Here is a 71,918-nt window from a genome sequence, read left to right as displayed (position 1 = left end):
TCCCAACCCATTCCACCCACCACCCTACCCGGGCTGGCTCACCTCGCGGCTGCGCCTGGTCTACGAAGCCCGTGACGGTGTCCGCTCGTCCGCCTCCTTCGACGGCGGGCACAGGAGGCTCCTTGCTCCGGGCCAGGCTGTGGTATAGCGCTACCATGTAGTCGTGAGGCACCACCGTGCCGTTGCGGAACGCGCCTTCGCGCTTCGCCTTCCAGGCTGCCGAGGCGGCGGCGTCTCTGACGTCGAGGTTCTCCTCGTTGGCGGCTGCCTCTTGCGCTGCCGAGGCGGGCAGCAGGGGCCTGACTGCGGCGGCGTCCAGCTGCCACGGGCGCAGACGGCAAGCGCTCCAGATGCAGTAGAGGCAAAGCGCCGCGGCCGCCCTCAGCTCCATCCTCTCGCCGTCGCCGTCCTCGCCGTCTGAAGCAGCAGCAGCAGACAGAGCTCGGCGGGCTCCGGGCGGCTCGCGCAGGGGCTTTGAGGGCTCCTCGGACTCCCCGGCCGCTTTTTAACATTGTGTTCACAATCCACGCCGACTCCGCCGACAGCGGCAGGAGGCTTTTTCGGACCCCGCGCAGCGCCCCCTGCCGAGCGGCCGCTGCTTGGCAACGACGGCGCTCAAGCCCTCGGACGCCGCTCCGCCGCGCGCGCAACGAAAAACCCAGAACCAAAACACAAACATTGTTGAGTCATATATTTGCTTTTTTTGCAAGAGCTCTTTCCTGCCTGCCCTCTTCGGTTTTTTTGAAAAAATGTTTCTCTCTCTCTCTCCTAAAAAAAAAGAAAAAAAGAAAACCCCTTTTTAAACTGAATCCGTCGGAAATAACACCCGAAACAAACTGGCGGAGGTGTTTTCGACGTGCGCCCGTTGCCAACTGGGCAGAGCGCAGCCGGGTGCCAAGAGGAGCGCCTCGGAGGACACGTTAAAGGGAACCTGATCGTGTAGAGAAAGAGCCAGAGATGTCCAGAGAGGGGTTTTCACCCGGAGCCCGAGGGGGCGGGGGTCCCTCTTTCTCCCAAGGTGGCAGGAATTGGACGCACCCGAGAGGAAGTTACACAGACTTTATAAACTTCCCTGAACTTGCAGAGGAAACGCGCTGCGTTGGCTGATTTCCCCCCTCCTTCTGCTCTGTGTCCTTTTCGATAGAAATCAGAGATCATTTCGCCAGCACCAACAAAAGAGATGTTAAAAGGGGGAGGGAAAAAAGAGCGCACGCACGGGGGGGGGGGAGAGACACCCCCTGGCAGTTTAATCCAGGAGAAGCGTGTGTGTGTGTATTAGTAGGAGTGGCATCGTTTTGCTCTGGGAGTGAGGCCCCGGTGAGGAGTTACTTCCAAGAACCTTGCTTCGAATTGGCTGTTGCAGAGAGGACCACTCCTAGCATTCCTTGCACCAAGGGCGCTGCTCGATTTAAACCGCTGCTGTTTCTAGTTTTTCCATCGTAGAATTGCAGAGTTGGAAGAGACACCCAGGGTCATCTAGTCCAACCCTCTGCAATGCAGAAATCCTGCCCACAGCCAATGGGGGGGGTTGTCTCCAACCACCAACCTTCCAATTAACAGCCAGACACACTGTGCAATTGTGGCCTGTGTGTGTCTTTGGGGAGGGGCAACAACTGATAGTTTTCATTATCCTTTGTAAGCCGCCTTTGCAATGAAAGAAGGCGTAAGCAAGTGATAGAAAGGTTGTTACTCTTACTACCAGTACTGCAGTACAGTGGTACCTTGGGTTAAGTACTTAATTCGTTCGGGAGGTCTGTTCTTAACCTGAAACTGTTCTTGACCTGAAGCACCACTTTAGCTCATGGGGCCTCCTGCTGCCGCTGCGCAGCCGCTGCACGATTTCTGTTCTCATCCTGAAGCAAAGTTCTTAACCCGAGGTACTATTTCTGGGTTAGCGGAGTGTGTAACCTGAAGCGTATGTAACCTGAAGCGCATGTAACCCGAGGTACCACTGTAGTGCTATTGCTGGGCTTTTCCTCCTCCACAGATCTTTGCTGCGTTTTCAGTGCTACTGCTGTCTATCCACGTACTCATTAAGCCACAGAACAGCCACCACCCTGACCACAAGGAGCGCGCATTCGTTCCACTGCGACCTTGATTTCGAACCAACCTAAACCTGGTAGTTTCGCGCGCGGGTGCAAGTTGGAAACGTTTTAGTTACGCAGGACTTTATTAGCAGAGATCGTATGGGGGACGGAGACGGGGACGGACCTGTGTGTCTCCAGATGTGACTGGAGTATAAGCTATGCTGGAGGCCAATTTCTGGGGGACCCCAACCCTGAATGATGCAGGAAAAAGCGGCACCCAAATTGGACACGCCTTAAATAACAACAAAAAAAATCGTTCCAGGGTGTAGGGCCAGGATGCCTGTTCCCTCCTCCTCCCCTTCAATCGAGTGGGACCCATTTTCCCCCGTGTCTGTATGTTCAGGGGCAGACTGAGAAAAGGGATCTTTTTTAAAAGTCGAAGCTGGTTTCCACCACCAGCCAAAAGAAAGTATTTCAGAATTTCAGAAGCCAGTTCCTCGCTTCCGTGGCCTGTTTGGCACCGCCGTCCTTAAACCAAGAGTTTGTTGGTGATGCTGGCAGAAAATGGTCGTTAATCTTTAGGACAGAAGGAGATCCTCGCTTGAAAGGGGGGAAATGAAGTCGATCAAATCTCTCTCTCCCCGCCCCCGCAAAGCCGCCCTCCCGCCTGCCTGAGCGTTAATGTTTTGTTTTCTCTCCTCTCGAGGGCTTCCTTGGTAAAATTCAGATGTTTCCTTGGATCCCAGTTAAAATAACAAACCGCGGTATTGACTCGGATGTTATTTCAAGTTTTCTCAGCCCTTTGCGGGGTGTGTGTGTGTGTGTGGAGGGCGGAGTGGGGAAGGGAGGGGGAAAGGAGAGAGATGGGGAATGTCTGTTTTCTCCACAAATAATAAAACAACACCCAAAGCATCAAAATCCGCGGCGGTTAATGCCATCAATCGGTTTGGGAGCGCGCTGCTAGGGAACAGATTTGAAAGATCAGGGTTCTTTTCGTTCATTCTGCAAGGGCTTGGCCACGCTAGGGGCTCGTGGCTCTCTGTTGGGTGTTTGTGGGGGTCTTCTTCTTGCCCCTGGCACAAGCTGCCGTGATTGGATTCCTTACCACCAGAGCAGTCTCCTGTCCAATTGATGCTCCTCTATAATAAAAATATAATGCAGTCAGCAAGAGGAACGGCGAGTTCTGAGGAGTGAGGAGAATGGCCTTTCGCCCAGTCCATCCAAACCACACAGTCTGAAAAAACCCAAACACCATTTCATGTGGAAGCCACCAATGGATTTCTATGGCGCTTCCTCCCTTCCAGCCATGTGGCTGGCCTTGTTGCATCCCCAGGAAACTTCCGACTGCCCTGCATTGTTTTGTTTTTAATCTGCTTGGTGCTTCGTGAGCAATTGACCGTCGGGTAAAGCAGAACAGGGAGAAAGAGACGAAATATAGGCGTTTCTTCTCCCAGGCCCTTCTTAACATGGAGGCTGAAGCTGTCTCAGGGTTAAATGAATATCTGTCTGTCTGTCTCGCCTGTCTTCCAGACTGGAACCCAGGATATCTCCCATCTAAGTGCAGGACCAGACCCAGTTCTCCTGCTTCATCTGAGCAAAGCATTGGCTTCACGTATCTTTAGACGTGAAGAAAGGCAAGGCATGAAAGACATGGGAAAGGAACACAAGCGAACCCTTCGCATTTCAGTCCTAGGCTGAACCCCAACGACAGAAGCGATAGCCAACTACACTCCCCACCCGCGCGAAGCTTCCTCTGAGACCTCACTCGTGTTCCCCGAAGGGTAGCAATCGTCGCGTCTGAACGCCCTTCACGTTTGTTTGATAAGTAAACACATAATAAATTATTTCAGCGGGCTCCCGATCTTAACCCGACGCACAACCCAGTCCATGCTTTAAAAATCCCACGGGATTCATTTAGCCCCAAAGGAGGATTGCAATCCTACTGTAAATCCCGTATGCAGTAAAAATAAAATAAGAATAAATAAAAAACCCCACCCACCCCCCGACTGCATTCAAGACTTCGTGGTTGGGGCTGCAAGCGAGTTTAGCAATCCAGGTAGGCTTTCTCCAGCCTCCCAACCCAGTTCGCAACCCAAAACTGGGTTTGATTTTCCAAACGCTTTACAGACCACCTTAAATCTTTCTCTATCTTGGTCTCTATCTACTGTACTTGGGAGTATGCCAGCCAGCTAGACGGGTAGATCTGAGCCTGCAAAGGCAGCCTATAAATCTATTCGTTCATTAAGCTCCGCCGATGCCAACAGAAGTTACTTATGCGCCTCTGAACCCGATCCTCGGCCCCACAATTCAAGACATCAGCAGTGAGACGTCCATGAATGCCCGGTTGCTTGTTTGGGTGTCAGCCTAACAAGGGCAGCCAACACACGCTTGTAGTCATACATATTTCCTCGGAGTCATACAGAGCTTCTCAGTGCTTTCGATGGCATCGCCTCTGCGTTCAAGACAATTCTCTGCGCGCTTATCCTGGAGACCTCGGGACGCCCCTTCGAGCAAATCTGAGCGAACGGAAGCGCCACGGAGAAACATCGCCGCGCAACGGAGTTCACTGCAGACCCCAGCGCGCTTTCCTTAGAAGTTGCTCCTGAGCTGATGCCATGGGCAACCTTTTAGTAAGATAAGTTAAAGGCTAGGGGATATATATACACATACCTCGCATATATGCTCTCAAGCCCCAGTGCTTCTCTTGCAGCGGAAGTCAGTCTCTCCAGGGAGCTTACTTCCAGGTGTGAAAGCAGCAGAGCACAGCCTGACAATGTCATCCTAACCGTGCCCACGCAGAAGGGAGCCCCACTCTGCCCGATAGGCAGTGGCGTAGCGTGGGTTGTCAGCACCCGGGGCAAGGCAAGTAATTTGCACCCCCTAACCCGTGGATTTGCGCCCCCTAACCCGTGGATTTGCGCCCCTTAACCCTAACCCCCAGATGCTGCGCCCGGTGCGGCCGGCCCCCCCTGCACCCCCCACGCTACGCCACTGCCGATAGGGCTTGCTCTCAAACGTTATCAGCCCCATGCTCTAACCACCTGAGCTGCCCAGGCTATCAAAGTCATGGAGTTCATTCGGGCTTGGAGCTGCTAAGTCTTTTAAGGTGCCAGGGAACTCTCTTGTGGTCTGTGCTACAAAGCAGTGCAAAACACCGGTGAGCTGCGGTGTCTGTTTTAAACGGAAAAGCAGGTTTTACATATACAGTGGTACCTCGGGTTACATACGCTTCAGGTTACATACGCTTCAGGTTACAGACTCCGCTAACCCAGAAATAGTGCTTCAGGTTAAGAAATTTGCTTCAGGATGAGAACAGAAATCGTGCTCCAGCGGCGCGGCGGCAGCGGGAGGCCCCATTAGCTAAAGTGGTGCTTCAGGTTAAGAACAGTTGCAGGTTAAGTACGGACCTCCGGAACGAATTAAGTACTTAACCTGAGGTACCACTGTGATGAGAGGGGGAGAGGATGGGAAAGAGAAAGAAGACGAAAACTTGATTCCCCACCACTCCTTTTTAGTCCTGCTCAATATGTTGTTATACCAAGGCGCTTGAAGCAGACCAGAAGCCTTAAATCCTCTTTCTTTACTCCTTTGAACGACGCCTCTTCAACAATTAGAAACTATAAGCAAGAAAACAAACAAATTAAAAAGTTGGGTTAGCTCAGTCATTAGAGCATGAGATTCTTAATCTGAGGGTTGTGGTTTCGAGCCCCACGTTGGGCAAAAGATCCCTGCATTGCAGGGGGTTGGACTAGATGACCCCTGGACCCCAACTCTGGGATTCTAAGTTTCTAACTCGGGGAGGTTCACGGAAAGTGGAGTTGCCCTGTGGAAGGAGACGTGACCTGTGCCATGGCCGTGACAACCGGAGGTCATTGACTAGGCTGTCAGAATATTGAAATTGAAGTTAATTTGTTAAAGTTTCTGAAAGTGTAATGCAAGAGAGAAAGGGGCGCTGTTTGGGTGGAGGAGACGGGAGTTCTCCGCCTCAGATCATCCCTTAATGGCTAAAGTCGCTAAACCAAAAACCATGAATGGCCAATGCGCTAGAAGTTCCCCGAAATCTGGGGTGCACAAAGAGGGGAGAGAGAAACTGGACGCCTCCGTTTGCGCACGGCGGAGAATCTCCAGCGCTTCCTCTTGGGAGTGCGAGTGAGATAGACGCAGACACCTCTCTTGCGCCCCAGAAGGTGTTTCATTATCATCGCGAGGCTCCCCGACGACAGGTCCCGCCGCCTCGCCTCCTGCTCTCTTCTCGCTCGAAGCGACGGGTCTCTCACGTCGGGTCATCTGGCGCTGGGCAGCAGAAGAGGCTCAGGGCGCACGCTGCTGCAAAGAAGATGGCTGAAGGCTGCCTGTAGCCTTCAGAAGAGTCTCAGGCCTGAGGAAGGGTCGGCGAAAGGAGAAAACGTTTCCTTTTCCTCCTCTTCTCTCCCTCATGCATCCCCGCGGCCTCTTCCTCTCCCATGGCGCCGAAATGCTTCCATCACAGATGGAGAGAGGTGCGCTGTGAGCATCAGTCGCCACGCACGCTTCCAAGATCTCTCGGCTATCTGTGTTTAGAAGGATCCCCCACCCTAAAAAACAAAAGGCACGAGGCTAAATAAATCGCAGCATCTGCCAGTCAGATGAGACAGGCAGACACTTCTGCTTGACTGAACCAGCCGGCTCACAAAGCGTGGGGCTATCGCTCCTGAATCTTGCCTGGACGCATCTATGATACAGCCTAGGCTGGCTGTTTCTTCAAAGGGATAGGCGCAACTGCAAAAAGTTCAGAGAGTCCTTGTTTCGTTTTGTTTTAATTTTTATATTTTCTGTTCAATTCTTCAATGATATTTATACAATCCAACATTTTCCAACAAATAAATGTATTTTGACTTTCCCCTGCTGGTTTTTTTTTTTTTTTTGCAGTTTCTTATATTTTTAAATGAATAACACTGCATCTCCTTCATTCCTCCAATTACAGTGGTACCTCGAGTTACATACGCTTCAGGTTACAGACTCCGCTAACCCAGAAATAGTACCTCAGGTTAAGAACTTTGCTTCAGGATGAGAACAGAATTCATGCTCCGGCAGCACAGCAGCAGCAGCGGGAGGCCCCATTAGCTAAAGTGGTGCTTCAAGTTAAGAACAATTTCAGGTTAAGAACGGACCTCCGGAACGAATTAAGTACTTAACCAGAGGTACCACTGTAATAATTACTCCCTAGTTATATTTTAACATTAATTTTAACTGTTTGGTTTAAGTTAATCCTGCTAGTGGTACAATAACATTTCAGATAATCCACAAAACTTTCCTCTTCGTCCCTTAATGCTCCCGTAAGGTTTGCCATTTCGGCATAGTCCATTAATTTAGTCTGCCATTCCTCCTTGGCTGATACAGAAACTGCTTTCCATTTCTGAGCATAAATCACCCTGGCTGCGATCGTAGCATACATAAACACATATTTATTTATTTTTGCTCTTTTTGGTATCTCTGTACCAATTATCCCTTAAAAGATTCCTTGTTTTAGACTGAATAAATGGTAGGGTTGGTGTGTGAAGGGAGAAATACCAGCTGCAGAAGAATCCCTGGGCTAGCCTATGCAAAATGACCTGGCCAAGCTAGGGCCATTGAGAGCCGTTGGCAGTGCAAGAGAACTCCTTCCCCTTTGCACTGAGGTGTGACAAGAGACAGGGGATTTGGAAGGTTGCCTGCACAACTGGGTATGAGGTGACAGCGTTTTTAACAAGGTGTTCTGGGAGGAAGGAGGAGGAAGAAGAAAGACTGGGCTCCATCTTGGGCAGGTTGGCTGGGAGAGATGCCTTGGACTGCTCTGCTGTGGGGAACAAGCTTTCTTGAAATGACCATGGTGTAAGATCTGGACTACCTTCATGAAGAGTGAATGTGTAAATGGGTGAATGAACCACATTTCTTAAAGCTATGACAGTCTCCATCTTGTCTCAATTCTCTATGGAACCCCATAGACTTTCCCCACTGCTCAGCAGAGAGTGGGAGCAGCACCCAACTTGTAGATGTATCTGGAGTCTCCTTAACAAACTACAGTTCCCAGGATTCTTTGGGAGAAGTAGCGATTTAAACGCATAGTATGGTTAGGCCTATGTCAAGCTACTGGTCTCGTTTGCCTCTCGTCGTGTCTGCTATCACTAGCTCTCCAAGTTCTCATGCCAAGATTTAACCCAGGTTTGTTGTCCGAGACCCACCCACCCCTCTCCTTTCTGGAGAACAATGAATTTTAGACCAGACACAGAATGCCTGTGCTATGCCCGACCCACCAGCTGGATTATCCGGGAAGTCCCTTCGTACATGTCTGGATATGTGGCTTGATTAATAATTTCACTGGTTGCTCTGCAGTCCGCATCCCATGGACTTCAGCGGGATTTCTTCTGATTTATGCTGACAGTCAACCATCGCCACCCTTCCATCTTCCGCCGATGTGTTCTGAGGGATGCACGTGGTAACTGAACATTCTGTCCTCTCCGTCCCAGAGTGTCCATCAAAACGAGGAAACGCAGTGCATTCCCCCCATCTGTTCTGCATTGAAGCTCCATCGAAACCCTTTTGGGTTTTCTTAAATTTCCATCTACCCTGCCCAGCCTAGGCCAGCTGCAGGACCTTCCAGTGCTGTTGTGGCTCAGAAGTTCCTCAAGCGAATCTTCCCCTTTCCCTCCCCACCCCCGTTCCGCCGCCCCTCCTTGGGACAGTTTGGGACTGCTTTGGGTAATAACGCAAACATTTGTTTTTCTTTGTGTATACATAGACTGTTGTGTTGGCAAACCACTTCCTTGGACCTGCCACTTTTCTTTTTTTATAAAAATAAAAGCCTAATTAACAGATTGCCATAACAGAAATTGGAGAGGAAAAGCTGCAATTTATTTTATAACTCAATTAGTGAGTTAACGGATGGACGGGGGGGGGGGACACATACACATGTAGCCAAGCCTTATTACTTTTCTCTTTTGACTCATCTGAACTTTCCAACAATCAGAAACTTGTTCCAGCTCAGGATAACATCCCTTTCCACTCTGGGGGACTTGCCAGTCTCAGCCTTAATCCCCGACACCTGCCCTTAATCAGATGTAGGCAAACCTTCCTCTCCCTGGCTTCATTGACTGCCAAAAGTCTATGCCCATCTCCTTCCCTTCGTACTAACACATTCTCTGGAGCACTCTCCGACAGATGATAAATCATTTAACTGTCCTCCTGGTCACTCTTGAAATGGAACTGAAACTAGCAGGGATTCCTCCCCACAACTTAAGAGTTCCCATTCTTTCCTCTTGACAAAAACCCTGCACACTTTCAGAAGTCCCGTAATTTTTGCTCTATAAGACGCACCAGACCACAAGACGCACCTAGTTTTTGGAGGAGGAAAACAAGAAAAAAAATATTCTGAATCTCAGAAGCCAGAACAGCAAGAGGGATCGCTGCGCAGTGAAAGCAGCAATCCCTCTTGCTGTTCTGGCTTCTGGGATAGATGCGCAGCCTGCATTCGCTCCATAAGACGCACACACATTTCCCCTTACTTTTTAGGAGGGAAAAAGTGAGTCTTATAGAGCAAAAAATAGGGTAATTCCGACAGTTAGGGCTTTTTTTCAGCTGGAACTCACCGGCACTCTTCGGTGGGCGCCATTGCCATTATAAGACAAGGGAGATTTTCTCGGTGAGTTCCGGCACCTCTTTTTTCTAGAAAAATAGCACTACATGGAGTTAAATAGGACTTCCTCCCAGGTAAGTGGGTCTCACATTGTAACCTCAGCATTTGGCTGTCTGTTACCTTCTCAGGTCAAATCAAGTGATGTTTCAGATTGAGGCTGTGTACACATCTGTGGTTTGAGAAGCTGTTGACATATGGTGTTAGCCTGCACCTATATTTCCTCTTATGACACATTGCATTTTGATGCATTCTCTCCCAAACCAGCTTCAATTCAATCTGAAAAAAGAGTGACCTAGCTGCATTTTAAGCCAGCAAATGTGAAAAGAGTCAAACACAAGCAGAGTCCTGCCAGATCTCATGTGGCGTCCTGTTTCCCCAAGTGGCCAGTCAATCCCCAGAGTGGGAAATAATCCTTCTAGCAAGTGGTCTTCAGAGCTGCTACCTGGTCTTCTGCTTCCTGTGGGAATATTGTGGATAGTAGGAGAGATACATTGATTAAATATTATCCTTCCTCACTCATGCTAGTGAGTTAGTAGCAGAGTACATTCCCCAGTATATAGCAGGAAGCTAGTTGGTAGATTAGTTTGAATCTCTTTACTTAAGCAATCCAGTCTGGCTTTGCCCAGATTGAGTTTCTTCCTGGTAAATTCCCCTTTTCTCCCTCCTAAAAAGAATAAAAAGAAGGGACATGGGTGGCGCTGTGGGTTGCTGATCAGAAGGTCGGTGGTTAGAATCCCTGCGACGGGGTGAGCTCCCAAGGTCCCAGCTCCTGCCTGTTGCTCGGTCCCAGCTCCTGCCAACCTAGCAGTTCGAAAGCATGTCAAAGTGCAAGTAGATAAATAGGTACCACTCCGGCAGGAAGGTAAACGGTGTTTCCACGCACCGCTCTAGTTTGCCAGAAGCGGCTTAGTCATGCTGGCCACATGACCCGGAAGCTGTACGCCGGCTCCCTCATCCAATAAAGCGAGATGAGTGCCGCAACCACAGAGTCAGCCGCGACTGGTCAGGGGTCCATTTACCTTTACCCTTTAAAAAGAATAAAGTTGCAACAGTCTTCTTTAAAAGTAACAAGAAGTTTACTCACATTCAGTTCACAGTAGGTTCCCTGAAAGCAGACTTTAGCTTATAGTTACAGAACAGAGTTTGAGTTCATCCCATATGGGAATTGAGCTCATGTGTTGCTGGCTGAGAGCCAGCAGACAGCAAAATAACATCAAGAGCACAGCATCAAGAGTTGAAGAACAACAAGAGTCAAAGAGGAAGATGGCTGCATGACGAGCCCTTTTATAGGGTCTCACAGGGTCATGTAACTTGGTCACATGCAGGGGGAGGATGCTCCAGATCAGGTATGATAGGAAGTCCTCCTGGCTGAAGTACCCCCCCCCTGTGTGTCCACTCTGGGCAAACAGGAAGTGTTGTACTTGACTGCTTATGTTACATCCCACACTTCCCACAGCAGAAATTAGTCATTGCTTTGTTCACACATACATGCAGTCCCTGGGTTCCTCCATACAGACTTGCAGTATACTTGATGCCTGGCTATTGACTGTGTGGACTGACTTCAGGGAAGAGCCTTGCACAAGACATAGAAGGAACGATTGGTGCTGGTATTACATGGATCTGTGGTGGCCTTTTATTAACACCAGGAAGTCATCTCTGGATATTGCAATCTATAAGCTTTAAAGATGTGAGCAGCCCCACAGATTTAGGCTGTCCCCAAACTACTGCGGTATGACTTACCAACTGGGGGGCCGTGGTGTTTTGCGTTCTTCCTCTACTCTGTTTTCATTTTCCATTCCCCCCCCCAATTCCTAATGAACAACATCCACTTGTCTGTGCCAGTAATCACTCCTTCTTTCCTAAGTCAGAGATGGTGAACTGCCCATATTTTACAACAGCATTAAATAAAACAGAAAGACAGCAACCCTTGAAGGCATCATTTGAACCGAGTGGCGTAAACACAGATGATGGTGTGTGTGTGTGTGTGTGTGTGTGTGTGTGTGTGTGTGTGTGTGACAGAGAGAGAGAGAGATGGTGTGTGTGTGTGTGTGTGTGTGTGTGAGAGAGAGAGAGAGAGAGAGAGAGAGAGAGAGAGAGAGATGGTGTGTGTGTGTGTGTGAGAGAGAGAGAGAGAGAGAGAGATGGTGTGTGTGTGTGTGTGCACATGGTGTGTATAAAGGTAAAGGGACCCCTGACCATTTGGTCCAGTCGTGACCGGCTCTGGGGTTGTGGTGCTCATCTCGCTTTATTGGCTGAGGGAGCTGGCGTACAGCTTCTGGGTCATGTGGCCAGCATGACTAAGCCGCTTCTGGTGAACCAGAGCAGTGCACGGAAATGCCATTTACCTTCCCACCGAAGTGGTACCTGTTTATCTACTTGCACTTTGATGTGCTTTTGAACTGCTAGGTGGGCAGGAGCTGGGACCGAGCAACGGGAGCTCACCCCATCGCAGAGATTCAAACTGCCAACCTTCTGATTGGCAAGTCCTAGGCTCTGTGGTTTAACAAACAGCACCAACCGCGTCCCATATACCATATATATATATATATATACTAATATAACTAATATATATAATATTAGTTTTTTAGCATATCATTTTCAACCATTATTAAACATACTTTTATATCTTATACAATTTTTTTGACTTCCATCAATCACATCTGAAAATTTTCCAATCTTTTTGACTTAATATACATTTCTTACTTTCACTATTAAATTTAAATATCATAACTAATGTCTCTCTTCTTTGCAATATTTCATATATTCCTCCTTACAAAACTTCTTGTAGTCCTACTAGCGTAATTTGTTGATTACAGTTGCTCTTCAAATAATTTGTATATTTCTTCCAATCTTCCAGGGCACATCCTGGCATGAGCACAGAGAAGAATGACCAAGCTGATCAAGGTTCTGGAAACCAAACCTTATGAGGAACAGCTGAGGGAGCTGGGCATCTTTAGACTGGTAAAGAGGAGATATGATAGCCATCTTCAAAAATCTCAAGGCCTATCACCTGGCGGAGGGAGAAAGCTTGTTTTCTCCCTGGAAGGGAGAACTCGAACCAATGGCTTCAGGTGACAAGAAAGGAGATTCTAGCTAACATCAGGAAAAACCTTCAACAGTTGGAACAAACTCCAACTAGAGGTGGTGGACTCACCTTCCTTGGAGGGTTGAAAGCAGAGGTTGGATCGCTATCTATCTTGGATGTTTTAATTGAGATTCCCTCATTGCAGGGGTTTTGACGAGATGACTCTTGGGGTCCTTTATAGTTCTACAATTCTATGATTCTATGACACCATGTTGTGTCCACTACAATAGCCGCATAGCCAGCCAGGGCCGGCCCAAGACATTTTGGCACCTGAGGCAAACACTCAAAATGACACTCCCTTCTTGCCAGAGAAGAAGGGGTGAGTAAAGATCTACATCAGGAACAAGTGTGTGTGGGGGGGAATAAAGATCTTCATCTCACCTCACGGATGAGGGTCTGGTTATAGGAGTAGTATAAAGGTAAAGTGACCCCTGACCATTAGGTCCAGTCATGACTGACTCTGGGGTTGCAGTGCTCATCTCGCTTTAATGGCCGAGGGAGCCGGCATACAGCTTCTGGGTCATGTGGCCAGCATGACTAAGCCGCTTCTGGTGAACCAGAGCAGCGCACGGAAACGCCGTTTACCTTCCCACTGGAGTGGTACCTATTTATCTACTTGCATTTTGATGTGCTTTCAAACTGCTAGGTTGGCAGGAGCAGGGACCAAACAATGGAAGCTCACCCCGTCGCGGGGATTTGAACCGCTGACCTTCTGATTGGCAAGCCTTAGGCTCTGTGGTTTAACCCACAGCGCCACCCGCATCCCTCAAGGAGTAGTATACTTATATACTATTCTTGAGCACAGGCTCTCTCACTAGCCAACAAATTATTAAAATAAAACTAGAATTCTACTGAAAGCACAGTTACAATGATAAGTAAGTAAGTAAGTAAGTAAGTAAGTAAGTAAGTAAGTAAATGCAAGTAACCCATGCACAATTTTCTTCCTCTGGGGAAAAAAATCCTATATCCTAACAGAGAAAACTTTATTGGGTTCTGTGACAGTGCTCACTAATCTTGGTCCCCCACTAAGCTTAGTCTGGATGACGAAAGAAATCCTACTTGCCTATGAATAGTGTCTGCATAACTGAGTCTGTGGTAGAATTAACCAATAAGACTTCCAGCGACTCTATGAGTTACATTATACCAGGGAAAGGGAACCTGCGGTTTTCTAGGTGTTTGGAAACGTCAGCTGGTGCAGAATTTGGCAGCCAGGATGGTCCCTGGGGCAAGGCGGTTTGAGCATATTGCACCGATCCTGGCCCGACGGCACTGGCTGCCAATTAATTTCTGGGTCAGATTCAAAGTGATGGTTTTGACCTATAAAGGCTCAGGACCGCAATACAACTCTGGGTACTAAATAATTAGTAAAATAATTAGAGAATGATATGAGACAACCTTCAAGGAGGGCTGGAAACTGTAGAGTACATTAAAAATGACTGTAGGCATGTTAAAACACTAGCTGGTTTGGAGTAAGCTCAGCAGTAAAAGCTACTCAGAAAACTAGGTGGAGAAAAGGAAGGAATAGATTAATCATAATACGCAGCAGCAATAGACAAGAGAGGAAACCATGGAAAAAAAGAGGGAAGTCAATCAGTAAGGGAAACTGCTTGATTAATTGTATTGTATTTTTGGAAATTTTATTTTAAAAATGTTTAAAAATAGGATGAATATATATATATTATTTATGCACCATCAGAGCTTTTCAGAATGCACATTACAGATGACCTACAGGTTTTCAGTCCTGTACATGTTTACAGCCTCTAATAACTTCAGTTTGGCACTGAACTGGATAAGCTCCTTTATAAAACATGTACAACATGTATAAAACATGTACAACTGTTCCTATTATGGGAAGACAACTTACCAAACCTTTTCAAACATCAACACCCAGAACTGATAGCATCTGAATTTAAGACTCTTCCTATAAGTTTGCTCAAGGAAAAGCCTTTCCCAAGTCATACACAGGAAAAGAGCTCCACCGGGTGGCTGATGGTGTCTATCTCATCCTTCAATACATGCTCCATATTAAAGAATAAACAATAATTGTACAAGAAGGATCTGTGAAGCCAGAGATAGTAGGTCCATCTGGTCCACTGTGGGTACAGAACTGAAGTTCTTATTTCTTAATTTGATTTCACTTTTAAATTGTGTACCGCCTTTCTATATTACTATGCAGAAGGCAGTTTACAACATCAAAATATACAACAAAGAACACACACCTTATAATAATCTGATCCAATACAGAAAGTCATAATAGAACATAACTTCAAAATGGAACGACTTACATAAAATAGAGTAATATTCAATAATCTATTAGAATATAATAGTACACAATAAAATCAACTCTCAAAACATCAGCAAATAAAAATTAAACAGAAATTAATGCTGAACAGTTACAATAACTAGTTACTAAACTATGATCAATAAAAAGAACTGCAAGTCATGATGCAAAAAATACCACAATACATACAAAGCCATCTAAAAGGATCAAATTAAGAAGCAAATATACAGAACTTATAAAACTATTTTTTAAAATATATATTGCTATTTCTTTGACTATGGCTGTTTGGACAAACTAGCGTCCAATGTAACATAAGAAAAATGTTTATTTTCCAATTATTCTGTTCTCAGATTGATGTCCTGACTTGCAGAAGCTATCCAGGATTTTAGGCAGAGAATCTTTCCCAGGTGCTACCTGGGATGTTCTGTATGCAAAGAAGATGCTCAAGTACTGAGTTTTTAAAAATAAAAAATAAAAAAGACTTTATTGGATTTTTAACCTTCAGACAAACTGAACATGACAAAAACAGCTATCATTATACAACGTCTGGAGAAATAAACCTATTATCACAATATCATAATTATAAAGTTTCATGGTTGGCTTCCAGTCGTCTGTTTATGTAATTAACCAAAGTCATTCTTCTATAAGTTTCCATGGGAGTCATATTGGCATAAAGTTATTTTCTTCTCAGGATGCCTTTTCAACAGAGCAGTGTCAAACATCTGCAGATTTGCCTGCTTCCATGCCATTCTTCGTAGCTTTTATTTTATCAGTTAGTGGTTTTTTTTCTTCCATTAATGCAATGTTCCAAATTTCCTGCTGCCCCCATTTCTGAGAAATTTAGATGTGTGGCCTTCCGTTTCTTTGCAAACGTTAGTCATGCGGCCGTTAATAATTAGATCCCGAAACATGGTTTTGCAAGGTGAGTCATTGTAAATATTGAATAAAGCTATTTGGGGAAGCGGCTGCAGAGAACCACTTTGTTATTTTGTCAGACTTTTGCAGCGTTAATTCAAATGAAACTGCGTTTTTCTTTTACAATCCCATCGTGCAAGGCTTCGGAAACGTTCGTGTCCCATCAGCAACCATGCTAGAAATTGTCATTATAATTGTACCTTGGTTTTCAAGCAGCCTAGTTCTCAAACATTTTGGCTCCCGAACACCACAAACCCGGAAGTGACTGTGCCGGTTTGCAAACTATTTTTGGAAGCCGAATGTCTGACAGGGCTTCTGATTGGCTGCAGGAACTTCCTGCAGCCAATCAGAAGCCGTGCTTTGGTTTCCGAATGTTTTGGAAATTCAATGAACATCCGGAATGAATTCCGTTTGACTTCCAAGGTACGACTGTAGTGGGAATGTTTGAAAACGTTCCCGTTGCTGATTTCTTCTTCAACTTTCTGGGCACGGAGATTGCTATCAAGGAAACCTTGCTTTTGCAAAGATCCAGACCTTTGGTCACTGCTTTCAGATTGTACTGGTGTAAGAGCTAGTTACACAAGCAATAAAGTTTTTTCCTGGACTCTATCACATCAGGCTGCAGGTAATAGGCACACCTTCCAACATTTCTCTGATGAAAATAGGGACGTCCTATTCAACAACAACAACAACAACAACAACAACAACAATAGCTTTATTACTTAAACCCTGCCCAACTGAGTTGCCCCAGCCACTCTGGATGCCTTCCAACATTTATAAAAACACAGTAAAACATTAAACATAAAAAACCTTCCCCACACAGGGCTGCCTTCAGATGTCTTGTAAAGGTGTATAGTTACTTATCTCCTTGGCTCAAAGGTTGCATAACTCCATACCCGCCAACATTTCTCTGATGAAAATTGGGATGTCCTAAGGAAACATTCCATGATCAGATCAGAAACCAGGACAGTTTCTGTAAATCTAGGACTGTCCCTGGAAAATAGGGGCACTTGGAGGGTCTACGGTAGGTTGCAAAAAAAAGAGAAAGAGGAAAAAATAAGTGGTGGTGGATGGATGAGAATTATTATTATTATTATTATTATTATTATTATTATTATTATTATTATTTACTTATACCCCACCCATCAGACCGGGCCTCCACAGCCACTCTGGGCAGCTTCCAAGAGGATATTAAAAACACAATAAAACATCAAACATTAAAAACTTCCTTAAACAGGGTTGCCTTCAGATGTGTTCTAAAAGTCACATAGTTGATATCTGCTGGAAGGGCGTTCCACAGGGCTGGCACCACTACCGAGAAGGCCCTCTGCCTGGTTCCCTGTAATCTCACTTCTCGCAGTGAGGGAACCGCCAGAAGGCCCTTGGCGCTGGATCTCAGACTCCAATGCACTGAGAAAAATAATTTGACAGCGAGAAGACTCAGTTAAACAGCTCCCTATTTCACCCTTCTTGAGTGTTTCCCCCCTCTCTCATGGGATGTCCCTGAGCTTCTTTCCAAATTAGTACACTCCATTCTAAACTTTGTCGCCTGATCTTTGTTCAGTCAAGCCCTTAACACCTCCTTGTCAGGCTCCCCCTTTTTTTCTCTCACCCCCAAACACAGTCCTTCCCTTGCAAATACTGTGAGTCAGGGACTTGGTTGCGCAGGAATCTTGTATTAATCTGCGGCAAGCAATGAAACGTGAGCTTTTTCTGCATCGCAGGTGCCTTAAATGTGTTGGGTGATTTAGGCAGACCCCTGAAAGGCTGTGAGAAATGGGGCGTCCCAAACTTGAGACGGGAGTTATGTCTCAAGCCAGGCAAGTGGCAGGTTTATCTTTCAAGGGGGATTGCTTAGGACTTTGCCTTGATTGAAACTGACGTGTCCTGCATGGCATAAAAGTGAAATGTTTAAGGATGGAGATGGGAGGACATCAGAGATAATGGAGAACACAGTGGGGGCGAGTTCTCCCAGCTCTCTGCCATAAATACAGCCTACATTGAGAATGTGTGCATAGACTAAAAAAACACACACAAAACAGACTTGCCAGACCATCAATAGCCTTACCACATTATAAAACAGCAGACTTTAAATCTTGCAATTCAACCAAACAAGGCCTGATGTAATAATAATAAAAAAGGCCCTATACAGGTTCACATCTGGCTTTTGTAACTGTCATCCAGAGAGGTAGTTGATATCAATTCTCTCATGAGAGACACATCGGCCCCAAACACAAAAGCTTGCTTGAAATAAATAGAATTCAAATGAGGTTTAATAGGATTTCAATTTAGTAGTGAGTTGTTGTTTCTAATTTTCTGCATCTGCATAATTCTGCCCTGCCATCCTAGATAATACATGACCAGATGTTAAGGTTTTTCTCAGAGCTATTATCCCCACTGGTATTATTTAGTTAGTTAGTTAGTTAGATTACTAGTCATGCTCACCCAGGTTAAATTTATACCAGATGGCCATCTGTCATAATCATCATAATTTATTTATGCCCCACCCATCTGGCTGGGTTTCCCCACGCACTCTGGGCGGCTCCCAACTGATTATTAAAAACATGATACAGCATTAAACATTAAAAACCTCTCTAAACAGGGTTGCCTTCAGATGTCTCCTAAAAGTAAGATAGTTGTTTATTTCCTTGACATCTGATGGGAGGGCATTCCACAGGGCAGGTGCCACTACCAAGAAGACCCTCTGCCTGGTTCCCTGTAACTTCACTTCTCACAGCGAGGGAACTTCCAGAAGGCCCTTGGCACTGGACCTCAGTGTCCGGGCTGAATGGTGGGGGTGGAGACACTCCTTCAGGTACACTGGGCTGAGGCTGTTTAGGGCTTTAAAGGTCAACACCAACACTTTGAATTGTGCTCGGAAATGTACTGGGAGTCAATATAGGACTTTCAGGACTGGTGTTATATGGTCTCGGTGGCCACTCCCAGTCACCAGTCTAGCTGCCGCATTCTGGATTAATTGCAGTTTCCGAGTCACCTTCAAAGGTAGCCCACACAGAGCACATTGCAGTAGTCCAAAAGGGAGATAGCCAAAGCATGCACCACTCCAACAAGACAGTCTGCAGGCAGGTAATGTCTCAACATGCATACCAGAGCTGATAGACAGCTGCCCTGGGCACAAAATTGACTTGCGCCTCCATGGACAGCTGTGAGTCCAAAATGACTCCCAGGCTGCGCACCTGGTCCTTCAGGGGCACAGTTACCCCATTCAGGACCAGGGAGTCCCCCACCTCTGCCCACCCCCTGTCCCCCAAGAACAGTACTTCTGTCTTGTCAGGATTCAACCTCAATCTGTTAGCTGCCATCCATCCTCCAACTGCCTCCAGACACTCACACAGGACCTTCACTGCCCTCACTGGTTCTGATTTAAAGGAGAGGTAGGGCTGGGTATCATCTGCACATTGATGAACACCCAGCCCAAACCCCCTGATGATCTCTTCCATCGGCTTCATAAAAATGTTAAAAATCATGGGGGAGAGGATGGAACCCTGATGGATGCTTTGGTTGAGATTTCTGCATTGCAGGGGGATTATGCTAGAATCTAGATGATCCTCAGTGTCCCTTCCAACTTTATGGTTTCATGAACACCTAGAGGCCCACACAGTTCCCATCCCTAGTTTAGGGGGCACTGGTGTGCTACACTATGAAATGAAACCTTGCCAAGAATTCTGTTTCAATGTGTATTATTCCAGAAAATATGCTGCTGTTATCCAGAGGGAGCCGGGATATCAATGGATTTATTTTACTACATTATACCTAGATGCTCAAAGCAGCGGCTCTCTCTCTCTCTCTCTCTCTCTCTCTCTCTCTCTCTCTCTCTCTCAGCTGCCTCCACTGGCAATCCTGAAGCCAGATCAGATGATTGCTTAGTCAGTGGAAGGAAGCCCCATTGACTTCGGTGGAACTTAGGCATGCAATCACAGTGTTAATTGCATAATGTTCCCAAACCAGAGGCAAGGCGTTTTGAGGCTGACCTCTCTGAATTCTCTTTCTCCACCATGCCGTCCGCAAACAAGCCACTTCCTCCGGATCCTGGACCAACCCCAAATAATACACTGATCAGGATAAAGTGGCTTGCTTTATCCAAACACAACGCTTCCAGATCGGCAGCAATACTAAGAAATGAAAGAATGAAAAACCACGCGTGGGCGTAGCCAGGGTTTTTGTTGTGGAGGGGGGCGGGGCACGACTTTTGTTAGGGGAGGCAGAACCGACATGATTGGTCAGTTAGTTAAGTATTTCTAATGTTTTACTTGACCGGGGGAGGGGGCGGGCAACTGCCTCCGCCCATGATACCATGGCTTTCAAGGAAGAGGCACAACTACGATATTGCAAAGGGTTTGCTGAACCTTACCCCAGAATCACAACGTAAAGCAAGGTCGTCGTGGCGTAATAGTAAATAGCTCCGTGCAAATTGCTCTCCGTGGAGGCGTTTTGGTTTATTCCAATGCAGATTTAAACGTTTTATTGGGACAAGGGGGTGAACTTTCATTTCCTTCTGCAATACAGTATACGAATCGCGATACTGGGGGATTGGACTAGATTACTCTCCAATTTAGGTTCCCATTCTATACTGTTAACAACTGTATAAAAATCCTTGAGGAGGAGGAGGAGGTGGGGAAAAGGAGAATTTAAAAAGACTTGTTCAGAAATCCTTCACCACTAGGAGTAGTCGTGGCCGAGTGGTTAAGGCGATGGACTAGAAATCCATTGGGGTCTCCCCGCGCAGGTTCGAATCCTGCCGACTACGGCGCGGATTTATTTTTCAAAGGGCCAAACTTTTAATTGAAGCGCCTCGATCCCAGCAGGGCGGGGGTTTCCCGGAAGAACCAGGATGGGGCCGCCAGAGGCAGCGTAAGCCCAGCTCTTGGGAAGGGAAACTCGTGACACTCCGATCTCCTCCTCCTCCTGTTCTCCAGCCTTGCAACAGCAGCGGCACTTTCGCTGCGCGCAACTCCCAGCAAAGTCTGCGCTGCGCCGGTGGAGCTTTGGCGACGCCATGCAGCCCAGCTCGGGGCCTGCCGTGCTGGTCACCACCAGGTAAGGCGGCTTGCAGTGCGGGGGCCTCGCTTTGCTATGCCTGCCTGCCTCTTGCTGCTTCCCAAAGCGAGGAGGACGCGGGGCGTGGAGAGTTCAGGGGAGCCTTCGTGGCCGAGCAATCCCCGGGATCCAGATGCGCGCCTTGGGCCCGGCGCAGCAGCTGGCATGGGCTGCCTTTCCGCCTCCTGCCGAGCAGGACGAGCCTCTCTGCCTGCGCCTCCTGCCTCTCCAGTAGCGCTTCCTTCCTTCTCCCTCGCGGCTCCCCTCTTCCCAAAGGGTAGCTGGTGCGTCAGGGCGCACGGGGATCTTTGCGCACCCGTCCGCCTGCTTCGGTTACAAGCAAGTCCAGAGCGTGTGGAACTGGCAGCCAGCTTCCTCCATCTTAGCCTTGGGTGGGTGGGGGTTAATTTATTGTTCGGTGCATTGGTACCACCCCGCCTTTTTCTCCAAGGAGCTGGAGGGGGCGTGCATTTTATTGTTATTTATTACATTTTTATACCGCCCTTCATTCAGGGATCACAGGGCAGTTTGCAATGGAAACGCACAGAATGCATTACATAGTAACAAAACAAAATCAGTACCCCCCCCACTATGGTTCTCCCCCTCATTTAATTCATTCTTTTCCCCGTTTATTCAAATGTTACAATACAGCTTTGTCCACTGCCATAATATCTCAGACTGACCGTTCCAATCCTCAGTCCCACATCACTGTCATGTTGGCTCCCCAAATACCCTCAATAGGAACCCAACTACCAATCTGATTGATTAGTCTTTGATGTTATGTGAGGTGTTCTGATAGAGCAATGCTCCATATGTTATTAACCCAAGCCTCTATTGGTATATTAGAGGTTTCCTTTCATCATTGACAATAACTAGTCTACTGGTTGAACAGGAAGGAAATTAATTCCTTAGATTTAAAGGTAGAATTTGGGGTCAAATCTAGTGATAATAAGGCAAGTGCCAAATTAAGAGGGATTGATTGCTGGAGGTCAGACATGGACCATGGTACACCCCCACCAAACATGAATGTAGGACCCTTGATCTCTACAGCCCTTCCAACATAATGGTGAGCTTGAAGAATTTATCTTTGCAAGGCATGTGGGGGGTCCAATGCCACCAAAAGATAATTTTAAGGGAAATTTCTGGAAGGTGAGCCAAAATTGTCTTTAAAAATGGATTACGCCATATAGATTCCCATGCTTCCTCACTTACTGAAATTTCTATGTCAGTTTCCCATCTCATTCAAATATATTTTGTGTTGCCCACAAAGTTGTCTAATATCATACCTTATATCACTGAAACTGCCCCTTTCAGAAACAATGGAATACTGAAGTTTATATAAAACATGCAGGGATTTCTGCTATGCAAAATGAACCATGGAAAGGGAAGAAGGGGAGTCACTGATATTTTAAAGTTGACTAAATGGATATTCTGATATTTAAAGAAATGGCCCCTTTCATATGGCTAGGACTGTTACGTAGCAATTCAAATTCTGTTTTTTTCAGTTACATGTTACTGTTTCGACATTTTCAACATATACAATCAAAACACAATCAACTATTTTTTCCTGTTTTTGTCGACTTCCCACCCTGTTTTCAAAGGAGTTCTTATTTCTCCCCTTCTGCTACACCCTGTCCTCTATCTATTAAATCATAACCACATTATTATAATCTAATTACTTCTGTTGCTCATAGCTCAAATCCTGCTCTCGAGTTCATCCATACTATAATATTTCTTTAAGTAGTCCAGAAAAGGCATCCTTTCTCCCATAAAACACTCGTCAATAGATTCTCTTAATTTTGCTGTTCAGTTTGCCAGTTCTGCACCGCCTTCTATCCTACTTATCCAGTCTTCTTTGGTGGGATCCTCCTCATTTAATTCTCATGACAACCCTGTGAGGTAGGTTAGGCAGTGAGGCAGCGGCTCGCCCAAGGTCACCCGGTGAGCTTCATGGCTGAATGGAGATTTGTAGAATTGTAGCGGAGGGGACCCTGAGGGTCATCTAGTCCAACCCCCTGCAATGCAGCAGTCGCAACACGGAGTCCCCCATCCAAACTGACCAGATCTGAACCTTTTGCCCAACTCTGGATCAAAAACTGATGTCAGCGTTGGGAGTTTGTTGGCACTGAAATGTGGCATTGAACTCTGATTGAACTCTGTGTTTTCATTCGCAGACCTCTTCAAAACACCCACACAGGGATCGATCTGTCCGTTCCAGAGTACCAGGAAATCCGGGGGAAGATGATGTCAGGCCATGTGGAATATAATATTGTCGCCGTGACGCAGCTGCCTGCTTTCAAATCAGCAAAGCACAAGCCAGAAGATATAATTCAGTTTATGGTAATCCACTATGAAACAGTTGTTGTTGCTGTTGAACTGTTGTTATGTAACAGAGAGAGCGCATATGGATACATGAGCAACACTGTGAATCTAGGATGTTCATGACTAGAGATGCGGGTGTAGGAATGCGGGTGGCACTGTGGTCTAAACCACTGAGCCTCTTCGGTGTGCTGATCAGAAGGTCAGCGGTTCAGATCCCTGCGATGGAGTGAGCTCCTGTTGCTCTGTCTCAGCTCCTGCCAACCTAGCAATTTGAAAGCACACCAGTGCAAGTAGATAAATAGGTCCGACTGCGGTGGGAAGGTAAATGACATTTCTGTGTGCTCTGGTTTCCATCATGGTGTTCCGTTGTGCCAGAAGCAGTTTAGTCATGCTGGCCACATGACTCAGAAAGCTGTCTGTGGACAAAATGCCAACTCTCTCAGCCTGAAAAGATGAGATGAGCACTGCAACCCCATAGTCACCTTTGACTGGACTTAACGGTTCAGGGGTCCTTTACATTTTACCATCATGGCTAGAGCCTCATTGGTAGTTTGGGGCCCCTTTCTGAACAATGTGGGGAGGAAGGGACCCTGGACTTTAAAGGACCTTTGTCTGGTAATTTCTCCTAGGATTTAAGGCAGTGATGGCCAAACTTGGCCCTGCAGCTGTTTTGGGACTACAACTCCCATCATCCCTAGCTAACAGGACCAGTAGTGAGGGATGATGGGAATTGTAGTCCCAAAACAGCTGGAGGGCCAAGTTTGGCCACCACTGATTTAAGGCATTATGTTTCTACAGTGGTATCTCTAGTTGCAGACACAATCCATTCCAGGGTGTCATTCGCACCCCAAAAAGTCCACAACTAGAGCAGTGCTTCTGCGCAAGCGCGGAGTGCGATAGAGCACTTCTGCGCATGCACAAAGTGTGTAGAACGCTTCTGCACATGTGCGCGGGGCGAAACCCGGAAGTGTGGTTTGCTGCGTTCACAACCCAAAAAGCCGCAACGTGAGGTAAATGCAACAAGAGGTATGACTGTATTTTGAAGGAAAACATGACAGATTGTATCCCCTTTTGCTACAAAAATTGGTTCTATTTAAAAAAAAGAGTTGCCTTAAGTATTCAGTGGAACAATGTAGCAGCTACTTATGTTGTAAGCACTCCCTGCAAACAAATACTCATATTGGGAAATATCCGAAGCAGATTGCTTTAAGAAAACGACCATTTGTGCAGGTTTCTTGTTTCATAGAGGTAGATCTATATCTTGCACCAGTAGACCTTGGATGCGAAGAAAGCATTTGATTTTAGAAGACAAATTAAGATGTTTGCCTGTAGCACTGAGGAAACATAAAGCTTCTTGGCAGTTTATGTTAATGGATAGTTGTAAGCTGGTTCCTACATGCCCATCCTTTGATAACTGTATTGTCAAACAATGATTTGCATGTGTGAATGGGCGATAATGCTTTGTATGTAATTGAATTACCTCCCCCCACCCCCCAATTTATATTCACCTGTATAATTGTTCTCAGTGGAGCCAGTTCACACATCCAGTCATTGAGTGTAGTAGAGATTTCTCAGCCAAATGTGTGAAATGGCACCACCACTCATTCTGTGGCAAGTGTAGACCAGACCAGACCTGAGATCTATCAGTCTAAGGCAAAAGTACAGGACACAACTAGGGCTGCTGTGACTTCTAAGCAGGTGTAGGTCTTCTTGGCACTGAGCCTAGTACAGTGGTACCTTGGGTTACATATGCTTCAGGTTACATATGCTTCAGGTTACAGACTCCACTAACCCAGAAATAGTACCTTGGGTTAAGAACTTTGCTTCAGGATGAGAACAGAAATCGTGCTCCGGCAGCATAGCAGCAGCAGGAGGCCCCATTAGCTAAAGTGGTGCTTCAGATTAAGAACAGTTTCACGTTAAGAACGGGCCTCTGGAACTTAACCCGAGGTACCACTGTAATTGTTCTCAGTGGAGCCAGTTCACACATCCAGTCATTGAGTGTAGTAGAGATTTCTCAGCTGAATGTGTGAAATGGCACCACTCAACCAGCGTTTTCCATGGAGGTAATGTGAGAAGGAGAATTTTGTCATGACTCATTCACACACATGCAAACCATCACTTGATGCCATCAAGTGAGGAAAATGCTTGTGAACCATTCCTTTGCCTCTAATGGAGGGATGGGCAATTTTTCAACCTCCAGATATTGTCAGTCTCCAGCTTTCATCAGTCCCAGCCAATATGCCCAGTCACCAGAGAAAATGGGAAGTGGAGTCTTGCAACATTCCTATCTGCTGCAATGAACAGTGCTTAAGTTTTCTTCAGCTTCAGTTTTTAAGCAGGGCATGGCGAACCTGTGGTCCTCTGGAAGTTGTTGGACTCCAAGTTCCATCATTGGCTGGATTAAACCCTGTGGAGGCCCCTAGGCAGTCAAAATCTGGCCTTGCAAATTATCTCCTAATACTTAATTGTAGTCAATATTATTTTGATCCCTTGTTGCAGGGCCCCTAAAAGGTGTGGGGCCCATAGGGCAGTGCCTACTCTGCCTGTTTGGTAATCTGTTACTGATGACACCACATGTCCCCTATACTTGCACAAAGCCATGCGACATTAAAGCGACTTGGTTCCTTGGTTCCTTGTTAGACCTCGGCTGCTCTGATTTCCATCCCTTTCTCAGGAGATAATTAATTTAAACATTCCAGTCCCCCACTGGAATGGCATTTTCATCCTGCGAAATATTTTTGGGTCACTGTGGCATGGTCAAATACCTTAAATAGTTTAGCCGGTGTAGCTAATCTTAATTCTTGAGCTTGTTGCAGGCAGTTGAAAGGGAAAGAAGGTATTCTTTCTCCACATGAGTGAGAGATGTCACATTCTGTTTTGTTGGTGTTTCCAACCAAAGTAGTTGTGGCATGAAAACCTGCTCAGTTTCACCACGACCTGTTATATTACCCAGAGCTATTTAAAGCTTATCTGAGCAGCTTCATCTTGCCAGGCACCAACCTCTGAAGTCTTGTATATGTTTGTAATTATATACAGCAACACACTTAGTAAGATTCCTTCTATTATTATTATTATTTTCATTTTAAGCCTAAGCAATAAGTAAAAGCTGGAATATGACCATAACGAACCTGAGAACTCCTAGGCACTAGGGTAGGGCTCAGGGGCAGAGCTCATGTTTGGCATGCAGAAGGTTCTAAGTTCAATCCCTGGCATCTCCAGGTAGAGAGAGCCTTGTCTCAAATCCTAGGGAGGCCCTGACTGGCATTGTAACCAGTGCTGAGCTAGAGGGAGCAATGACCTGACTCAGTAGAAGACCTATGGGGGAGATTAAGGTAAAGGTAAAGGGACCCCTGACCGTTAGGTCCAGTCGCGGACGACTCTGGGGTTGCGGCGCTCATCTCGCTTTATTGGCCGAGGGAGCCGGCGTACAGCTTCCAGGTCAGGTGGCCAGCATGACTAAGCCGCTTCTGGTGAACCAGAGCAGCGCACAGAAACGCCCTTTACCTTCCCGCCAGAGTGGTACCTATTTATCTACTTGCACTTGGACATGCTTTCGAACTGCTACATTGGCAGGAGCAGGGAGCGAGCAACGGGAGCTCACCCCGTCACAGGGATTTGAACCGCCGACCTTCTGATCGGCAAGTCCTAGGCTCTGTGGTTTAACCCACAGCGCCACCCGTGTCCCTTATGGGAGAGATTAGCAGCGTTCAAAATTTGCCAGGCGCATTTGATGCCTGGCTATCGGCCACTTGCGACCAAGTGACGATGCCCGGGTGCCATGATGGTGCCCGACGTCTCCCCCATCTGGAGGTGCATTCCTGGGGATCCTAGGACCTTGCCTGTTTTCAAACACCGACAACACATCCTTTAGAATTCTCTCCGTGAGAATTTATCTGCACAATCAGAACGAAATTCAGGAACCTGGAAGCCGTCTTTGAGCCATCCGGCCCCCAAATGGCAACTAGACGTTCTGTTTTGGCGGCTGAAACCCTGGTTTTAGGAGCCATTTGGCCCCTAGTTAATATATCTGAGTTTCTAACACTGGATCAGGAGATGTCAATAATAAAGCACAAGTGAAGTCTGAAAAGAAATTGCAGAGGGCAAGAGGGATTTTTCTCCTTCTACTCTACTTCCTCCCCAGCATGTTCCCTCTCTTTCTCTCAAAGGTACACATGGAGGCAAGTGTGTTCTTTTTCTCTCAGGGTCTTGTTCTTCCTCGTATTCTCATTTAATCTTCTCCTTTGCCAGCGTCACTGGGAATATGAACAGGGTGAGTTTTCAATAGCATTCATGCCCGGGCTATTCTTTCAGTATGGGGTTGCTTCATGTATTTGCTAGTGGGCTTATCAGATAGCTGGGCTTTCTGAGATATTTTTGTGTGCAATGTATGCTTCCACCCTCAGAAATAAAAATCCACACAATTATATACTGTAGTAAATCTGAGACGAGAATCCAGTGCATACTTTCCAGAGTATAAGGCCCATTAAACACAGTGGGCCTTACTTTCTGAGTGTGGCGCTGATAATGCCACGGTTGCAGGTTCGATTCCCATATGAGACACCTGTATATTTCTGCATTGCAGGGGGTTGGACTGGATGACCCTAAGGGTCCCTTCCAATTCTACATTTCTATGATTCTTTGAGTAAACATTTATAAGGTTGCCCTGAACCCTCATCGCTTGCAGAAGCTGCAGTCCCCCCCCCCTCTCCAAATTATGCTTGGAAATTCCTTACTCTTTTCCTTGCTGTATTGAATTTGATCCTTTCTTTTCCTTCTCTTCTTTCTTTCTCTCTCTCTCTTTCTCCTAACACATTTAGGTGGCATTTTTATCTCTGATTCTGATGCCACTGTAAAAAGCATACAAAGCCAACAGCCTAGACCAGGGGTCAGCAACGTAAGGCCCATGGGCTGGAAGCAGCCCTCGGAGGTCGTTTGACCGGCCTGCAAGTTGCCCCTGGTGCAGCGCAGCGCAGAGACTCACTTCCGCAGCTCTGAAAATCGTGTCTGCGCAGACGCTAAAAATCACGGGTGCGCACGCAATCCGGCCCACAGAGGGATCTCTGTGGGACCGATCCAACCCAGGCAAGATAAACCTTGCTGACCCCTGGCCTGGACTCTCATACATGTCTTCACAGAAGTAAGCGCTCTTGAGTTCAGTGGAGCTTACACCCAAGCAAGTCGTCTTCTTTGCCAATCACTTGTAGCCAAGTAAGATTGTCTTCCATGAACACTGTTTTAACAGGGAGTCCGTAGGTGACTGTGGAGGCCAATTCTGGATCCACACGTCCTTCCACAGTGGGGAGATAGGTTTCCGGGTAGGAGCTGATCACGGTGAGGGTTTGCCAAGTGTGCCTTCCTCTTCGCATGTTTCTCCCTTTCATCCTGAGTTCGAGCATCTTCAAAGTTCATGATACCTTTGGTAAAGGCTGTTCTCCAACTGGAGCGCTCGCAGGCCAGTGTTTCCCACTTGTCAGTGTTTATACTACATTTTTTTGGATTTGCCTTGGGAGAGTCTTTAAACCTCTTTCGTTGACCACCAGCAAGTGAGTATAGGATTGAAGGCTAACATCCAGGGGCGTTACAGCTCAGTCCGTCAAGTATGAGACTCTTAATCTCTGGGTCGTGGGTTTGAACCCCACGTTGGGCAAAAGACTCCTTCATTGCAGGGGGTTGGACTAGATTATTCTTGTGGTCCCTTACAATTCTACAGTTCTATGATACTATCATTTTAGGTACTTTAAAAGACTTTGGACACATGGATAAATTGCCTCTGGCCAGATCAGCATGGAGGGTGGCAGAATCTACTGCCATGTCACCAGCCACCCCTGGAAAAGAAAATGCAGTTAAAAAGGGGTGAGAAGGGGCTGGAGCAAAAGATATGGGCCTCAGACTCCCTAGGCCACCCTGCCTTGTGCAGAAGTGAGGCCATTAGCTCTTGGTGGTTTCAGACCAGGAGACACCCACTTTGCTGCCTAAGTTGCTAAACTTAATGCAAACTTTCTCCCAGCTTTTATTCTTCCTATGTTGTACTTTAGGGTTGGAGACATATTTATAGCACCCTTGATGCAGTGACAAGCTCTACTGTGACGTATCTTGTGAACGACCATTAATAGGGAGCATGCGCTGTTCTCTGTGTGTACAGGTTTATTTTTAAGGACATCATTTCTGTAGCAAAATTAAGAAATGTAGAAGAGCCTGAATCTTTTGAGCGGTATATGATGGGTGGTTCCAGTAGAGGGCACTCAAACACCATTCAAGAGCATACTTACCTAGGCCTGGAGGTGACCAGAAAGACAGAGTTCATTCTGGTGATGTTAAGAACAGGGGATGCACTGAGTGCTTGTGCTTGGAATCATAGAATCACTGAATGGTCAAGTTGGAAGGGGTCCCAGGGGTCTTCTAGTCCAGCCCCCCTGCAATGCAGTAATCTTTTGCCTAGTGCGAGACTCAAACTCATAACCCTGAGACTATGAGTCTCATGCTCTACTGATTGAGAGGTATCCCAGCTTGTTCTTATTTGAAATCAATGGATCGTCTACACCAATCAATCTGTTTATTATCCATTGTGATGGTGAAGGAGTTCTGTTCCATGAATTTATAAGAATGGGAGCTTCCAGTGTGGCTGTTTATTGAAAATAATATGTTTGCATAAAGCTTGCAACACCAGCAGTTTATTAAACATTCATCCTGATACATTATCATGGACGTTATATGAAATTGCCAGGTTCTGGTGATTATCTCACACTTTTCCACTGCAATTTTCTATCATTTTTGTTATCAGAGTTTTTTCCAGTAAGAAAAATCATGCAATGTTTGTACTAGGAAGTACAAGGTAGCACTCAAAGTTTGTGTGAATAAACTGCCCACCTAGATCTGCCCTTTAAGGTTAAATACAAGCATATTTGGAAACTAAAAGTTGGTGGTGGTTTGAATCATGGTTCTACCCATGGGTAGGCAAACTAAGGCCCAGGGGCCGGATCGGGCCCAATCACCTTCTCAATCCGGCCTGCGGACGGTCTGCGTATCAGTGTGTTTTTACATGAGTGGAATGTGTGCTTTTATTTAAAATGCATCTCTGGGTTATTTGTGGGGCATAGGAATTTGTTTGTTGTTTTTCCTTCAAAATGTAGTCCTGCCCCCCACAAGGTCTGAGGGACAGTGGACCGGCCCCCTGCTGAAAAAGTTTGCTGACCCCTGAGCTACACCCTAAAATACAAGATGAGATTTATGGATCTTGGTTCCCATTCAGATTTTGTTTGTTTATTTGTTTCCGTGCTACTATGGTTTTCTTCTCAGTCTTTAAAATTATAGAGGTGGAAGGAGCTTTGAATCTGCAATATAGCATTCCTGACAGTTGGCCACCCATGCTCTGAATAAGTATCACTCATTTATCACTTATTAAGTATCTTGCTCGGAATATTGCTGATTAGTTCTGTCAGCCAAGAAATGGCCTTGCCCTTAAATCAGCGTGTGAACAGATTGTCAAAGTGGTCAACGCAAATCCACAGAAGCTTTTTGCTCCTTGTACAGATAACCCCTTGTGAGCATTTCTGGGGCCACAAACAAAGGCACTTCTGTAAATGTTATGTAATGAAGTTCTCACCCTAGCCACCAGGAGTATTGTGTATGTAGTTTTCACTCAGGTCCACGTCAGTTATTTTAGGCGGGAAACCCTGGGTGGTTGTTGCTACATTGTTGACAGCCGGCTGCCTATAAAAGCAGGCCGGCTGAGCTGTTTGCTGTTCAGTTCTGTCCAGCTTACAAATAAAGAGCTGCTCTGGAGAAATTGCTGTGTCGTCTGCTATGTTCGCCCACAACTTAACAGTAAACAAGGCAGAAACTGTGTTCAGGAGGTCCCATATAGCAGCCACCAGCAGAAGAATGGGCTCTTCATGGCAACCGTTTTCCTTCCTAAGTTTATAAAATTTGCAAGCATTCTTTTCTTTTCTTTTTTTTCGATTTTCATTTATTTATTTATACTTTTCAAGTTTGTGCGCTGTGGCAAGTTTCTCCATATTTGTCATTTAACAACAAAGACAAATTCTGCCTATTCTGCTTACAGGTTTCAAAGAAGTACAGCGAGATTGAGGAGTTTTATCAGAAGCTGGCCACACGTTACCCACAATCCTCTCTGCCACCGTTGCCAAGGAAAGTGCTGTTTGTTGGGGAGTTTGACATCCGGGAACGGAGAGCTGCGTTTAATGAGATCATGAGATCCATTTCCAAAGACACAGATCTAGCAACAAGTCCCGAGTTAATGGAATTCCTAGGTAACTCCCAAGCATGCTTTTGTAATGGTAACATGTTGTTTCTTCAATATCCATTGACCCTTTAAACTTTTGAATACCAGAGAAATTTCGCAAAATCAGCTGCATCTCCTATCAATTTTCAAGACACTTTCCACCCTTCAGGTATTAAATTCTCATGTCCAAGCCCCTCTGCAAACCTGCTAGATTTGCTTTCCTACAAACCCTGTGCTCAGATTGGCTTTGAATTTCATAAATACTCCATTGCCTCATTGTGAGATTTGGTTGTAAAAGCACCCCATGACCTAGACATGTTAATGTGATTTAGGAAGAAAAAGCCACACCTTCGTTATTAATATGAGAAACCGTCTAGGCAACATGGGCCGTGTAATTTTCTCTTTTAAAAAGGCCAGAATTCTACACTAAGGTAACCCAAGTGTTCCAGTAAGAGTTTGTGGCCTTAATTTTGTGTGTGTGTATTTTCTTGTTTTATATAATTTATTCCATACAACTTGCTCACTGTACGGGGGGCAGAGAGCGATGTAAAGTGTAAAATCCCTGTCTGAATCACTCAAGATCTTGCCTCTGAGATTTCTGTAGGCGTTATCCACACAATTAATTAGATGCCAGATTTATTTTTTATATAAAACCCCCCTGACATTTTCAAAACACTGAGTTCTTCATGGAATGCAGCCCCTATGTTTGCACCAGATGATAGTAGAATTGCAGGACGTGCACTGCCGTTGATGTGGTGATGTTGCCAGTGCTGGACCTGCACAGCTGCTCATTATATGTATGCATGGCTTAGAATTGGGTGGCTGACCTCTGGCTCTTCAGATGTGGAGGAACTCCAACTCCCACCAGCCCTAGTCAGCATGCCGAGTGTGGGCAGGTGGGAAGGGAGTTGTTGTGGAGGGCTGCAGGTTCATCACTCCCGCTTCAAATGCACTGTGGGAAGACTAGGAGCCTGGTTACTTTTGAGAGTAGCAGAAACTAAAGCTTCTGTTTGGGGTTGAAACTGGGTGGCAGGCAACCATCTGGATGCTGTTGTTGTTTAGTCGTGTTCGACTCTTCGTGACCCCATGGACCAGAGCACGCCAGGCACTCCTGTCTTCCACTGCCTCCCACAGTTTGGTCAAACTCATGCTGGTAGCTTCGAGAACACTGTCCAACCATCTCGTCCTCCGTCGTCCCCTTCTCCTTGTGCCCTCCATCTTTCCCAGCATCAGGGTCTTTTCCAGGGAGTCTTCTCTTCTCCTGAGGTGGCCAGAGTATTGGAGCCTCAGCTTCACGATCTGTCCTTCCAGTGAGCACTCAGGGCTGATTTCCTTCAGAATGGAGAGGTTTGATCTTCTTGCCATCCATGGGTCTCTCAAGAGTCTCCTCCAGCACCATAATTCAAAAGCACCAATTCTTCGGCGATCAGCCTTCTTTATGGTCCAGCTCTCACTTCCATACATCACTACTGGGAAAACCATGGCTTTAACTATACGGACCTTTGTTGGCAAGGTGACCATCTGCATAGGAGCCTCCAAAACACTGCTGGTCTGGGGCTCTAACGTCTTCATGCATTGGAGCGGGGTGGACTAGATGACTCACGTGGTCCCTTCCAACTCTAAAATTCTATCTGAATACTAGGAAAGCATTCATTTCTTTCAACAATTTATGACACTGCCATTGGTGTGTATAAAGGTAAAAAGGTAAAGGATCCCTGGACAGTTAAGTCCAGTCAAAGGCAATGATGGGGTTGTGGTGCTCATCTCGCTTTCAGGCTGAGAGAGCTGGCATTTGTCTACAGACAGCTTTCCAGGTCATGTGGCCAGCATGACTAAACCGCTTCTGGCACAATGGAACACCATGACGGAAACCAGAGCGCATGGAAACGCCGTTTATCTTCCCGCCACAGTAGTACCTATTTATCTATTCACAATGGTGTGCTTTCGAACTGCTAGGTTGGCAGGAGCTGAAACAGAGCAACAGGAGCTCACTCTGTTGCGGGGATTCAAACCACCAACCTTCTGATCAGCAAGCCCAAGAGGCTCAGTGGTTTAGACCACAGCGCCACCCGCGTCCCATTGGTGTATATACATGGCATAGGAGCCAACTCCTAGGGGCTGAGGTCTCTTTGGCCCCCCCCCAAAACATTTGAGGGGACTGGGGCCCCAAAGTTGATGGACATTGCCATTAAAATGATGTGGGTGTGCCCTGTCATGTGATTGATTGTGTGGGGTGGGGCTTACTTGTTCCCCCTCCCCCCGGATATTTTATTAAAGATGGCGCCATGATGCAAGGTTACAAAAACGAAGCCTATCTCGTTTTCCTGAGATCTCCAGGTGGTTTATTGCAATGTGTCCATGGCACTCTTTGAAATTCCACATCAGAGTGGCTAAAAATGACAGGCAACTAACAACTGAGCCAGACAAACTCTATGATGCTCAAATGTACTGTTTTGAGGCCCAGTAATCAGGAAATTTTAAAGTGTCTGGAAACCCAGCCAGATGGGCGGGTAATAATAATAATAATAATAATTCCATATACAATGCTGTCAGTGAGGTCTGCCTGGCACCTTCCCCCACCTGCCTTTAGTAGACTGAGATGCTGTTATGTTTTCTAATGTGCTGCCAAGATTCCTGCAGCTGTTATGAGGGTTGTTTTGTTCTATTTTTGTAGTATAAGTACCGTATTTTTTGCACCATAACACTCACTTTTTTCCTCCTAAAAAGTAAGGGGAAATGTCTGTGCGTGTTATGGAGGGAATGCCTACGGGTGGCATGCCTACGGATTGTCCTCCTCTAAAAACTTCGTGCGTGTTATGGTCGGGTGCGTGTTATAGAGCGAAAAATACGGTATTTATATTCATGTTTTTAAATGTGTTGTAAGTCGCTTGGAGGCCTTTGGCCAACAAGTGGCTAACAAGTCTAATTAATGATGATGCTGATGATGACATAGTTCTCCATTCTGTTTGCCAAACAGTCAGAAGTTGGTGACGTTGGCACGGGACCAGAATACCCTCTTTTGAAGCCTCTGCGTTCAGTTTTCCATGTTGTGCTTCTGCAGGAACCAGGTCCACCAGCGCCACGGACATCAAAAGTAAAAACCTCCCCGATGCGGAAGACAAGGACGACGAAAACGAAGCCTTGGATTTCTTCAAAGAGGAGAGGACTCCTGACCCCGTTCCCCTGTTCAAATCCTCGGAAGAGCAGGATGTTAAAAAGAGAAAAGAGGAAGAGGAAGAGGAGGACGGGGATGAGGATGATGGAGACCCACTTGGTGTTATCAAGTATGACTTTTTAATTTTACCGTGCTCCTTATGCAAAATGTCCATCAGTAATTCAAACTTAATCTGTTCTGCCATACTGTCCTAGTGTGCACTTCTGAGCTGCGGGGCTTGAGAAAGGAGAGAGAAACAACTCAATTGTATGGGGAAGATCTCTCTCTTTACAGCATCTCCAATTCAGGTGCTGTCGGGGAACTGCCATCAGCTCAGAGGCAAGAGGTGGAAGGGCAGTTGTGTTACAGGGAGCCTCCAAAGATCTTGCGAAGTAGTTCTTCCTCTGGCGAGGAGGGAAGTCCCGCCTCCAGTGGGGAATGGGCGCAGGGATCAGAAGATGCTAGGGAGAGCCGCAACACCAAGCCTGAGCAAAGTGGAGGGGCGACAAATCCCCCTTTGCCAACACCCACTTTGTGCAGTAAGTTTGCGCGCAGAGAGGGGAGGAGAAGGGTGGGGGTCACACGACTGTTATGCTGGGGAAGGTATAAGGACGGCCCACTCCCAGATTGTGCTAGCGACTGAGCAGACATGGACTTGCGACACTGCACTGTAAAATAGTTTGTACAGATAATAAAGCCTGGAAAAGACAGGTTGGGGTCTTGCCTGTTTGCTTTCAAGCAGCCACACCAGCACCTGACAGGTGCCTAAAGATATTTGCTTGTCTTCAGTGCTGGTAGCAATCCAAGAAGGCACCTAGATCACTTAGGAATCTTTTGTGCAATGTGGGGCTCCAATCCAAGAATGGAGCTATCAGGAGCTCTTGATTAATCCTCTGAATTCTCTATGAGAAGCCCCCACAAGATGGACTAGATTATTTACATGAAAACATATGAGCAGGCGTGATGGTCATAACTAGGGCAAATCCCAGCCAATGTTAAGCATGTGTAAATAGCACTTTGAAGTTTTCAACTTTTGCCTATAGTGTGTCTTCACTTCTTTCACTTTTCTTTGTTTTTTTCTGCACATCCCTGACAAAAAGTATTAATTCCAAAATCTGCACCCATCCATGTTGGCCCAAAACAAAGGCATTTCCTCATGTGTTCCACTGCAAAATGGAAAATGCAAGGAAGGAAGAAGGAACGCTTTTTATTTTTGGCAACTCAGAATAAGAACAAAATGTTACTTGGTAATTAAGAATTGCTATGGGATTCCCCCCCCCCTTTTTGTTTTGCTTAAGATATATAGCCATACTGCAATGATTTTATGATTCCTAAAGGATTCCTGAGTGGTTATCATTTTCTGTCTAGTCATTATGCACTCTAAGCATTTTCATTTAACAACTTATATATTGCTCAAAACTGAAACTGTCCCTCTGGATATCTGAAATTCCAGAGTGCCTGGATTTAAAACACACTCACACACGCCAGAAGCTGGATTACTATTTTTGCTGAGAACCTTGATAAAGCATTGTTTTCCCGTGAAATGGTCATTGGCTGCAGGCATATACAAAAGAGAGTGTCCTTATTTGGATAGGAAAAAGGTCTTTCTGAACTGGGCATTATGTTTTCCTGGATATTCTGCTGAAACGAAAGGTATGTAGTTAAAATAATAATAATAATAGCCCAATGTCCAAGGAAACAGAAAACCTGCTTCTTGGGCTTTGGCCGATCTGTTTTCTTAAAAGCCTTTTGTTCTGGGTTCAGAGGCCTATAGAAAAGCTTCCGATTCAGAGAGGGAGGCCTTCTTCCCAGTGAAACCTCTGCTACCTTTCCTCATTCAACAGGCCACTCCTGAAACCTGGGCAAACTTTTGTAAACATCAATGGAGCATGGAGCTCTGGCTTGAGAAAACAAAACATTGCACCCAGGCACTGGTGAAGGGCCTGCACAGCCCCTCCTAGTTCAGTTTTTATGGAGTAATAGAGCACAGTGTCGTCAGAATTGTGATGGCATCTTGCCCTGTATTTTCTAATGACCTCTCCTAACTGCTCCATGTAGATGTTAAACAACATTGGGAGTATAATCATAGCGATACCCTATAGCAGTACCTCACAGACAGGGGTCCAAAGAGCACTCTTCCAACATGGTTCTCTGCATGCAACCCCATATGTGAGGACAGAACTGCTATGCACCTGATACTCGTCTCAAAGAGCCTGTCCAGGAGGATGGAGTGGTCAATGGCATAAAGATCTGCAGAGAAATCAAGGAGGAACAGAGTCGTCTTCTGCTTGTCCTCTTTTTAGTCATCCATCGGGGTGATCAAGGCTGATTCAGTCCCATCACCAGGCCCAAACTCAGATTTAATTTGGGCTAGATGATTCATATCATCCAAGAATATGTATAGTTGGCCTGCCATGGCCATTTTCACTAGCTTCCCTGAAAAGGAGATATTTGTGACTGGTCGGTAGATAGTCTAAGCCAATTAATCATCTAGTCCAACTCCCTGCAATACAGGAATCTCAGCTAAAGCATCCATGACAGATGCTCATCCAACCTCTTCTTGAAAACCTCCAATGCAGCAGAGTCCACAACCTCCCGTTCCACTGGCAAACAGCTTTGTCAGAAAATTATTCCTGATGTTTAGTTGGAATCTCCTTTCTTGTAACTTGAAGCCATTGGTTTGAGTCTTACCCTCCAGAGAGGAGAAAACAAGCTTGCTCCATCTTCCATGTGACAGCCCTTGAGCTATTTGAAGCTGGCTCTCATATCTCTTCTCAGTCTCCTCTCTTCCAGGCTATACATACCCCTCACATCAAAGCAAAGTGGGCTTAATGTGTTGGACCCAATGGCCATATGAGAGAGCCCCAATATTGCCACGGGGACCATGGTTCTAACTATGGAAGGCAGCATACAAATACAGTGGTACCTCGGGTTACAGACGCTTCAGGTTACAGACTCCGCTAACCCAGAAATAGTACCTCAGGTTAATAACTTTGTTTCAGGATGAGAACAGAAATCGCGCGGTGGCGCCGTGGTGGCAGTGGGAGGCCCCATTAGCTAAAGTGGTGCTTCAGGTTAAGAACAGTTTCAGGTTAAGAACGGACCTCCAGAACAAATTAAGTTCTTAACCAGAGGTACCACTGTAAAACGATGTATGTATCTAGTAATTTGCTTTTGATGTGGACCTGAATTACTTGACTTCCAGTCCTGCCCTCCTAGTTGCAAGCATGGGTGGTCACCCTGTTAACTGATTTTTGTCAATGAGTAGGCTGCCTCAAAATAGGAGAGGGAGCAGGGCCTGTAAATGGTTTAAATACAGTGGTGCCTCGCAAGACGAAAAGAATCCGTTCTGTGATTCTCTTCGTCTAGCGGTTTTTTTCATCTTGTGAAGCAAGCCCATTGAAGGATTAGCAGATTAGCGCTATTAGCGGCTTTTAGAGGCTTTTAGTGGCTTATCTGCTGATTGGATCAGCTGATAAGCGTCTTAGCGCTATTAGCGCTATTAGCGCTATTAGCGGCTTTTAGTGGCTTTTAGCGGCTTATCTGCTGATCGGATCAGCTGATAAGCGGCATAGCGCTATTAGCGGCTTTTAGAGGCTTTTAGCGGCTTATCTGCTGATCGGATCAGCTGATAAGCGGATTAATGGCTTAGAAAAAGGGGGGAAAGGGGGAAAAAACCAGCAGGAACTCGCAAGAAATTGTCATCTTGCGAAGCAAGCCCATAGAAGATTCGTTTTGCGAAGCACCTCCACAACGGAAAACTCTTTCGTCTAGCGAGTTTTCCGTCTTGCGAGGCATTCGTCTTGCGGGGCACCACTGTAAATGAATGAGCTAACTTAGCCTGGATTGCACCCTCAATAATGACAAGAAAACTTATCTCCGTCCTGAGGCACAGTGTGAAGCATGCAACCTACATGGCCACCTGTTCAGAAGGGTTCCACATCTTCAAGCACACACAGCTGCAAAGACTCTGGGTTTCCCCCCCGCTTTTGACAATCGCCGGCTTACAGACCGAAGCCTTCAAGCCTGCTCGGCCATTGAGCGAGTGCCAAGTGATGCAAGTGTTTGCAAGTGCCTTGAATCCCAGCTGCTTGTCAGATTTTTAGACAACTTTTGTCAGCCCTGTGACGCACTCTTTTGTGTCAGAGTCACTTCCTGACTTCCTTGCTCCCCTCCAAATGTGTTGGCACAGCAATGTACTTTGATCTGGCAGCCGTTGAACTAAGTACTTTGTTTTATATTGTGCAAATCCCCTTAGTTTAATACAAAAGAGACATATGAGTGGGGGATCCTTCTCCAGTATAATTTAAATGTGCAGTTTAAGACTCTTCTCAGATGTGAGGTAAGGTAGTTGTTAGATGCGAGGTAAGGTAGTTGTTAAATAGTTGTACAAAGTCCTCCCCACTTAATGAGTGTGGTTCTGTTTTTGTAGATGGCTGAACAGCCTGTCCAGTCCTCACCCATGCTGAAGGCTGTATCTACCTTGCCTCTGCTGGCACTCAGCCACATTAGTCAAAAAACAACATTTCAAATGCGTTATAAGCCTGCAACAGCAGATGGCACCAGAGAGCAAAAAATTCTGTGCAATTTTTTTCATAGTGGTTTTTTTTTTGTTATAACGATTTAATTTCTGACTTATTTATACTGCTTTTTTCTTCCTGTGTGTAGATCAACCCCAGGACTGCCACACCATCTGCTTATGTAGAGTAGGGCAGCAGTAATGCTTGCTGGTCGCTTCAGATCCACAGCTGTCTTTGTATCCCCTTGGCCTCCCCTTCTCTTCATAGTATATTTAGCAACAATCACACATTTTGTAGCTTGGCAGCTGTGGGAAACCAGATGACATGATGGTGATGTGAGGGCTAGATAAAGCCTGAGCTAATGTCCTTGCAAGCAGCTTGGGAAAGTTTTGCACTGAGTGGAAAAAATGGAATCGCCAAGGCCTGTGCTGTTGTTGTGAAAATACAGAGAATCCCTGTAAAGCCTATTTTCCACAAACAGCTGCTGAGGTGACAAAGCTGTACCATAGAACTGAACTGAATTGTAGAGTTGGACGGGAACTCTCTTCAGTGCAGGAATCCTGCCCACAGCTGTGTGGGAATGTTAAGGATAGTAGGAGAGGATATATTGATTAAATATCATCCTTCCTTCACTCACGCTAGTGAGTCACGTAGAAGGAAGCTAATTTGCAGATTTGTTTGAATCTCTTTAGTTAAGCAATCCACTCTGGCTTGCCCAGATTGGATTATTCATGTTAAGTCCCCGTTGATCTCTTTTAAAAGAATGAAGACACAAGAGTCTTTCCTTAAAAGTAACAAGAAGTTTACTCACAATCACCTCCCAGGAGATCCCTGAAGGCAGGCTTTAGCTAGTAGTTACAGAACAGATTGTGAGTTCATCCCATATTGGGATTGAGCCCATGTGCTGCTGGCTGAGATCCAGCAGACAGCAAAATACGTTAAGAGAAGAAAATGGCATCAAGAGAAAGATGGCAGCATGGCAGCCAGGGTCACGCCCTTCTGCTTAGTCACATGCAGGGGGAGGATGTTCTAGACCAGTAAACAGGAAGTTATATTGGCTGAAGTAACATCCCCCTGTCTGTGTCCACTCTAGGGAAACAAGGAATGTTGTATTTGACTGCTCCAATGGATTATATCCCACAAGCTGTCCCTAGGTGAGCTTGGACCATCAACCTTCTGGTTAACAGCCAGACACACTTACCTGTGTGGACATTTCAGGCTGCAAGGTGAGCAGCAGGGCTCACATTGTGAAATACTCCCCTTATGTAAAATCGGTCCCTACATGTGAAATGCTAGCCTTGTAAGGCAAAAGGTGAGGCTTTAATCCTACCGAAAATGTAGGCTTTTCTTTAACGCAGAGTTATTGTGTTTAAATAGGGGAGTCCCATGCAAAAGAATGGAAAGATGAGCGCAAATTGAGCAAAAGAGAACTGGTTTGACGTTTGTGGGAGCTGATGGCAATAGTCATATTAACAATAACTCTAAAGAAAAATGGAAATAGTAAATAAAGACTGCGTGAAGGGTTGCCTGTTGCACTATTTGAAAAAAAGAGAGAACTTAAGTTTTATTATAAGCAAAAATAGCAAAATATATCCTGTGCGTTCTTATGCATGTTCATTATATCCTATTTATTGCACATCACACAAGAGGAATGTAATATCACTTTTGTATGATATATTAGATATTTAGAAGAATGAACAGATGGAAAATAGGGATATATTTGAAATTCATTTAAAAAAACAAACAAACCCATGGGGATGAAATGGGGGAGTGTTGGCAGTTAGAAACTGAAGAGCCCAGATACAGGTTTGGTAGCTAATCTGTAGTTTATGTGGAATGGGATAGCAGTCTTTTAAAAAAGCTAAGAAGGTTTAGTGCCACAGCTAAGTACAATTCAAGGCTGCTTCTTTCTGCAGCTTTGGAATTGAGCAAACGGGGCAGATTGAAGCACCTTTTGTCTTAGGGACTTTGCAATAATAGGATGACTCAGCTCTCAAAATAGAATTTGGAATGGGCATTACCTCATCCATCAGCTTCCCAAGCCTCTGCCCAAGGAACAGGAAATGTTGAATCACTTGATTCACAGAGTGGGTTCTGTTGACAATGGTAAACCTTAATGGGGGTGGATTTCAGTGGCCTGTTTTGCTGAGCCTTTAATGAATAACTGGCTTGGCTTTTGAAAAGGCTTATTCATAGCAGCGAAAGTGTATGTAGGTTAGCAGAAGTCTGGTCTTGACTGTTTGCGATGGGCATTTCCTCATGCTTCTCAGTGTTTTGCAAATGTTCCTGCAAATAAGCCCACAAATTCGTCTACATTAGTCATCTGTATTGGTGTCCTGAAGAGTCACCACTGGTCACCAGGCAAGTGGCTATTTGCAAGGGTATCCTTTGTCATGTTTATGATCCTGAGAAGAGTTGATATACATAGAATCATGGAGCTGGAAAGGACTTCAAGGGTCATCTAGATGTGAGACTGACACACAGGGCTTCCATGTTTCAACATGTTAAGGCATCTTTTCCAAACCCGGTGCCCTTCAGGTACAACATGCGAAAGGCTTAGGGAAGGCTGGAACCCGAAACTTCTCCCCATCCCAATCAGTTTCTTGTGAACAATCGTTTAGTTGTGAACACAAACAATTTTAGGGGAATGCTTGAAATCATCATAGAATTTCCAGCTAGCGGGGTTGGCCTGTCATGTTTCATAAAGCATCTTGCAGATGACAAATGTTTGGAGGAGAGCGGGGGATGGGCAAGAAACACTGAGTGCTAAAAATAGAGCTAGAGTTTTGTGTAACATTTTTGTCCCCCTTCCCCCAATGAATGTTCTTGTCATTGCATTGTTTTATACTATTTGGAGGCTCCATGATCATATTATAAAGTACAGTGGTACCTCAGGTTACATACGCTTCAGGTTACAGACTCCGCTAACCCAGAAAGAGTATCTCAGGTTAAGAACTTTGCTTCAGGATGAGAACAGAAATTCTGGCGGCATGGCGGCAGCAGGAGGCCCCATTAGCTAAAGTGGTGCTTCAGGTTAAGAACAGTTTCAGGTTAAGAAAGGACCCCCAGAACGAATTAAGTACTTAACCCGAGGTACCACTGTAGTTGTGTTCTATGTTTTTAAATCAATCACTGCTAAGAGCTGTTCCTTTTCGCTTTCCAAGGTATTTCTTATCAATTTTTAAAAAATATCTGTGTGGTGTGAGCAAAGTTTTATTCTGACCCAGTGTGTGACCCAGAGAAAAAGAAGTTTGAGAATTGCTGCATTAGACCTTGAATGTATTCCGTGAACCCATCACTATTTTGCTTCCAGAAAATAGCACCAATGAGCCAAGAATGGTAAAAACGACGTTGGGATGTTGGCAGAGCCAACCTTCTGCCTCTCCACCAGCAACAAGCCTCTTGAAGTAAGCTTGACAAAGGCCCAGTTTTGTGAAAAGCAAGGGCTACTTCAGGGAAGCTGCAAACAGTGCTATTAATAAACCAGCGCCAGGGCGAATTGTGAGGGCTTCTGTCGGTTCCCACGGAACATTGTGCTCTCCTGGCTCTTTGTGGTGATGTCATGCTGGGCGCTCGGTGGCACTTCTGATCAATTTCACTTCCTCAGTTTAATCCCTCTTACTGGATTTTGACTCAGCAGTCACCCTTATTTGGAGCAGGACAGACATCCCCCTTTGGCTGGCTTCACTGTTCAACTCTCCCACAAATCCATACAATTTTGCATTTGTACATTTTACACTGCTGACGGATACTCTTTTTTGCAATGGGTTGGGAGAGAAGGCATTTACTTGCTCAATGAAGATTCGTGCGAACGGTGCCTCCTTGTTTTGTAGTGACCTCAGGAGAACCTTGTCGCTGGTAAAATGTTAGTCACCAAGCAGTTCATGAGAGGTTCCCTTCCATAGAAGGGAATCGGCAGGATGAAACGTGGTTGCAAATACTGCCAATGCTGAAACACACACACCTTTTCTTTCTTTTTTTACACACACAGAAATGTAGCTAAAGTGTATTAATTGGGGTGTGAGTATCTTTATTATTTCAGCATATCTAAAAATAGATGTGTCACTAAACCAGCAAAGTATTTGACTTTGCAGATGGATTATTGGTTGTTGTTTTTTTAAAAAACCTTCCATTATCCTTAAGTGTCTGTGACTGCCTTATTATTATTATTATTATTAAGATTTATATACCATCCTTCATCGTATTATCTCAGGGCGGTTCACAGAACAAAATATAGGATAAAGACAAGTAAATAAGTACAGTGGTACCTCGGGTTAAGTACTTAATTCGTTCCGGAGGTCCGTTCTTAACCTGAAATTGTTCTTAACCTGAAGCACCACTTTAGCTAATGGGGCCTTCCCGCTGCCGCCGTGCTGCCAGAGCACGATTTCTGTTCTCATCCTGAAGCAAAGTTCTTAACCCGAGGTACTATTTCTGGGTTAGCAGAGTCTGTAACCTGAAGCGTATGTAACCTGAAGCATATGTAACCCGAGGTACCACTGTAGAACAAAACAGCAAAACAACAACTTCCCCCTTCCCAAAGACATGTTTTAAAGGCTGTAGAATATTAATCTGCCGTTTCTTCTGCGCTTGAAACCTCCCATAGCATCAGATTTGGGAAGTGGAAGTGGCAACGGTAACATTTACAAAGAATCGGAAAGATGTGCCATCTCTGTAAATAAGGAGAGCATAGTGTGATCATTTCAAGAAGTTCTGTGGCAGTTGTGTCCAAGGCTAAGGTGGATCGCTATTGAAATCTAATATGACGTTGACTGGAATGAGCACAAGCTTTGGGGAGAATTTTGTTAAGGCTTGACAGTGGGTGGCCGTTCAGAAAGACCTTGAGGACCTTGCTTCGATCCCTTCCAGTTCAAACAGCCTGATGGATCAGCCCTAAGAAAGTCAGATTATCCTCCACCAGGGCCAGGGCCTTCTCAGTGATGGCTCCAACCTGGTGGAATGCTCTGTCCCATGAGACCAGGGCCCTGCAAGATTTAACTTCCTTCCACAGGGCCTGTAAGACACAGCTATTCTGCCTGGCTTTCAATTTGAACTTAGCCTGATCATTTATTACCCTTCCCTCCTTCTCTCCCCCTCCCCCTTTTATGAAGATTACCCGCTCTGGGATCCCACAGCTAATTCTCCCCCGGTCTCCTCGTTGGCCGAAATAGGACTAATTTAGCCAGCTAGCCCTGGTGATCATCTAATGTTTATTGGATGGATTTCCCCCCTAAATTGATTTTTGAATTCTGGATTTATTGTTATTCACGTTTTATACTGTATTTTATCCTGCTTTTTGTTGCATCAATTAAGTGCTTTAAATTTTTTGTTAGCCGGCCTGAGCCTGGTTTCTTGAACCAGGAAGGGCAGGGTATAAATATTTATTTATTTATTTATTTATTTTATTATTATTATTCAAAGCCTACTTTAAGATAGCATATTAGGGGTGATCATGCGTCCTTTGCAGGATTCACCTGAGCTTTATTCTGCGGCTCCCTCTCCAGAAAGCACAGAGAAAGCTCTCTTTTTGGAATGGTCTTCCATTACAATTTTGGGTGCCAGTTCTTTTCATACCATTAGGAGCACATTGCAGGGTTCTGCACTGCTTTCTTCTTATCTTCCAGCACAGTAAGAATTACCACTGTTATTTTTCCCCCCTCTCTCTCTTAGAAAAGCAGCTGTCGAGTGGAATTGTGCCAGCGTGTTTTCCTCTCTGCAGCTAATAGCTGCTTTTGATTAGAGACATGGGGGAGAATGTTAAAGGGCGCCTCCTCCAGGCCACAAATCTCCCCCCTCCCCAAAATTCAATTTGTAAGTCCACAGGGTGGCTGTTCCTCTGGAAAAAAAAGAAAAAGAAACACTCTTAACAGTGTCTGCTGGATTTTTCTGCTGTCGTTTAAACCTCTAGATCTAAAAAGACTAAGAAACCCACGCCTCCTCCAGCCAAAGACGGGAAGCCCAAGTTAACGATTTTTGACGAAGAAGCTGTTCCCGATGAAGGACTGTTTGGCTCAGCTAAAGGGTTTTCATTCAGCAGCAGCAAGAGGATATTGGCAGCCGAAAAAAGTAAGTGTATTTCTAGTCAGCTCCTTGATGTACACTCCGAAAATATGTGCCAAAGTTTCGCAAAGCTTAGTTGCAAAACTCCAAATCGCTCTATGGCAGCTTGGGCATACAGTCATTTATTCCAAAATGGAAAATGCCTTAGTATGCTCATTTAGATATGTGTAATGACTCCAATGGTTGAGTTGGGTTAAAAGCAAAGACCCCTATCTCCCTCTTTTTCTCCCTAAGAGGGCTGCATTCCCTTAAGGATATTCTTCCAGTGGCTACAGACCAGCAGTGGGAAGGACGCATTCAGAATCAAGCTGAATGAGGTCATCAGTGGTGGCTTATGCCCATTGGGTGGAAGACAGGAAATCCAATATTCCATACCCTCCAACATTTCTCTGATTAAAATAGGGGCATCCTATTTATTATGGGATGCGGGTGGTGCTGTGGGTTAAACCACAGAGCCTAGGATTTGCTGGTCGGCGGTTCGAATCCCTGGGACGGGGTGAGCTCCCATTGCTTGGTCCTTGCTCCTGCCAGCCTAGCAGTTCAAAAGTACGTCAAAAGTGCAAGTAGATAAATAGGTACTGCTCCGGCGGGAAGGTAAACGGCATTTCCGTGCACTGCTCTGGTTCACCAGAAGTGGCTTAGTCATCCTGGCGACATGACCCAGAAGCTGTATGCTGGCTCCCTTGGCCAATAAAGCGAGATGAGTGCCACAACCCCAGAGTCGGTCACAACTGGACCTAATGGTCAGGGGTCACTTTACCTTTTTATTTATTATTATTATTATAATTAATTAATTAATTAATTAATTAATACCCTGTCCATCTGACTGGGTTGCTTCAGCCACTCTGGGTGGCTTCCAACATATATCAGAATACCATGAAACATTTAAAAACTTCCCTGTCTTCTAAAGGTTGTATAGTTACTTGTGGGTCTCATATCTCCATACCCTCCAACATTTCTCGGATGAAAATAGGGACATCCTAAGGAAAAATGGGACATTCCAGGATCAAATCAGAAACCGGGATGGCTTCTATAAATCTGGGACTGGAAAACAGGGACACTTGGAGGATCCGATATTCAGGCTACTGCTGTGTACAAGTCAAATGTAGCTGTCATCTCTTTGTTCAATTATCAGATCTGAAATTGTTTGACGATCCAGACCTTGGTGGATTGGTGACTCTGGGTGACTCGCTGCTGTTGCCAACCGCCTGTGCAAGCACGGAACATGCATTAAGCGGTAGCCTTGAGGAGGACACTGAAGAACTCTTGAGGTACTAATCTTGGATGCATCGGAAGTCGTAGGGTCTTCAGTGTTCCCTAGCTTTGCAGAGCAACAGACATGTAGCAACTCTTATGCTGGAAGGGTTCACATTTGGAAATGTCAACAGGCTAAACGGTAGCCCGAGACCTTGATTTTCATTATTTGTAAATTGGTATCTGATCTAGCCCTTACTAAGAATTTGTATTTTTTAACGCATGATGCAAATAACTTGTATATGAAGCCTGAGTGTTGAGGTGTATTCAGTTCTATGGTGTATCCAACAAAGTTGTCTTTTTGGTGCAAGGACTTCCACTTGTGTAATGGGACTTCTGCCCCTTGTGCACCCTGTAAATCTGCTCTGGAGGGGTTGGGAACTCCCAATGTATTTGGGGGGCACATGGTACAAAGGAAGAAGGAGAGGAAGTTCTGTTGTACAAGTGGAAGTCGTTGGGTGAGCAGGATAAGTTCTCTGGATGCCACCCTTAGGCCTCAGGATTCATAGTGAATGAGGTAGTATGCAACATAGTTTTAATCAGAGTTAAACCCATTGGAATGAATGAACATGACTAAGTGAGGCCAATTGATTTCAGTGGGCCTACTCTGAGTAACAATACCCATTGTTAATAGTTTTGTCCATTGTGGCACCAACCTTACCCATCATCTATAGCACAAATCTTTATGGTCAGTTTTTGCTTAGCAATTATTTGCAGGTTAAAGGCATACGATAACATGATTTAGAATTTCAGGTGACTAGAATAAATTGCACACTTTATTAGCGATCCGGGAGATTTTACAGACCCACATTTCATTAACTACAGGAATGCACTTGCATGCAAAATGTCCAGGCCAAAAGTCATGTTTTGAGTGACTTTCCGAAAGCTTTAATGATTGCTTACTAATGTGAGTGGGGGGGGGGCGGGGAATCCACTGTGTGAGGTCCCTTGGAATATGTGATTGTGGGCCTTCTTTTGTTTATACAAAGAGTACTTTTATTAACAAGTCACATCAGCAACACCTACCTTAATCGACTCGGAGGTAAAAATTTAGTTGCACATTGTTTCTTATGCATTGGCAACACATTTGATCTTCTAAGGCATGATGTCTTCAGGGCACAGCCTGATTTTTACTGGAGTGGAATATTTGAGAAGGAAGAACACACACAGTCATTAGCTGCCATCTATTGTTTTTCTTCTGTCTCAACCCAGTAATCAAAGATAGACATTTTGTCTGTATGGGCAAAATACCACCTTATACAACCTTTGAATTAAACATAAACCACTGCAAACAGTTTCTTCATCTGTCAGATAAATATGCATCACATTATACGGATTATTCCAGCTTGGTAAAGTAAGAAAAAGGCCACTCTGGGCAGCTTTCAAAACATATAGAAACAAAGGTGCCATCTTTCGTCGAATATTGTGGGTGCCCGCAATGAAAGGCTTCAGCTTTGCCCATTGACTTGGGGGGGCAGCCCCCATAAATATATTATTGTGGGTGCTGAAGCAGTTGGCTCCAGTGTATAGAAATTTAAGAAAACATCAGACATTAAAAACATTCTGATACAGGGCTGCCTTCAGATGTCTTCTAAAAGTTGTGCAGTTCTTTATCTCCTTGATATCTGGTGGGAGGGTGTTCCACAGGGAGGGCGCCAGTACTGAGAAGACCTTCTGCCTAGTTCCCTGTAACTTCACTTCTCGCAATGATGAAACTGTCAGAAGGCCTCCGAAGAGCTGAACCTTGGAGCTAAGTGATGGGGGTGGAGATGTTCCTTCAGGTATACAGGGCCGAGGCTGTTTTTAGGGCAATAAAAGCCAGGACCAACACTTTGAATTGTGCTTGGAAATGTGCTGGGAGCCAGTGAAGATCCTTTAGGACTGGTGTTATACATATGGTTCTGGCAGCCACTCCCAGTCACCAGTTTGGCAGCCACATTCTGGTATAGTTGTAGTTTCTGAGTCAACTTCAAAGGTAGCCCCACGTAAAGCACATTGTGGTAGTCCAAGAAGGAGATAACCACTCTGGCAAGACAGTCTGGGGGCAGGTAGGGTCTCAGTTGGCAGACCAGATAGAGTTAGTAGACAGCTGTCCTGGACCTGTGCCTCCATGGAGAGCTGTGAGTCCAAAATGACTCCCAGGCTGCACATCTGGTCCTTCAGGGGCACAGTTACCCCATTCAGGACCAGGGAGTCCCCCACATCCGCCTACCCCTTGTCTACTAAAAACATTACTTCTGTCTTGTCGGGATTCAACCTCATCCATCCATTATGCAGAATAGGGAAACTTGTGGTGTAGATTAGAACCACTCTTTTTTCCCCTGATCCCTGAGGTGTGACCGTTTGGTATTTTCTTACGACAAATATAATTGTTTCTTGCTCTCTTTTCAAATGGTGGTGGAGATCCTGAATCTTTGGAACTGGCATGGCAACCAACTTCTTGTTTCTAGCTTATTTGACCTAATTCGAAAGTGCCGATGTTTTCCATGCAAACCCAGCTGCTATTAAACCATCACAGTATTATGACAAGACGTTCTAACACATGCTTTCCTTTTTTAAACCAAACTTAACATATTTAAATTTAAAAATAGAATGTGGGTTTCTGTGCTCTTTATAAACCTTTAAAATTAAAAATAGACAGCAAACACCCATGTTTCTTTATAACGCTTATAAACAATGAGATACACTTTTTGTTTCTATTTCTTAAACTTTTCAGATACAGTGGTGCCTCGGGTTACAAACGCTTCAGGTTACAAATGCTTCAGGTTACAGACTCTGCTAACCCAGAAGTAGTACCATGGGTTAAGAACTTTACCTCAGGATGAGAACAGAAATTGTGCGGCGGCAGCAGGAGGCCCCATTAGCTAAAGTGGTACCTCAGGTTAAGAACAGTTTCAGGTTAAGAACGGACCTCTGGAATGAATTAAGTACTTAACCTGAGGTACCACTGTAACTGCTTTGCCTCTTGTGTTCTATGCATAAAATATCAGAAAACATTGTTCTCTATTGGCCTGGGTTTGATGTACCTCATTCTTTCATAGGAGTCACGAGTTGTATCCAAAGTAGTGCTAAGTGTAATGGAAAACTTTCCCCCCTCATACCCCTCAATCTGTTCTAGGTGTTCTTCTCAACCCTCTGGAGCAGATTTGGGGAAGGTGGGGGTGGGGAGAGAGGAGAAACAGTGGTGGATTTTGGAGTCTCACATTTCAGCGGCACCCTGCACGTTGCCAAAATTTGGTGCCTCTCACTTTCCATTCTACACCATTGTTACAGCCCGGGCCTTTTTTCAGCCAGAGCTCACAGCTCTGGCACTTCTCTGGTGGGTGCCATTGCCATTCTAAGAGAACAAAGGAGAAGTTCGTGGTGAGACCCGACACCTCTTTTTCTAGGAAAATAGTACTGGTTACAATGTCTCCAAGGCTCTGCACGCAGTGTGACCAAACTGAAATCTGCACCTTGGAGAAGGTCCTTTGCACAAGCAGAAATCCTTCTGTGGATAGATTGAGGGCACTGGAAATAAGCCAATTATTTTTCGGGGTTTACGTGATAAAGTGAAGCTTGCGTGAAAGGTCTAACGTAGCAGCAGTACTGTTGTTCTGCCTGGCCTTTGGCTTGGAATCAACCTAGTCCCCTACCCCTCTATCCTTTTTCCTTTCTCCTTCTGTGATGGAAATCCTATTTGAGGAATTCCTTGGCTTTTTTCCAAGCCCACGTAGGACCAGTCTGGATAGTTGGCCTTGGTGTAGATATGACGTTTTCATCCCCAAAAAGTTTTTGATTTGAGTTTCTACTGAAATGAAGCTGCATTTTAATGTCGTATTTTAATCTTGTTTTTAAGTTGTATTTTAATCAATTGTTTTATACCTGGTGTTAGCCGCCCTGAGCCCAGTTGTGGCTGGGGAGGGCGGGGTATAAATAAAATTTATATTATCATCATTATTATTATTATTTGTTGGTAACGTTTTGAAGTAGAAGTTTCATCTTTAACCCAAAAATAAATATTCCCCCCCCAATCGGAATAAGATTTGCTTCATGCCTTTGAACTTGTTCTTCCTCCTCAGAGTGGAAGAGGATTTTGAGAAGATGTGGAAACTAAGCTCCAAGCCCAAGCTACCACCTAAGCCAGCGTTACCAAAGAAGCCAGCAGTAACTGATGCAAAAACCCCATTCTCCTCAGCCCCCAAAACAAAGCCAACTGAAGTAAAGGCTCAGACCATGGGCGAAGTTGATATCCTCCAGTACATTCAAGAAAATGAATCTACCAGCAGTGAAGAACCAAGCCTGTTCTGAAACACAGACTATGCCAGACTTTTCTTCAGGAAGAACTTCCACCAGCCTTCTGCATCTGGTTGGACAGAGCAGGCTTTGGCCCAGCACCCTCGGTTGACAGCTTGCCTGCTGGTTCATTCTGGCAAAGAGAGCAGATTTGTAAGCAGCAAATCAATGAACGGCTTGTGTGTGTTCTGACCGCAGAGCAGCTGGGATCTGATCAAAGATGCCTTATGTTTGTTTTTTTTCAGGGAGTTTCAAGAGCAAGGCTAGAATTTTGTTGAAAGTGAGAGTGCTATCTGGGTTTTTTTTGTTTTCGTTTTTTTGTACTACAGTTGTAGTTCAAACTGTTGGAATATGTTCATACAACATAATTGGGGGCAAATTGGTTATTTGAGAGGTAGAGGGGATAAAGGGAGCGGACCTAGTAAGGTGAGTGAGTAAAGTAAAATAACTTTTTTTTCTTAATTGGAATTGTTTTAACTGCTTCTCCTTGTCCCTAGAATCAGAGAATTGTAGGGCTGGAAGGTATCCCAAGGGTCATCTAGTCCAACCCCCTGCAATCCAGGAATCTCAGCTAAAGCATCCATGACAGATGGCCATCCAAATTCTGCTAAAAACCCTCAAAGGAAGGAGAGTCCACAACCTCCTAAGGGATTCTGTTTCACTGTCAAACAGTTCTTAGTGTCAGAAGGTTTTTCCTGATGTTTAGTTAGAATCTCCTTTCTTGTAACTTGAAGCCATTGGTTCGAGTCCTGGAGCAGAAGAAAACAAGTTTGCTCCATCCTCTATTTGACAGCCCTTTAGATATTTGAAGAGGGCTCTCGTATCTCCTCCTAGCTTCTTCTTTTCCAGGCTATAAACATACGCAGCTCCTTCAACCATTCTTCATATGGCTTGGTTTCCAGACCCTTGATCATCTTGGTTTAAATATCTCCTTGAGACAACTTTCTAGAAAATATGCCAAAAAAACCCTTCACCCCCTGGATTGATTGGCTACAGGGCACATACAGCATTTCCCCCCCCCAGACCCATATTGTCCCATATTTATGGTATTTATATGTGTAGATGGGGTGCGGGTGGTGCTGTGGGTTAAACCACAGAGCCTAGGACTTGCTGATCAAAATGTTGGCGGTTTGAATCCCTGCGATGGGGTGAGCTCCCATTGCTCGGTCCCTGCTCCTGCCAACCTAGCAGTTTGAAAGCACGTCAAAGTGCAAGTAGATAAATAGGTACCACTCCAGTGGGAAGGTAAACGGCGTTTCCGTGCGCTGCTCTGGTTTGCCAGAAGTGGCTTAGTCATGCTGGCCACATGACCCGGAAGCTGTACGCCGCCTCCCTCGGCCAATAAAGTGAGATGAGCACCGCAACCCCAGAGTCGGTCACGACTGGACCTAATGGTCAGGGGTCCCTTTATATGTGTATGGGGTGTCCAAGTGTTTCTTCCTGAGAAGCGCTAGATTTTCTCTTCTGACCATAGTTTGTTGTGATGTATTGGAGACTATGCTCAATAGCCCCCAGAGTTTCAGGAGCAGCTTGTTACGTAGCAGGAAAAGGGAGGGGGAATGTGGGAGTTTTGATCATGGCATCTGGTTTTCGTCTCTTCAGCTCCATTCCTAGGGCTAAGGTGCAGACTCCTTTTTACAAGCCGAAATTTTTGCATTTCTTGCTATCACTTTGGGTGAGGAGAGATTAAGTTGTATATGGAACAGTGTAAGCTAAAAGCCCCGTAAATCCATCTCTGCCAACGTTCACGAGCATTTTGTGAGTTTATTTAAAAGCTGCAGCTTTATAGATGTCAAGCCCTTGATATAGATGCCTATGCTATTTGTAAGAGGGTCAGGAAAAGGAACAGAAATATGACCTGTACCAATGGGTTCAAATTGCAAAAGAAGGGTTATTTTTGGACTAAACATTAAGATGAACATAATTTTAGGGTTTTAAGCAGATGCCACAACTTAGTGGTGGATTTCTTCCAAGACATTCAACTAGATCAGGCATAGATAATGCTTTGACCTTCCAGATGTTCCCATCAGTCCCAGCAAACATGGTCAGTAGCCAGGAATGATGGGAGTTGCAACTGAACAAGGACTACCTCTCCCCATATGAACTGACCTGGCCCCTCAATCCTCATCTGAGGCTCTTCTTCATGTGCCTCTACTGTCAGAGGTCTGGAGGGCAGCAACACAAGAACAGGCCTTTTCTGTGGTGGCTCCCCTCTTGTCGAATGCTCTCCCCAGGGAGGCTCGCCTGATGCCTTCACTACATATCTTCAGGTGCCAGAAAAAAACATTCCTTTTCTCCCATGCCTTTGGCTAATTAAGCAGTCTATGTGGCCTTTTAAACTTTGTGTGGTGGGGGTTGTTGTTTTTCTTTGTTACTATGTTACATATTTTTGTGTTTTTATGTTGTAAACCAGCCTGTGATCCTTGGATGAAGAGCGGTATTGAAATTGAATCATCATCATCAACAACAACTGGAGAGCCAAAGGTTCTGCACACTCGAACGAGATGATTGCTTCCAACTCGATTCTATATTTTGATAATTCGGTTAGACAGCTGACGAAAGTGCTTTAAAATTGTTTTTCTCTTTTTATATGAACCTATCCTATGTCTTTCTCATTCTCTCTTGGGTAACTGAGGCCCACAAAACAAATATCTCTTGAGCAGAAGTTAAGCCATATCAAGAGACTTGCCAAGCCAGTAAGCTTATCTCTGTTGCCTTTTGAATGTACACCTGAATGAATGGAGGGGGAAATATTGAAGCACTTTAAATGAGTTGTGTTTATAATGTATAACGTTCATCATTCTGTTTTGAATAAAAGTATTAAGCACTATGAAAATTAAATATTCCCTCTTGAGATTTGAAAGACAAATAGCCCCGTAGATCAAATTATATGCTATTATATATTATAAGAGCAAATGAGCAGTGCAATTTAGATTGGGTCTATTAGACTGTTTAGTACCATCTTTCCTCTTTATGCACAGTGCAGTTTGTTTATTTATTCATTCATTTTTAAAGCATTAAAGGTAGAAGTAGTTTGTTTCATGCAGTACAGTACATAATGTTGACACTAAACCAATGTGCTGGAGTAAATAGAAACACTCTTGTGAATACAGATAGGTAAACTAAGGCATAGGAACATCTTGATTGCCATGAACAGCTTCTGCTGCTTCATACATATTCCTTAGGTGACCAGCCTGAAGCTTGGATCCTGTGGGCCAGTCTATGGCACAGAGTTTAGCCCACCCTCCTGCCTCCTACTCTTGCACTGCCCAGTCTACACCCCAGCTTAGTCAGGCAGAGGCAAATTTGGACCAAGACGCACATGGAACTATGGATTCAGCAAAGATTCCAAAGCAATCCTCAGTTGTAAAGTAGCTATTGTCACCTGGGAACTTAAGTTGTACAGCATCAGACCGTTGGTCCACCTAGTTCACTATTGTCTACACCAGTCCACCCAAAACTTGGTGTCTCCAGCTGCTTTTGGACTACAACTCCCATCATCCCTAGCTAGCAGGGCCAGTAGCCAGGGGTGATGGGAATTGGAGTCCAAAAGCAGTTTTTGAAACCCTTGTCTATACTGACAGGCAGCTGTTCTACAATGTTACAGGCCATAGCTGTCAACTGTCCCTTATTTGGCGGGAAACTCCCTTATCCCAGCAATGTGTCCCGCTGCTGTCCCGGATTGATGATGTCCCTTAAATTTCCTGGGTTTCATGCTCGCCCCGCTCGGGAGGGAAGCAGCGGCTTGGGGTCCTCTGCCTTGAGAGAGCAAGAGAGAGCACGCGCATGAGCTGCCACGTCTCTGTCTATCCCTTTTCCCCCTCAGGGGCTTGTCATGAGGAGACGGGTGGCGGCGGGCGGGCAGCTCCTCTCTTGCGAGACTTCTGCTGTGCTGCCAGGGGAAGCCAGAGGCGCCGCAACCGCCTCAAGCCAGGCTTGCGGGCGGTGTGGACAAGAGTCTCCCTCCCTCCCTCTCTCTTGGGCGGGGAAGGGCCAATAGAACTCCTTGCACTGGGACGACGGCAGCCCCGACGTGCTGCTTAGCATACCCTCCAACCAGTGCACCATCTTAATGTAGTGATTTCCCCCTCTGCATCCCTTTCATAACTCTATTTTTATAAATCATTTGTCCATCCATAATTCAAAATTTTACTACAGGTTTTCTGTCAATCCTACCAACGTATGTAACTCTTTACAATAGCTTTTCAAATAAACTATAAACTTTCCCCATTCTTTATTAAAGAGGTCCTCTTCCTGGTTTCTAATTCTGCCTGTAAGCTTTGCCATCTCGACGTCGTTCATCAGTTTTGACTGCCACTCTTCTTTGGTCGGAGTTGTAAACCCTTAGGATCATCTAGTCCAACCCCCTGCAAAACACAGTCGCAGCCAAAGCAGCATGGCTCCATTAGTGGCGGATTGATGTATAAGCTAAGCAAAATCCCTTATTTTGGCTGCTGATCCCTTATTTTCAAGGCTGCTGGTCCCTTATTTTCAAATCTGTAAGTTGACAGCTATGTTACAGGCACGGGCCCTCCCAGCATACATGGAGATACAAGATGTTGAACCTGTCACCTTCTGCATGTTTGGTTTGCATCCAGCCCACTGATATCAGTGGTTTAACCACTGGTTAGTTGGACAGTGTTAACTTTAAAAGGCACAGGAATCCTATCTTTGTCTGGCAAGCACATGTGCAAAGGAAAACACATGCAGAATGTTTTAGAATATGAAAAGAACAATACTTGTTATCTTTGAAGTGAATGGATGAGATGTATCCACCTAGAAATGCCAAGAGGTCATATCTTGCCCTCTTATTACAGTGGTGCCTCGCAAGACGAAAAGAATCCGTTCTGTGATTCTCTTCGTCTAGCGGTTTTTTCGCCTTGTGAAGCAAGCCCATTGAAGGATTAGCGGATTAGCGCTTTTAGCGGCTTTTAGCGGCTTTTAGCGGCTTTTAGCGGCTTTTAGCGGCTTTTAGCGGCTTATCTGCTGATCGTATCAGCTGATAAGCGGCTTAGCGGCTTAGAAAAAGGGGGGGGAGGAAAAAAAACCAGCAGGAACTCGCAAGACATTGTCGTCTTGCAAAGCAAGCCCATAGGAAATTCGTTTTGCGAAGCACCTCCAAAACGGAAAACTCTTTCGTCTAGCGAGTTTTCCGTCTTGCGAGGCATTCATTTTGTGGGGCACCACTGTAAGTGAAAAATGCAAAGAGAGAAAAAATTTGCTCCAGAAGCATCACACAATTGATTCATTGACTTAGAGCTATAAACGCTGCTGGTGCTGGCCGGGTTTTTGAGAAATAATTAAATGAATCAAAGGTTCCATTTGCTCTCTGACTCTATTGTGCTATTCCTTCTGTTTTTCTGTAGGCTCCCCGCTTTTTCTTTTTCAGAGACCCAGGATTCTCCTGTATAAGAAACCACTGGGTTTGTTGACACAGTGTTTTTACCTGGCGTATCCGATTTCTAAATAATTAGCCGTGTTGCGAAACATGTGTGCTCTGACACGCCAAGTTTGAGAAGAGATCATAATAAGAAAGTGGTGAATGATCCCATCAAATGTGGTCAGCGAGGCTTATATCCACAGTTACACATCAACTGAAAGCTGGCAATGGATTATTAGTATGTGCGTCCAAAACAGCATCCCTACAAAGCTGGCAAGAAATGAACTGGCTAATGTTTGTTTTTATTAGCTAGGACATCAAACTAGATTAAGTTTGTTGTTGTCCTAGTTAACAAATGTTCAGGATATTCTCACCAGAAAGCACTCACCAACCTGAGGAAAGACAACAACATAATCATTCTCCCAGCAGACAAAGGTAATGCCACTGTTGTGATGAACACATCGGACTACCAAGCAAAACTATCAAATCTACTCCAAGACCCTACCTACCAACCTATAAAAACAGATCCCACCACCTATCTGGAAAAAACCACCAAATCCAAAATAAAAGCCTCTCCTATCAGTGAAGAAATCCAGCTAAGAATCATCCCCAGAGAAAAATCATCCAGATGCCCCAAACTCTACGGTCTCCCCAAGATACACAAAGAAGGAACACCACTCAGACCAATAGTCAGCTCCATAGGCTCACCTCTACAAAATCTCGCTAAATTTCTCGCTAAGCAACTTCAGCCCTATGCAGAATCTATCGCTTCACACGTTACAAACTCCTTCCAGTTCATAGAAACAATAAAGAAGCAAAACCTACATCCCGATGACCTACTTGTGAGCTTCGATGTTGTATCTCTCTTCACACAAGTGCCCATTAATGAAGCCTTGACAGCCATTCAAAACAAATACAATCCCCCCGAATACATCCTGGACCTGACCAACCACTGCCTAACCAACACGTACTTCATCCACAATGGACAAAGATACAAACAGATAGAAGGAGCACCTATGGGATCACCCCTCTCACCGGTCATCGCAAATCTGTACATGGAACACTTTGAAACCAATGCTTTAGACAAGTCAGAACACAAACCCAAACTTTGGCTCAGATATGTTGACGACACCTTTGTAATTTGGCCACACGGGAAGGAAAAACTAGATAGCTTCCTCACACATCTCAACAGCCTACACCCCAAAATACAATTCACTATGGAAATAGAAGCCAACAACCAACTTCCCTTCCTTGACGTCCTAATCTACAAAAAACCTGATGGCTCCCTAGGACACACTATCTACCGGAAAAAAACACACACCAACCGCTACTTACATGCACAATCACACCACCACCCTGCACAAATAAACTCCGTAGCCAAGACTCTCATCTCCAGAACCAAACGCCTGGCTGACAAAGACCACTTGACAACTGAGTTACAGAATCTCTCAAATGTGTTAATCGCCAACGGATACCAGCAAAACAGGGTTACGAAGCTAATCCAAAAAGAAACACCCCCCAAAAACCAAGACACAGAAGAAAACAATGGCATGGCCCTCCTTCCTTATATCAAGGGCACTACAGATAAAATTAGCAAAATCCTCCATAAACACAATATCAAAACAGCCTTTTGCACCAACCAAAAAATAGCCAATATCCTCAGAAACCCAAAAGATAAAATCCAGTTAGAAAACCAAGGGGTCTATGAAATACCCTGCAAAGTCTGCCCAGCCACGTACATTGGACAAACAAACAGACGAATAAATGCACGTATCGCAGAACACAAGAATGCCGTCAAAAAAGAAGAAAAAACTTCCTCTCTTTACCAACACATGAAAGAAACAGGACACGAAATTAATTTTGCAGATTCCAAATTGCTCTTTAACATGGAACATCACCACAAGAGAATAATCATGGAAGCCATCGAGATAGAGAAACACCCTCACAACATGAACAAGCGTGACGACACGTCCCGCCTGCCAGACATCTGGAAATTAGCCCTCCCCACAAAAACCGACACCAGAACCAGAGGCACACAGAACGCCATCTCCAATCAACCACACCAGACCCAAACCCAGACCCTCTCCACAGATAAATTACAGACACCATCCAGTAGCCAAACCATAGTGGCACCTCCGGATGCTGCACCCCCCTGCAATCCCTACACAGATCTGGCTGGCACAGGGCACAAAACCACAGCTCGCCCCTATACACGAAGCCAAGCCAGAGCACAATATATATATCTGCAGGTAGGGTACATGGGAAGCTAGCAAAATACAGGCACCCTACACTAGGGGTCAGCAAACTTTTTCAGCAGGGCGCCGGTCCACTGTCCCTCAGACCTTGTGGGGGGGCCAGACTATTTTTTTTGGGGGGGGGGAATGAACGAATTCCTATGCCCCACAAATAACCCAGAGATGCATTTTAAATAAAAGCACACGTTCTACTCATGCCCAGGGGCCAGATCAGTCCCAATCGCCTTCTAAATCCTGCCCACAGATGGTCCAGGAATCAGCATATTTTTATATGCGTAGAATGTGTCCTTTTAATTAAAATGCACTTCTCGATTATTTGTGGAGCATAGGAATTCATTTTTTTCCTTTTCCTTTCCAAAATATAGTCTGAGGGACAGTGGACCAGCCCCCTGCTGAAAAAGTTTGCTGACCCCTGATCTAGAGAAATAAAGCCCCCAACCTATCTCTTTGTTTTGCACAACAGGCTAGCACCACACTGACACATCATTAAGGACTGCACACATTAGGCCATTAATTCATTCTCAAGTAGCAGAAGAAGCATCACTAAAATAAGTGGCATGTGCAGTGTTAGAGTTCTCTGAAGAGTGGAGCAAATATGTATTATTCCCAGCCCTGGGTTAGGATTGGGAAGCAGAGTGGCAGGCTGGTATAGAACACGGATAGCCAACACAGTGCCCTCAAGTCATTGTGACATACAACTCCCACCAGCCCCAGGCAGCCTGCTCAATTTTCAGGAATTAGAGGAATTGTAATCCAAAAGATCTGCTGGTCACCATGCGCTCTACCCCTGCTATAGAAGAAACGGCTGTAGTATTTTAAACTAAATCCCCATTGCAGTTTTAGATTAAAGGTGAGTCTTTGATCTTGAAGGCCCTTGATTTACAGCAGGGTTTCCCAAAATTGGGTCTCCAGTTCTTTTTGGACTACAATTCCCATCATCCCTGACCACTGGTCTTGCTTGCTAGGGGTGATGGGAACTGTAGTCCAAAAACTGCTGGAAACCCAAGTTTGGGAAACCCTAATCTACAGCCAAGGGATGTGGGTGGCTCTGTGGGTTAAACCACAGAGCCTAGGACTTGCAGATCAGAAGGTCGGCGGTTCGAATCCCCGCGACTAGGTGAGCTCCCGTTGCTCGGTCCCAGCTCCTGCCAACTTAGCAGTTTGAAAGCATGTCCAAGTGCAAGTAGATAAATAGGTACTGCTCCGGCGGGAAGGTAAACGGAGTTTCCGTGTGCTGCTCTGCTTCGCCAGAAGCGGCTTAGTCATGCTGGCCAATAAAGCGAGATGAGCGCCGCAACCCCAGACCTAATGATCAAGGGTCCCTTTACCTTTACTAATCTACAGCCACAGATCAAAGATTGAAAGAATAGTGGAGACAGCAACCCCGATAACTGAGTGTTTTGAGTAAAGATGTAAAATCCTGATAATGAATGAAGTCAGACAATAATTCAGTGTGATGAAATACTTACCCATAAGCCATGATTTAAAATTTGTGACCAGACTCTTCGTAAACAGAGCCGTGCAAACAATGAGAAGTAGACTCCTCTAGGTCACTGTGGCAAATCTAATTGTTATCCATGGAATGTTTTAAAAAATGCTATCTTACCACATGTTTGCTGGCATGTTCCAACACACTTTCCAGTCGTAGTCTAATACAAATCCTGCCTTCTTAGCTTCTTTATCAGCTAGGGGTACCATGTAATTTCCCTGTTTACTGTGTTGCAATGTCTGGATGTAAGATAATGCATCTCATCGTCAGTGAAGTGTTGCCTAGTGTGGGCCATGTTGATGCGCTCAGAGATGACAACCTCAGATTTGATCCGGTAATCAAAGTCAGAAGGATGTCTGTTGAGAAGGATAGAGTTCTCTTCCAAATGAGCATTTGCAAAAGGCATTTCTTTCCCCTCCCAATTATATTCCATTAAGTTTCAATATTTTTAACAATCAAAATACAATCACGTCTTTTATTTTTGTCATCTTCCCACCCCATTTTCAATGGAGTTGTTATTTCTCCCCTTCTGCTATCTTCTATGTATTAAATCATAATCACAATATTATAATCTAATTATTTCTGTTGCTCATGGCTCAAATCCTGCTCACGAGTTCATCATACTATAATATTTCTTTAAGTAGTCTGAAAAAGGCATCCTTTCTTCTGTAAAACACTCATCATTAGATCCTCTTAATTTTGCTGTTAATTTTGCCAGTTCTGCATAGTCCATTATCCATTCATCTTTGGTAACAACCTCTTCCTTCCATTTCTGTGCATATACAATCCTAGCTGTGCATAACATAAACAACTTTAACATATTTAGGGGGATTTCTGTCCCTATAATCCTTAACAAAAACACTTCAGGGTTTGTTTTTTGGTATACTCATTTTAAACATTTTTATCTCATCATATATCATTTCCCAAAATACCCTTGCATACTTACGATCCACCACCTATGAAATGTGGCAGAGCATTTGACTGCAAAAGGCTTTTCTAATAAGCACAGATTTGTCAAAACAATTGTTGAAATGTCAATACAGTGGTACCTCGGGTTAAGTACTTAATTCGTTCTGTAGGTCTGTTCTTAACCTGAAACTGTTCTTAACCTGAAGCACCACTTTAGCTAATGGGGCCTCCTGCTGCCACCGTGCCGCTGGAGCACAATTTCTGTTCTTATCCTGAAGCAAAGTCCTTAACCTGAAGCACTATTTCTGGGTTAGCGGAGTCTGTAACCTGAAGCATATATAACCCGAGGTACCACTGTACTACAAACCCGACAGAGTCAAAAGACCTAGGACTGCAACTCCCATCGCTATGTTGGCTGGGACTGATGGGAGTTGGAGTCTACAGCCTTTGGAAGATTGTCAAAGGCTGGAATATTCCATGTGTGGAATCTTGACTGTGGAGTTCAGGCTCCACATAAGCATTTGTGGCATTAACTGGTTGAGGCTGTAGCTTAGTGGCAGAGCACTTGCTCCAGATGTTATCGGGCTCCAGCATGGTTCAGGATGATAGAACATCTACTCCACCAACATCTGGAGGACCACAGATCCCCCACCCCATTCTAGACTTCCTTTAATGATTTGTTACAGCAGAATTGTTTGTGGCTGCTGGTGATAGCAAAGGCTGTAACTGTTTTAAAAGTCCTTTCATCTAGGCACCTGCTGCTTTTAATTCATGCCAAACAATCCCCGGCTGAGTTCATGTGGGCAAATTTCAAATGCTTGTTCCCCATGGAAGAAGCAACATGATCTTTCTACCAGCAGCTGTTGCGGCAGACCGATGCTGCCGGACAGTGCTGAGCACACTTGTGCTACAATGCCTTCAGACTCGGCCATCTCACACTCACTGTTTCATTGATTAGATTTTATCCAAGTTTAGGCCTTCCTGCTGGTTAGGAGCCTACAGAGCTCTCCCTGAGACTTTCCTCTGAGGTGAAAGACTAAGCTGGAAGGGCATATAGGAAGGACCGTGGCTCTGTGACTACAGTTCAAGGTCTCAGCTTCCATCCCCAGCATCTCCAGGTAGGGCTTTGAAAGACTCCTACCTGAAACCACAGAGAGCACAGAGCAAGAGAAGACACAAATAAGAAGAAGAAACAAGAAATAGTACTCATGTAGAAAACAGAACAACAGCAAAGATACAGTGGTACCTCGGGTTAAGAACTTAATTCATTCTGGAGGTCCGTTCTTAACCTGAAACTGTTCTTAACCTGAGGTACCTGAGGTAACCTGAGGTACTTTAGCTAATGGGGCCTCCCGCTGCCACATGATTTCTGTTCTCATCCTGAAGCAAAGTTCTTAACCCGAGGTACTATTTCTGGGTTAGCGGAGTCTGTAACCTGAAGCATCTGTAACCCAAGGTACACTGCACGTTACAAAAAGGGGGGAGGGGGAACTTGTTGTTGTACTTAACCAGACCTTAATCTGATACAGTGGTATCTCGGGTTACATATGCTTCAGGTTACAGACTCCGCTAACCCAGAAATATTACCTCAGGTTAAGAACTTTGCTTTAGGATGAGAACAGAAATCGTGCTCCTGTGGCACAATTTCTAAAGCTAAAGTGGTGCTTCAGGTTAAGAACAGTTTCAGGTTAAGAACGGACCTCTGGAACGAATTAAGTACTTAATCCGAGGTACAACTGTATAGGTCTACGTGTTTTTCTTAGATCAAACTTTTCAATCCATTCCTGATTTAAAGAGTGCACTCTCCCTTCCTCCCATCCCAGGCCAGCAGGACTCCAGCAATGCAGACATTGCCCAAGTATTAGCAGGGAACACTTTGAATGACAAGCAAGTTGTTGGTGGAAGAAGATCTCGGAGGACTGGTGCCAGTAACACCGGACTGGCATTCTGAGAGAATGTTTGGATAGCTTTTGATATCTTTCCTGCCTGGCCTCCCAAATAAACCAGAGTTGGCAGCAGGAATCTGGGGGCAGATGAAGAAATGTAGTTTCAGGCGGACAGTGGAATGGCATGACGTCAGCCTTTGGTGTCTGGTATCAAAGGAGCATACTATCACCTCCTGGGTGAAATCTTTTGTGGGCCCAGGGCCATCTCATGGTATGCTTGACACTTCAACACAAGGATGAGTAGTATGACTCATGGCATGAGCTAGAATCCTTCCAGTTCTCAACCTGATTTCCGAAAATGGCCAATAGCAGAAGCTTCAGGGGGAAAAGTGTCATGAGAAAACATGGGAGCAGTTGTCTTACTCCACCCTCTCTGGTGTCCTTGGGTGCTCTAAGGATGGGAAATAAGTACTTTTTAAAGGATTGGGGATATTTTCTTCTTCATGGTCAAGAATGGAGGAACCAAACATTGTAGTAAACAGAAGAGGTTCCATGAAATACTTTGGCCATTCCTATTTATTTTTTTCTGGCTATTGTCCCTGGCAAATCACTATTCCCATAGCGTATTTGGGGGATATTTTGAAGAGGGCAATCCCTATCATTAGGTATAGTAAGGTAGCCGCCTCAGGTGGAAGATTCTGAGTAGTGGTGTGACAAGCATTCTCCTAACCAGTGCTTTTTTCTAAAAAATATATTTAGGGGTACTCTCATTTTCCTATTTGTTCTGTACTGAAGTTCTCACCCTGGGCCAGCAGGGGGATACTGTAGATAGTTTTCACTCAGGTCCACATATGCAAATTAGAAATTGAAAGTGACATTCAGTGATTGGATAGTTACAAAAAGTTGTTACTGTTGCGTTGTAGTGGAGCTCTATACAAGCCGGCTGGCTGAACCCTTCAGTTCAGTTCAGTTCTGGCCTGTGCATAAACAAGAGCTGTTTGAAGAATCGCTGTGTTGTCTGATATGTTCACCCACAACTTAACACTACCCATACTGAAATACTGCCCCTCAATGAGGCCAAACTTAGATTCACAAAATGTTTAGGGGTATGTGTACCCCTGTGTACCCCCAGAATAGAAGCACTGCTTCTACCTACCAGTTCCTGGGAATTAAATAGAAATTGAATTATTGTCATAACTCCGCACAACAATTTTTTTGACAGAGTTCATGCCTCTGAGATAAAAGTAGCCATTTCTTATAGATTCTGTGGTGCTGAACAAGAATATGAGAGCAAAGATGCAAAACTGGCTACTCTTTCTTAGAGATCTGCAGTAGATTATTATTTTCAATTTTTTAATCGAATAGTGTTATATTTATAACTTTATTATAAATTGGATCTATTTTAAAAGCACACACAAGGCAAACCTATCCATGTCTACTCAGATGTAAGCCCCATGAGTTCACTGGGACTTGCTCCTAGGTAAACGGACATGAAACTGCTTCCAAAAGATGGTAGGCTCTTGCAACTTTTTCTCGCAGAGAGCAATTTGATGTATTGTTCCCAGAAAATAAGTTAGGACTTGACTATTTAAATTACAAGCTCCTCTAATGAATGTGCGAGCTTCTGAGCTTTATAGACCTTTAAATTATAGCGCTGCCTTTTTGTCAGTCTGGAAAATTGGGCAAACTAAGCACTTTCATGCGTCTCCATTCCCATCTAAAAGAAGCCAATTCACACTGATCACACTAAGTTTCGCTGAACTCTGGAATAGCTTGTCCTCTCCCCTCCTTACTTTACACTTATTTTATTTTTGTTGTTTGGCAAAAGGTATATACTGCTTAGTCAATGAAAACCAAACAAATCTCTAAGTGGCTTGCAAACAACAACCTAAATAGTAATTAGAAATACTAATAAAAGCAAAGGACACGGGTGGCGCTGTGGTCTAAACCACTGAGCCTCTTGGGCTTGCTGATCAGAAGGTTGGCAGTTCGAATCCCTGCGACGGGGTGAGCTCCCATTGCTCAGTCCCAGCTCCTGTCACCCTAGCAGTTTGAAAGCACACCAAAAAAGTGCAAGTAAATAAATAGGATGCGGGTGGCGCTGTGGGTTAAACCACAGAGCCTAGGACTTGCCAATCAGAAGGTTGGTGGTTTGAATCCCCGCAATGGGGTGAGCTCCTGTTGCTCAGCCCCTGTTCCTGCCCACCTAGCAGTTTGAAAGCATGTGAAAGTGCAAGTAGATAAATAGGTACTGCTCCGGTGGGAAGGTAAATGGTGTTTCCATGCGCTGCTCTGGTTTGCCAGAAGCGGCTTAGTCATGCTGGCCACATGACCTGGAAGCTGTATGCCGGCTCCCTCGGCCAGCAAAGCGAGATGAGCGCCACAACCCCAGAGTCGGCCACGACTGGACTTAATGGTCAGGGGTCCCTTTACCTTTTACTGGCAGGAAGGTAAATGACATTTCTGTGCGCTGCTCTGGTTTTGGTGTTCTGTTTCGCCAGAAGTGGCTTAGTCATGCTGGCCACATGACCTAGATAAACTGTCTGCGGACAAACGCCTGCTCCCTCGGCCTGTAAAGCGAGATGAGCGCTGCAACCCCAGAGCTCTCTGTGACTGGACTTAACTGTCAGGGCTCCTTTACCTTTAATAAAAGCAAACATGAAAAGCAAGTTCTATTTCTGGCATCTCTGCTTGGTAGGTGATGAGAAAGCTCCCTGCTTAGGACCTTGGAGAGCAATTTCTAATCAAAATAGGCAAAACAAGGCCAGATGAGCAAAATGTCCTGACTTGGTACAGAGACCCTTCCCATCTTCCTATTTATCATCTCAAGCCACAAATCCTAGATCGGATGCATGCATTTTGGCCACGGAAATCCTCGCCTGTTTCATAAAGCTTTTTGTTGTCCCTGTCACCGAATGCAGGTGGAGCTCTTGTAACACTAATAACTGTTCATACAGTCCGTGGCGAAAAGGGGGTTAAACAGCAGTCTGGAATGGGAAGGACTCCTGGTGTTATAGCACTGTGAAAAATGCCAGCAAACTAGATTCAGAATCAGACCTGTGTATCCCTGTTCCCCACCCCAAACAGGTTTACAAAAATAATTGTTCAGCTTGGTATGTTTGCTAATGGAGGTTGGCATCAGACATCTGAACAGGAGCAGCACAATGCTGGTATTAACCAAAAAGAAGACATAACTGTCTTACTATCTTACTGTGTTTTAATTTGTTGGAAGCCACCCAGAGTGGCTGGGGCAAGCCAGTCAGATGGACTGCAAACAAACAAAGAAACAGATTATGTTTACCATCACCTTATGATATTGCTAATCAGGTCAGTAGAGGGAACAGAATGTCCCATTGCTGCTTCAGTGTATAGTTGCGAAAAACAACAACAAATTTTCAGTGCATATGGGTGTCATGTGCATTCTAATTTGTATTATGGGATATGTGTGTATAACTAACTGGAGGGTGATTACCCAAAGTGAAATAAGATGGTACAGCAATGCAGCAGTGAAGGAGAATAGGTGGGAGTTAGTTTGCATGTGTTAACATATATACAAAACATTCTCCATCATCTAGTAATTTTCAAAAAATGCCATTATTTAAAAATGTTTGTGTTGCAAACCCAGTACAAGCTATCGATTCATTAGGCTACAGTGCTGTTGTATGAGTAGGTACTAGGTTCTAGGGTTGCCAAGTTGCTTGCAATTCCACCATAAAAAAAAGTTGTGTCACATATGGCACATACAGCCTGGATAGCTCAGTTGGTTAGAGCGTGGGGCTGATAATGCCACGGTTGCAGGTTTGATCCCCGTATGGGGCAACTGCATATTTCTGCATTGCAGGGGGTTGGACTGGATGACCCTAAGGCAGTGTTTCCCAACCGGTGTTCCGCGGCACACTAGTGTGCCGCGGAACGTTGCCTTGTGTTCCGTGGGAGGGAGGCGGGCGAGTCGGGCGGCGAGAGGCGGGGCGGCGGCGGCGAGCACACGCAGGGCGGCGAGCGAGCTCCCTCCCACATCCCATCACCGCTCGCTTCGGCCAGCCTACTGGAGGAAGGCGCGAAAACCTCGCGCATGCGCAGGCCTTCCGCCTGCGACAGCCCAGTAGGTCGGCCGAAGCGAGCGGCGATGGGATGTGGGAGGGAGCTCGCTCGCCGCCCCGCGTGTGCTCGCCGCCCGACTCGCCCACCTCCCTCCCACGGCACACCAGCCTACCTCCGTGGGAGGGAGGCGGGCGAGTCGGGCGGCGAGAGGTGGGGTGGCGGCGGCGAGGAGAGGCCGCCCAGGGCAGGGCTCTCGCCGTCTGCCTGCCTGGCTGCCTGCGAGCTTGGCGGGCTCTCATTCCCTGCCCCTGCCAAAGCTCACCCAGCCAAGCCGCGCTCTCCTTCCTGCCTCGCTTTGCTGCCTCCTCCCCCCCCACCCCCAAAGCTTGGAGGTTCCCCGGCAGGAAGGAGGGAACTTAATCCTCTCCAAGGGCTGCGGAAAACAGACATGCAAATGGGGGCTTGCCAGCTCTTCAAGCGCCGCCGGCTTTCTTCGGGAATTACCGCCCGCCGAGCCCGGTAACGCTGACAGGCCGAGCCGCGGGGCTTGGCAGCGCAGCCGGCAGAGTGTGGGGAAGGGCGGCCGCCACGTGCCGGGCAAGGCGAGACTCGACGGGGAGGACACCGGCAGCAGCGCCCCCCCCCCAGAAACCCGCTCCGGGCAGGTAATTCACAGAGAGTGGACAGAAGGAAGCCTTAAAGGGCTTCAGCCTCCCAGAGTGGAATAATAATAATAATAATAATAATAATAATAATAATAATAAAAAAAAAAAAAAAAAATTGACAGGTGGTGTTTTTCTAGGTGAGGGGGTGGGGACTGTAATAACAAAAAAATCAGCTGTATATCAACCGCTGTTTTGCAATGAGGAATTGCAAATAAGGAAGATCAAAAGGAGAATTTTTTGGGGGGGGGACTCTCTTCCTCTTCCTCCTCCTCCTCTCGTTCTTGCTCCTCTTCCTGGCAAAAGGGCTGCTGAGACCCCTTCTCTCTTGGGTGCCGGTGGGTGCTGTGACGTTGACGCTGCTGTGGCAAGTGCCTTTACTTAGCAGAGTGCATTCCCCTTTACACAGGAGGGGAGGAAAAAAAATTGAAACTTACACTTTCGTGCGTCCCTCCCGGCGCGACGCTGCGCGCTGACGTCACGGGGCTGTAATGGTGGTGTGCCTCGAGATTTTTTTCATCAAACAAGTGTGCCTTTGCCCAAAAAAGGTTGGGAAACACTGCCCTAAGGGTCCCTTCCAACTCTACATTTCTATAATTCTTTGAGTAAACATTTATAAGGTTGCCCTGAACCCTCATTGCTTGCAAAAGCTGCAGTTATTTTTTTAAAATTGCCCTTCTTGCCATACGCTGGGACATACGAGAGCCCTATCGTAACTGGGACAGCCTTATTTCATCAATCATGGCAGTCACCAATATAAGCAAAGGCAATCAGGTATTTCGGGATGTTGCTATAGCAAAATAGCCTCAGGGTTAGCAAATAAGGTTTTGCAAGACCCTCTGGACCAATAACCACATGGCATACAGCATGCATATTAAGCAGGAACTCAGGTGGTCTTTGGAATATTCTTGCCATCTGATTACTGTAAATAGGGCTGTCCCCATAGAATAGGGCTGTCTCCCCCCCAGGCTGTTCTGAGGGTTATTCCAATCCCCTTTGAACCAGTTTTAGGGGTGTGGGGCACATGGTGGGGGGGAGAGAGGAAGCCATGTTGCGCAAATGACAGAAGAAAGGCGGGGTATAAATGCAACACCAACAAATGAATAAAAATAAATATATGCATTTGTGGTTGCCTCTCTTACCGCCCCTTGGAAGTCATACCCTCCAACATTTCTCTGATGAAAACAGAGGAAAAGTCCGAAGGAAAAGCTGGACATTCTGAGATCAAACTGGGATGGCTTCTGTAAATCCAGGACTGTCCCTGGAAAATAGGGGTGCTTGGAGGGTTTGGGAGGAGAATATATTAACAAGTAACCAGTATAAAGACCAGTTCTAGGGTACCTTACCTTATGACAACACTGGCCTTTATTTAAATTGTAAACTTTGCCAGGAATCGACCTCAGTGGAATGTAACCACGAGGAAGAGTATGGCGAGTCTGTGTGCTAATTGTAATCTAGAAAGTAGTTATGGAGTTTAAACAACCTTTGGGTGGGTGGGTGGGAGGAAACTCTGGGATATGATTTTGTTGTGTCTCCATGGCAGCTGCTTCTCCAAATTTCAACTGTTTTGGGGATGTTTGCAATCTACACAGACCAGCTCTGGATAGCTGGATTTAATTACAGCACATCATTAGCAAACAGCAATTTAGATCTGTCCTGATAAGAGTATGAAATGCAAGCAAGTATGAAAATTTGCGGAGGGGGTGGGAAGATGAGAAGCTTTATTTATAGCCTTATTAACAGGAAGCCATATTGTCAGTGCGAGATTACACTGCAAAGATCTCTCAGCCTCCCCACCCTCTTCCATTTCATTTTGCAGAAAATGTATAAACTTCTGCCTGGAGAATCAACACTACATCATCCCTGTCTCCTTAGGAATGAAAAAGCCAGTAATTTGCTTGGAGTTCTTCTAAGGAGATGATACATTAGCCGATGGTCGTTGCTAATGGGTAGGGGCTTTTTTTGCCAGTTAGCTATAGGGAGAGAAGTAGCAGAAATAAGGCTATTTCTCACACAGTAAGTGGGCGGCCAAGGCTTCCTTCTAAAATTTATGACCTGCTGAGCCATCTATTGACAGCTGCTCAGCAATCTCCTTTAGCAAATTTGCATTCCCAGGCATGCACCAAAGCCAGGGAAATGTGGGTCATCATATATTACTAGTGAATTGCCTTCAGCCTAAACAGAAAGGCTCCAGGCCTCAAGCCTGCCAGGACTTCATGAAGATTTTTGACCTGGAATCCCAACCATTTATACATCAGGAAGGGGAGTGGTTCATTCTGGCCTCTGAATGTGGAAATGAAAAGACTTGGTGAACTCAGAAGAGGATGCCCTGGTTCAAGTTATGGTCTGGTGATAGAAAAAGGTTCCTTTCTTATCATGAAACTTACTAAATTTATGTCTCCATCTTTCCTCCAAGAAGCTGAAATATACGGTTCCACCCACCTCAATTTTGTCTTCACAACAGACTTGTGAGGTAAGTTAGGCTGAAAGGTCATGACTGGCCCAAGATCATCCAGTGAGCTTCAGAGCTGAGTCAGGATAGAACTTGGATTTCCCCAATCCAACTACTGGTATCCTTATATCTTCCTATATGCATAAAAATGTAAGGCTATCGTCACACTGCAGCCGGTATGCCTGTCTACTGGCAATCTCCTGGTCTCAAGGCAGCTTGCATTCCATTCTCTTTCTTTCCAGGTATAGAATCATGATGATTTTTGTTCCTGGTTTGCGTTCTGAAGAAGAGCTTCATTTCACTAACATCTCTTCACATAAAAATATGTAATTTAGCTTCCCACCTTGTTACAGAATATAATATAACCAGCATAGAATATACCGTATTTTTCGCTCTATTGGACGCACCGGACCACAGGACGCACCTAGTTTTTAGAGGGGGAAATCAAGGGGGAAAATATTATTCCCCCCCCCCAGTCCCAAAGAGCAACGGACAGGCTGCGCGCTTCCTCTTTAGCCTTGAGCAGCATCTTTAGCCTTGCACAACGGGATGGATCGTGCCTGCTGTCCACCAGGGCTGGACTAGATGACTCCTGGGGTTCCCTTCCAACCCTGCAATTCTGTGACCTCGGAAGTTGTTGGGGGTCTCCACCACTGGAGGCTTTTAAGCAGCGGTTGGGGGACCATCTGCCTGGCGTTCTTTAGCTGTGATTCCTACATTGTGAGGGGGCTGGGCTAGATGACCCTCGGGTGGCCCTCCCAACTCTATACAGTCCTACACTTCTGCGGCAGGAGATCCACAGCCACATCACACAATGCCCACTCCCAATTTTCATTGGAGAGACATGTGGCTTCACTATCTAGGTAGGTACCCCCCTACCTGCCACTCTTCCCTCACCCCACTTAAGACGAGGGAATTCCTGCCCAGAGAAGCTCCCAGGTGAGGCAAGGGTTAAGATCTACCTCTGGTAAATGGCTTTGTATCCTCCCTCTTTCCCTTTTCTCGTCTTCTTCTATGCTAGTTCCTTCTCTTGTGTTTTGTTTAATCTGTTTTTATTGTATACTAAAATAAAAGCTGCAAAGTTCACTTTTTTATAATATCCCCCCCCTCCAAACTAAAACGTTAATCTAGATAAAAACACTGATTCAGAGGAAAATAAGGGGGTGGAGAAAGGACGAAAAAAGAAAAAGAGGTAGAGATAGAGAGATTTTTAAAAAGTTGGCTTCTTTAGCCTTGTGCAGCCTCCCACGGCTGGAGAGGCATGCTAGGCAAAAGAGGAAGCCCAGGCAGCGAGCGGGATGGATCGCGCTCGCTGCCCGGGCTTCCTCTTTAGCCTTGCACAGCCTCCCACAACTGGAGAGATTGCACAAGGCTTTTCTAGAGGAGGGAGAAGGGACTGACTGGCTGCGTCAGTCCCTTCTGCCTCCTGGGGAAAAGCCCGCAAGAGCCGCACGAAGCTTGTGTGTGGCTCTAGGGGGCTTTTCCTGCTTGCCTCCCCCCCCCTGCATTCGCTCCATAGGACGCACAGACTTTTCCCCTTAGTTTTTAAGACGGAAAAACTGCATCCTATGGTGCGAAAAATACGGTAACCAGAGTGGTAGCCAGTGGAATTTAGTGGTTCACCATGACTGAAATGGAACATGATATCTGCTTCTCTTAAGCCTAATCTGCTTTTAAATGGACTCTGTTTAGGACACAGAGGTTTCCATAACATAGGTTCATATTCAATATTGCTAGCATGCAAGAGTGAGTACAGGTCTATAATCAGCCCTTGAATACTGGTTTATTCAAGTTTAGATGCCTTATTGTACCAGCATCTATTAAAAACCTTTCACAAGGTTTAAAAAACAACCAAAGCAAAGATAAACATCCAATATCAAAACAGGGCTGAGATTTTTGGCAATTCAAAATCCAATTGCTGTTTACATAGTTATCAGTTGTAAAATTATCATTCATCTGGAGCAATACAGTGGTACCTCAGGTTAAGTACTTAATTC

General features: G+C 45.3%; 2 protein-coding genes across 2 annotated transcripts in view; one reads left to right on the top strand and one right to left on the bottom strand.

Moving 5' to 3' along the window:
* The window catches only part of GDF7 (growth differentiation factor 7), a 9,795-nt gene extending 9,389 nt beyond the window's left edge, over window positions 1-406 (bottom strand). The window contains exon 1 of the mRNA XM_081188165.1: window positions 43-406. Within this exon, the coding sequence (XP_081044291.1) occupies window positions 43-391 (349 nt within the window). The 5' untranslated portion in view covers window positions 392-406. The remainder of the gene's footprint in view (window positions 1-42) is intronic.
* A 20,453-nt stretch (window positions 407-20,859) lies between these two features.
* HS1BP3 (HCLS1 binding protein 3) lies at window positions 20,860-53,688 on the top strand. The gene is made up of 7 exons (XM_081189183.1): window positions 20,860-21,017; window positions 23,192-23,357; window positions 31,405-31,612; window positions 34,646-34,868; window positions 45,167-45,324; window positions 46,454-46,589; window positions 50,634-53,688. Exons 1-7 carry the CDS (start codon window positions 20,977-20,979, stop codon window positions 50,860-50,862), a joined length of 1,161 nt encoding a protein of 386 aa, XP_081045309.1. The 5' UTR covers window positions 20,860-20,976; the 3' UTR covers window positions 50,863-53,688.
* Window positions 53,689-71,918: the final 18,230 nt, after the last annotated feature.

Source organism: Podarcis bocagei (genome assembly GCF_964188305.1).
Source record: "Podarcis bocagei genome assembly, chromosome: 3".
Lineage (NCBI taxonomy): Eukaryota > Metazoa > Chordata > Lepidosauria > Squamata > Lacertidae > Podarcis > Podarcis bocagei.
This window is presented reverse-complemented; position numbering and strand designations above follow the sequence as displayed.

Bases quoted from the DNA above. Each gene is read 5' to 3' on its own strand.
- HS1BP3 (XM_081189183.1), top strand. From the start codon at position 20,977: ATGCAGCCCAGCTCGGGGCCTGCCGTGCTGGTCACCACCAG. The intron at 31,613-34,645 runs GTAACTCCCAAG...GTGCTTCTGCAG, and splicing joins CGAGTTAATGGAATTCCTAG to GAACCAGGTCCACCAGCGCC. The intron at 45,325-46,453 runs GTAAGTGTATTT...TTCAATTATCAG, and splicing joins GATATTGGCAGCCGAAAAAA to ATCTGAAATTGTTTGACGAT.